The 72,089-nt window shown below is 41.6% G+C and overlaps 1 pseudogene across 1 annotated transcript; it reads left to right on the forward strand.

Annotated features, from left to right (window-relative positions):
- The first annotated feature begins 21,994 nt into the window (after positions 1–21,994).
- Positions 21,995–40,676, forward strand: LOC148019017 (pentatricopeptide repeat-containing protein At3g12770 pseudogene; annotated as a pseudogene). Its single transcript, XR_015695061.1, has 4 exons — positions 21,995–25,228; positions 25,348–25,410; positions 39,414–39,870; positions 39,974–40,676. The product of XR_015695061.1 is annotated as a pentatricopeptide repeat-containing protein At3g12770 pseudogene (transcript).
- The last annotated feature ends 31,413 nt before the right edge of the window (positions 40,677–72,089 follow it).

A 72,089-nucleotide genomic window follows, 5' to 3' on the forward strand; every position in this document is an offset into this window, starting at 1 on the left:
ATCTATGCCCCTATTTTCCTATTCAGCCTGTTATACAGCAACAGAAAACCCTACTGTTTGCTTCTTTTTCTTTGTTTTTTTCCTACCTTAAATGCATACAAATCACAAAGTAAATACCTACACTACTTCATTCCACAACATAAATCTCAAGAAAGCAAAAAACCTACTTGCCAAGGAGATCGAATATCCTCTTCAACCCCCTCGCTTCCTACCTATCTACCTCAAGCACCAGTTCAGGGAAAACCCTACTCCAATGCTCGATTCGAAGCACGCAAGCGCTCAAGGCTTGAATCCGTTGGTCCCGGCAGCAGAACCAAAATGTGGGAGCTTTCACTCAACCGCCGAGACCCTCGAACCGCTTATTGTTTCAAGCGTTCCAAGCCGAGCACTAATGGCTACCTCTCACATAGCTGACGCACAATGCCTACCTTACGGGTGTAGTGAGCTTACCTTGATGCCGTTCAAGTTACCTCCTCTCCCGTGCACTCCGGTAGCTCCACGATCCAAGTGCAAGCTTCAAGCAAACTCCATCCTCAAGCTCCACACTCCAAGCTCCATGTCCGTGAGCAAGACAAGAGAAGAGAAGAGAAGAGAAGAAGAGAGGAGAAGATTGAGAGCTTTTCCTCCTCGGTTCCTCACCCTCACACACTCACTCCCTCACACTCTCACACTCCCTCTCTCAAGCACAAGCTCAAGCAAGCAAGAACAAGAAGAAGAAGAAGAAGAAGAAGAGGAGAGCTACTTTTGGCCACACACAAGAATGAGCTTCTCATTCACTTTTCAACTTTATATACAAAACCCTAAATCCCTTTTGGGCGGTCATCCCCTTTTCCCCTTTTTACATGGCCGGCCATAGCCTAGGCCATTTTTCCCATTGTCCTTCTATCTTCCTAGCTTCCTTTCCACCACCCATCTACATTTACAAATTGCACGGGTAAGAGCCCAGCGCTCTTTTACAAGATTTCAAGGTGCGCCTTTTTATTTTAAAATGCGACTTTCCCCTTTTGTATTTGCCTTGGACTTTTAAGGTTGCCCTTGCGCTTTTGGCCTTTTCTCCTATTCTTTCTTCAGTCGGGCTACCTTTTTTCCGCCTTTGCCCTGTGTCTTTTTTATTTCCTTTTGCTTTCTTCGTGTTGGGTCGTGTTGGGGTTAACAGCAAGTACATCCTAACGATAGGTATAAAACTGCATTCCCCACTGCATGGGGAGTCTTTGCCTACATAGTCATGCCTTTTGGATTGACTAATGCCCTGCCACTTTCCAACGACTGATGTGTATAATATTCAAAGACATGCTGAGGAAGAAGTTAGAGGTCTTCATGGACAACTTGTGTGTTCACTCTACTTGGCAAGAGCTCTTAAACAGACTCCGAGCGGTCTTTGAATGATGTCGACTATACCGTCTCTCATTAAATCCCTTAAAGTGCTAGTTCTGGGTGAAGCATGGATGTATCCTAGGACACATGGTGTCAAAGAATGGCATTGCCACAGATTTCTCGAAGATCAAGGTCATTGTTGATTTTCCACCCCCAACAGATTACAAGGGTGTTCAGTGCTTCTTAGGACGTACAAGGTATTATCAACAGTTTATGTTAAACTATGCATTGATTGCTAGACCTCTGTACAAGCTATTGTTTATATTCGAATGGATCGAGAAATGCCAATGTGCATATGAGGAACTAAAAAATGCTCTAACCACATCACTGATACTACAAGCCCCAAATTGGACACTCACATTTCATGTGCACATCGATGCTTTGAAATTCGCCGTAGGAGCAGTGTTGTGCCAACCTAGTGAACATAAGCTAGACTATCTAGTGAGCTTTGCTAGCAGACAACTCACTGAGACTGAAATGAATTACTCAACAACGAAGAGAGAGGACTTGGCCATGGTGTTTGCTATAAAGAAATTTTGACATTATCTTCTGGCTACGCCTTTTACTTTCTTTGTTGACCATCAAGCCTTGTTATATCTGGTTAACAAAGCATGCGCTACAAGATGCATTGCTAGATGGCTTCTTCTGCTTTTGGAGTCTGACTTCTTCATGATGGTGCGTAAAGGGAAGTAGCATTATATGGCTAACCATCTATCTCCCATCCCCATGGGAGAAGCGACCGGACAAGGCATCATGGACGAACTGCTAGATACACATCTATTTCGCTTATCCAACGAAAAAGATGTGTTTAGAGCTGACATGATGCCATATTGGGTAGACGACATAGTTCAAGTGCTTGAACATGAATTACCAGAACGTTTGATAGAAAAGGCCCGCGACTCAAGCGGTTCATCCCTGAAAATCAAACCCTATCAGTTGATAGTTGGTCAACTTACCAGGCTGGGGCAAGATGAGTTAATGCGCAGATGCGTGTGTGAGCATGAGATGCATGACCTACTGATAGAGGCACATGGTGGAATTGTAGGAGGACATTTTCGCGGAGACGCGACAGCCCGCAAAGTGTTGCAATCCCAGCTGTGGTGACCCATCCTCTTCCGAGATGCGGCACGATTGGTGAAGCACTGTGACGAGTGCCAAAGGACTAAAGTTTCGATTCGTAAGGATCACATGGAGGTAACCCCAATTATCGCACGACAACCCTTCGAGAAAGGGGGGATGGACTTCATCGGACCCATCAGTCCTACGGCACAATATTCACAAGCCAAATACATCATTGTGGCTACTGATTATTTGACAAAACGGGCAAAAGTGTGAGCTATGAGAAAGAATGACGCTCGGACCACTGCTAAGTTCCTATGGGAGCAAGTGATCTCATGATTCGGCTGCCCCATCGAACTACTTAGCGACTAAGGCACACACTTCATCAGCGAAATGATAGCTCACCTCCTGTCCTCCTTCCTAATCATCCACGGAAAATCCTCGCCTTATTACCCCTAGGCAAACAGTCAGGCCGAATCTACAAATAAAATCTTAGTCAACGTCTTTACCAAAGTCATCTCTGCTTCACGTAGTGATTGGGATAATAAGCTAATGGCGGCCTTGTGGGCCTACCGCACAGCCTACAAGATAGCTATATAATAAACACCCTTTCGATTGGCATATGGTACTAAGTTGATTCTACCCTTGGAATTCTTCGTACCAAGCCTCAGGATAGCCCTTCAAGAATGATGGGATGGGAAGGAGGCATAGACAAAATGCTTGATTGAACTTGAACACTTATCAAAAACCCGACTTCTAGCCACCCATGCACTAATATACAAGAAGGCAAGACGCAAGAGCTGGTTTGACGAGCATGTCAAGCAGCGCAACTTTGAACAAGGTGACTTAGTACTGCTGTAGTCAGTCAAAGGACATAAGCAAAAACTGAAGTTTCGGGGGCTATGACCTTTTAAGGTTCAAACCATCAGCCAAACTGGCAACATAGAACTCGAAACCCTAGAGGGTGAAGGCATCGGCTTCTTCAATGGCAACCACATAAAGAGGTATTTCCCTCCCACGCACCCATTGCATGAGCCCCCAATGCTAGCACCCCTTGATGACCACGTATAAGTAGCCACTATCATTGAGATGGATAGTGAGGATGAGGAAGCAATGGCTCCAGCTTACCTAATCATGACGGTCACTACTAAGCACACATTTACCATCAATGCATTGATCTATGCATGAGCTAATTTTAATGTCTTAACCCATGACCTTGGACCCAAATTGGCAAACTGCAGTTGTAGCCCACTAATGCTAAGCTCACCCCTTATGTAGGCCAACCCTACACACTTTTGGGAAAATGCAAGATCACAATCTCTATCGAGTCGAGCCTATTAGTCATCTTCTATGTATTGCCAAATACAAAGGATGCAGGTCAAGAATCATTGTTAGGACGCACTTTTAAGAAGCGGGCACAATGCAACGTAGATTACGATCTGTAGTGTATTCATCTTACCATTGGCAACGTTCAAATCATGATAGCTTTCAGCAAGGACAGAGGCTCCACCCAGGCCTGCCATGCCACTGATAGAGCTACCTTCTAGGACCAAGCCTAGGGAGAGTGGTCATGAGTCGTCACAACCCACCCGACTACAAAACCACTACCAACTAAGGCCATCCCCAAAGCCATAGGTCCCACACTTAAATGGGTACCAAAGTACCAAAAGCGACGTACTCGTAGCTAGCAAATACAACCCCACAAGGCTAATGACTATAATTTGATACCTAAGAGACCGACTCGATGCTATCGACGTAGGTGCACAATCAAGCTGCGATGGATCCCCAAAGATTTGTTGCAAGCCTAAGGATACTATGAAGGCAACACGTGGATATGGGTGCCCAAGAAGAGAGATCCTAGCAGCATAGCCCAACCACGATCATTGCTTGCCGCCGCATCTCCAAGAAGCCCCACTCTTGCTAAGGCAGGGAACACCCAGGAAACCCGAGCTGCAAAGCCCACAGAACCCGTGACGGTTGCGGTCAAAAAACCCCCACCAATATATCGACCGAAACATCAGCGTAATACCATGGAATCATCTAAGTCCAGATAACTTGTCACCCCAGTGGCTGCACAAGAGGAAAGCAATGCACCGTCGATGCCACTAGAACCACCCTCAGTACCCCAAAGTAGCGTTGGACACGTGGATCAGACTACAGAGTTATCCTTAGACACAGCACTGTCTACTCTGCTGCCCCTCGAACCATTACTATCTGGCTCAATTCCACCCCAACCACCTGCAAGTCTTAGGCCTTCCTTCGAGCGACGTTCATTTCTATCAGTCACCAAGGACCTTGTTGAGAATACGGAAGATGACTTGGTGACTTGCATCAAGCTCTTGGATAACACCTTTACCACATTTGCTAGGAGCTACGAAAGGCTTGACCTCGACTTGCTTGATGAACCCCTTGCCACTGAGGTTAGTTCCTTATCTTGCACTTTGGAAGAATACGAGTTCATGACTGTAGCATCCCCCAAGGTCTCAAAGGAGTTGATCGATAATTGTGAAATCTCAAAAGAGCATGCATTCATTAGATGACTAATAACATCATACCGTAAGCCCCAAAGGCATGCGTCACCCCCGCTGAGCTTGAGGAACTCACTTGCCTCATTGACTCTGACTCATCGTTCTTACAAAAATGGTGTAACCTATGCCTCCAATGGGAGAAATAGGTTGCCAAATAATGACTAATGCTGAGCAGCGACGTGCCATCAAAACAACCAAGTACAACCCAACTTATGTAGCACCAACCTCTTTCAGGGTCTTGACCATCACCCAAAACAAACACCTAAACGACCAGGTCTTGGCCCATCCTTACATTGATTGCATCCTTATGGAAGAGGAGCTACATGTGGCTAGCCGCTTCAGTTTAGGTTATTTTCTAACCGATGTCCTCACTTACATTACCCAAGTATGCATTAGTCATTGTAATCTCGATCGTCATGCCCACTTGGAATACAACCCTGATTTCTACGATTGGCTTATGCCAAAGTAAATAGCACCATACTGTGCTCAAATGTCTTGCCTCTCCCATGTCTAATCATAGGAAGGATTCTTCTCATTCCCAAAGGGGGAGGGGTAGGGATAAGGTGAAATGAGGTGAAATCAAGGAAAAGTGTCACAAAATTTTGGAAATTAATAGAATTGCTTGAAGGAAAATTCTATTTTTATGCTTAAAGCATGTTCTTCTTTCCATAAAAGCATGATAACATTTGTTTATCTTCCAGTAAGAAAATGTCTTAAGAATGCTAATGGTGAAACACGATATATGACATGAACCTAAAATGGTAGGGCAAGATAAAGGTAGCAAGCTTTCATTCATGGAGGAAGAGCAAGCCAAGTATGGCTTGACGCTAGAAATGAGGGGTTACATCCAGTTCACATTCAAGCACGCCATGAATCTAGAAGATGCCATCATGGAAGAGCCACCCATAAAACACCTCATGGACCAATGCAGCCTACAGAGTATGTAGAGAAGATTGGGTGGGTGGTCAACTACGAAAGGTGCGCAGAATTTCTAAGGAGCTTCAATGCCAAAAGAAACTATGGCATGGTGACAATCAGGAAAGGGGAAGAAACCCACCAAGTAGAGGTGGAATTGAGCCCTGTAGTGGTGGAAAAGGCCCTAGGTTTGACTAGCAGGACGATAGAGCAACACCTAAAGAGGGACATGTATAGCATGCTAGGGATGAACAAGGCTGTCGTATGCGCAGTGGATGGGATAAGCTTAGGGACATCCCAAATCCTAAGATCAAGCTACATGCAAAGATGATCCATGCTCTCTTTTCCAGTCAAAGGTACAATGCCCTTATGAACAGAATCAGGGTGCCTTGTTGGAGAGCATCACAGTTGGATCCCTAGATGAAATAGATTGGAACGCCTTTGTGCAAAAAACTATTGAAAGTTCATTGTTGACCACCGGTAGAGCAGCGGTAAGAGGGGAATCCCTGACCTCCACAACAAGATCAACTCGAAAGAAGTCCTCCTCCAAGGCATCCACCATCATGTTCGGTGAAATCCGAATGGCCATCATCCAGGAGGCCTTGAAGGACACAGAGGGAGGTGAAGAGGGAGTAGGGGAAACCCTTGACCGATTACCTCACCACAAACAGGTGTAGTCTAGTGAAAGGACTATAAGAGATAGGAAAGAACAGGAGACGTAGTCTGGCCAAGGAGAGCCGAAGGCGCCAAAGAAGGGAACCCCATCAAAGCTATAGAAGGAGATGAAAGAAACAATGACAAGGGAGGAATGGGCCGAGCTGAGGAGGACCCAAAAGAGTCTAAGAGGGCCGAAGATGAGAGAAAGAGAAAAGCAGGGCACGAGGTAGAAGAACTAAGGAGAAAGGAGGATGAAAACATGGCGGAGGCTATGCACAGGTCTGTAGAGGAGACCCACTGCCCCAGAGAAATGGCCACCTTGAGGACATGTCATGAAGGCGAACCAAGCGACATCGTTGAAGCAGCCCCAACTGTTGTAGGAAACGGCAAGGCCCCATTGCATCCCCTCCCTTCGACTCTCACACCTTAGACCACCGCCACCACTTTCACAACACAGGAGTGAGTGCCTGCCATGGACACCACTCAGCTCATGCCCATGATGCAATTCCCGGTCAAGAAAGTACAAGAGATAGCGCCAAGAGTAGGAGCCAAAAGGCTGGCTGCAGCGGACACCAAGTCAAGGCGAGAACCAAAGTGACAAAGGTTGGAAGCATCCACCACCACAGCATTGCCAACGATATCCCCGGCACTCCGGACTATGATGCCTACGTAGCTGAACTCCTAGCCCAGCTAGAGAAGACTGAGAAAGAGAAGAAGGCCGTGGCCATGGAACTAGAGGCCGAAAGAGAAGTTGCTGCGGCTCTATGGCTAGAGATGACACGGCAAGCCGCAGAGCATCAGAAAGAAATTCAAAACCTGAGAGAGCAACTTAGTGCCAAAGAAAAGGAGGCACAAGAGAACGAAGATCACCTAAGGCAAAGGCTAGAGGATGAAGCCCAGGATCTAGTGGTGGAGCAGCAGGACCACAAGTTACTCATCCAATAATACGCAGAGCTTCAGCAGTGAATGGCATGGGTGGAAGCTATGCATGCCGAACTATGGGAGAGCCTGCAAGAAGGAGACCAGGAGTTAGATAAACAATGCCAAGAATGGGAGGATTGTCAAGATTGTGGGAGAGAAGGAAGGAGTCTCGCTTGAAGCTTTCTTGCTTGCACAATGGGGGAAGACACACAAGGGTGGAGGCTGAAAACAGTTTTCCTCTTCTTAGTTGTGGAAGCCAAAAGAACTCAAGTACAAAGAAATAGAAGAACCCTAGATATGGGTCTCAAACCAAACTCAACTAACTAAGGTGGCATACTAACTGAGCCACGAACTAGAGTAGATAAGGATAGCTATTATTCAGGGGCGGTGTACCAACCGCGTCTGCAACTGACAAGTCGGTGACATAAATACACAACGGTCACCCTGGTGTATCACGAGTGGAGCTCGATATCTCAACACTCCCCCTTGAGCTCAATCCCAATTCCTGCACACCAACCAGGTCTCTGAACTTGCGCAGCTTCTCTGCGCCCAATGCCTTCGTGAATATGTCAGCTACCTAATCCTCTGTGCTGACATAAACTAGATCAATAAGACCTAGTAAAACCCTCTCTCGCACATAGTGATAATGCACCTCAATGTGCTTTGTTCTAGCATGATAGACTGGGTTATTTGCCAAGTGTATACTACTCATGTTGTCACAATAAATGACAACTGGTCCATCTGTAGACTGATGCATATCATAAAGTAGCTTATGCAACCAAGCTACCTCACATGCAGCCATTGCTGCACCCCTGTACTCAGCCTCTGTGCTCGACAAGGCAACTGTAGGCTGTTTCTTGCTACTCCAAGTGACTGCAGCACTCCCAAAAGAGAACACATATCCACTGGTAGATCGTCTATCAAAAATACTACTAGCCCAATCAGCATCAGTGTATCCATGCAACTGTATCTGAACCCCAGTCTCATAAAATAGTCCATACTGCAATGTGGACTTCACATACCTGAGTATGCGTCTAGCCGCATCCAAATGCGGTTTCCTTGGAGCCTGCATAAACTGACTTACCAACCCAACAGCATAGCTCAAATCTGGCCTGGTAATAGTCATATAAATCAAGCTTCCTACTATGCGTCTGTACATAGTAGGGTCTTCCAGAAGCTCACCTGCATCTGTGCTCAGCTTCACATTCTGCTCCAAAGGAACTGAAATAGGCTTACAGCCTATCATCCCATATTTGGACAGCATGTCCAATCCATACTGCCTCTGCAAGAGCTGTATCCCACTTGGTGATCTAATCACCTCAATGCCCAAGAAATAACGCAGCTCTCCCAAATCCTTCATCTCAAACTTCTGCTTCAATAGCATTTTCACATGAAGGATATCTTCATCACTGTCACCTGTCATAATCAAATCATCAACATAAATGACAAGCATCATAATACCTTTCTCTGTTTTTCTCACATAAAGTGAGAAATCTGCCTTGGAAATCTGAAAGCCAATAGTGACAAGATACTGTCCTATCTTGTCAGACCATGCTCTAGGTGCTTGCTTCAAGCCATACAAGGCTTTCTTCAACCTGCAAACAAACTCAGGATGAACAGCATGCACATAACCTGGTGGCTGCTCCATATAGACCTCTTCTTGCAAATCACCATGCAAGAAGGCATTCTTTACATCCATCTGATGTAAAGACCATCCCTTTGATGCAGCCATAGCAATGACTACTCTTACGGTTGCCATCCTTGCAACCGGACTGAATGTTTCTTCATAGTCAATGCCATATGTTTGTGCATACCCCTTGACTACTAATCTTGCCTTGTATCTATTCACAGAACCATCTGCATTGTGCTTCACCTTATAAACCCACTTACAGCCAATTGCATTTTTACCTTTAGGCAAAGGTACCAATTCCCATGTAGCATTTGCTTCCAAGGCATCCATTTCTTCATCCATGGCTTTCTCCCATTTTTCTTTTCCCATGGCTTCCTCAAAAGAAGTGGGTTCTAGTTCCTGTATCACTTTAACCATATATGCATAGTGAATGGCTGTAAATCCATCATATTTCAGCCTATCCACAGGATACCTAGCTCTCATAGACCTGCGCAAAGTAGGTTCACTCCCAGGTGCTCTCAAAACATCCCTGGTCTTCCTTACTCCAGGTGTAACAATAGAAGGAATACCCAACTCATCATCAATGCTATGTTCTGAGCCACTGGATTCACCATCCACATAAGAGTGACCTGCATTCACATCAAACATGGGCTGATCAACCTTCTCTTTTCCTTTTCGTGATACCTGCATACCACTATCTGCATTACTTTGAGAAGATTCTCCTGATCTCAATCTGCCTGTCCATGGCGAAGAATGTGAACCACTACTAGAGGACGCTCCAGGTCCACTAATATTTTGTGACTGCTGCTGTGAATTTTGTGCAGCATTACCATTTTGTGCATCTACATCATCAATCACATTTACTGGTTTATACCAGCTACTCATCTAATAAAAAACAACATCTCTGCTCACTGTAAACTTATGAGTAGAAGGGTTATAGCATCTATACCCTTTTTGCTGCAGAGAGTAACCAATAAAGATGCACTTCTCAGCTTTTGGATCCAACTTGGATCTCAACTCATCTAGCACATGTACATAGGCAATGCAACCAAAAATTTTCAAATGAGAAATATATGGTTTCCTACCAGTATACCTCTCCTCTAGAGTCATTCCATGTATTGCTGCAGTGGGAGTCCTGTTCATTATGTAGACTGCTGTAGCAACTGCTTCAGCCCAATAAAAATCTGGCAAGTCTTTTTCATTGAGCATGGCACGAGATACCTCTCCAATATGCCTGTTTTTCCTTTCTGCGATTCCATTTTGTTGTGGGGTATGACTGCATGAATATTGCTGCTTTATGCCATGCTCCTGCAGGAACCTTGCAAACTCATTTGAGAGGTACTCTCCCCCTCCATCTGACCTTAGGCATTTTATCTGCAGGCCTGTTTCTTTTTCAACCATCGCTTTAAGAGTTTTGAAATGCCCAAAAACTTCACTTTTCTTTTTCATAAAATACACCCAAACTTTTCTGCTATAGTCATCAATAAAACTGACAAAATAATGACAGCCTCCAAGAGATGCAGCTTTAGTTGTCCACACATCAGAGTGAATTAATTCCAATGGCTTCTTACTCTCTTGAACATGTCTAGGAAATGGTTTCCTTGCCTGTTTTCCAAACTGACAGGCTTCACATACCTTATGCATTTCTGCAACCTTGAATTTCGGCAAACCTGCAACAATATTTTAGGCCTGCATTGATTTAAGTCGCTGTACATTAACATGACCAATGCGTTTATGCCAGATATCAATATCTGCAACTACACTAGTCCCATGTGCAAACATTGCTGCACTCAATTCAGACATGTCTGCATCCAATGTAAACATTCTGCCCTTCTTTCCTTTTGCTATCAAGCGACCTTTATTTTTCATATCCTCAACAAAGCATCCATAAGGATTAAATCTGACCTACAAGCCCTGCTCAACCATTTGACCAACAGAAACCAGATTCTTGGTGATATTCGAGACATGAAATACATCGGACAGGTATTTCTTTTTCCCATCCTGCATAGACAAAGGAATTTTTCCAATCTGCACAATAGGATGTGCAGTATCATCACCAGTCTCCACAAATCCTGGTTTTTCCATTTTCCTTGCATCCTCCATCCATTCTGCATGACCTGTCATATGGTTTGATGCACCTGAGTCAACATACCATACATCCTTGCTTTCTTCTGCACTTGTCACAGAATTGTTCATGTGCTGCACCATAAACAGATGCTCATTTCTGTCATCACCCTGTCTACTAGAGGATGCATAATTTCCTTGTTGCAGTTTTCCATTCATGATGTCATTCTGCTTTTTATAGCAGTCTTTAGCCATATGACCCATTTTACCACAATAGTAGCATTCAAGATTATTGTTTGCATTTTGGCCTCTTTGCCATCCACCACGACCTCTTTGGCTCCCCCTGCCTCTAGAGTTACCACGTCCTCCTCCATAGGACTGGTTTTCTTGAGTTTGCTGCATATTCTGATTTCTACCATGGCCTCCATATCGGCCTCCTCTACCTCTGCCTCTACCTCTTCCAGCATTTGAGTAGAAGACAGCTTCTTTTGAAGTTCCTCCTGAAGAAGATGCACCACCATTTCTTTGCTCTTTAGAAATTAGAAGAGCAATCAGCTCCTCAAAATCAGAAAATCTTTCACGAACTGAAGTGGATGTCCGAAACTGTGCATAATCCTTTCCTAGACCATTCAAGGTCACAGAAACTAAATCATCATCTTCCACTGGTGACCCAATGGAAGCAAGTGCATCTGCAATCTTCTTCACCTTCATGTGGTAGTCGTTGATGCTCATATTTTCTCTTTGCACATTGTGCAACTCTTGCTTGAGCTGCATTTTCCTGGCTTGCGTATTTGTGCTATACATTTTTGACAAAGTATCCCATGCCTCCTTTGGCGTACTTGCATCCTGAATATGCACAATCATAGAGTCTGAAATGCTGATAGACAGCCAATACATAACTTTCCTGGCTCTCTCATGCCATGCTTTAAATGTCTGCATTTGCTATTGATTGGGAACATCAGGAAGAACTGGTTCTTCTTCATTTCTTGCAACAAATTCCCAATATCCTTTTCCCATAAGGAAATTCGTCATTCTAAACTTCCATGCTTGGAAGTTGTTCTTGTCAAGCTTTTCAGTGACAATCTGTGAAAGAGAATCAGATGCCATCACAGAAGACTGCAAAAAATTCTGTCACTGCAAAAACCACAGCTTCACCCTCACAAGGGAAAATCTGCAAAACTGGCGAAAGTGGTATTTGACCACACAGTCACTTCCTAGTGACGATTTTGCATCAACAGGCAACAGGGATGATTCTGTAACTCCCAATGTCTCTGCACACAAGCATACAAAGCAATTTTTACAGTAACTATTCACCGACCTGTAGAACAGTGGCTGCACAGCATAAAACTGGGCATTTTCCTGAGTGCGTGCAGAAAACTTCCGCCTCCAAAACAGGCCCCGAAATGGCCTCAAATCAAAAAAACAAGGTCGCCAAGGGCTAAAGCCCTTGCCTGCAGCATATACTGCCCTCTTGCTTCACCGCGAAGGGCGTCTCAACCTGAGACAATGCACTCCTGCACTTTCTGGCTGTGCTACCTGCAGAGATCTGCTCCCGAAACAAAAAATGAAAGCAACACTGCTCCTCTTACCAGAACACCGCGAGCTTGGCTTGCTTTCTTGAGCTCCTTACCACGAACAAGGCTCTGATACCATGTCAAGATTGTGGGAGAGAATGAAGGAGTCTCGCTTGAAGCTTTCTTGCTTGCACAATGGGGGAAGACATACAAGGGTGGAGGCTGAAAACAGTTTTCCTCTTCTTAGTTGTGGAAGCCAAAAGAACTCAAGTACAAAGAAATAGAAGAACCCTAGATATGGGTCTCAAGCCAAACTCAACTAACTAAGGTGGCATACTAACTGAGCCACGAACTAGAGTAGATAAGGATAGCTATTATTCAGGGGCGGTGTACCAACCGCGTCTGCAACTGACAAGTCGGTGACATAAATACACAACGGTCACCCTGGCGTATCACGAGTGGAGCTCGATATCTCAACAAGGATGCCCTAGTATTCTAGCTGTGGTCGACAATGGAGAAACAAGGAAGGCTGGAAAGAGAGATAGGAGTTGTGTTGAAGGAAAAGGAAGAGGCCATAGAAGAAGCGACCAAAAGCCTATAGGACAACTTGCAAAATGCCCAGCAAGAAGTGGAGGGGCTAATGGCCATGGCCATGATTGAAATAAATTTGCACCTGGCGGAGCTAGAAAGGCAAGCACAAACTGCTGAAGATCTATCAGAAAGGCTCGTAGAGGCCCACTAGCACTTCTCCATGTGATTAAGGTAGAATAGCCAACATAATAGTTAAACTGCCAAGATAAAGAGAAGACCCAAATGTTGAAAGTATGGGATGAACAGCAGCAGCAAAGTGGTAATGATGGTGTCTCAGGAGATGGAAAGGAGCAGGGAAGATCTAGAAGAGAAGGCACAACAGTGGGAGAGGAACAACTTTGAAAGAGTGCAAAGGTTGACATAGCGCTTGGTAGTGGCGGAGAGCGAGAGGGTGCTCACACAGAATCCAGAGCTGAGGCTGCTGAAGCGTGCTCCAACACGCAAAGGTAAGCATTTTTTAGCACTGTGCTTCATGTCACACAAGTTGAAGGCGAGAATTCGGTGGAGAAAATGAAAAGGAAGTTGGAGTTGACAACCAGAGCCTTAAGGTATGGCCTGCAAGAACGCATACTCCCAATCGGCCCAGGCATAACCAAGGAGCACCAACGTAGCTACCTGCGATAGGCCAACCTCTCCACAAATGAGCTCAAGGAACTTGGATTCGAGGAACAAGAGCAGCCCCATCCACCCCCAATCCAACCCACTATTGAACAAGACACTGAGGAAGGGCCAGACTTTGAGCATGCATTCGAGAAAGAACCACGAATTAGAGAGCCCAGTTCGATCTACCCCTAGAAGAGCCAAAAGGTGCCCAAGTTCCTGAGCATGTTATTGTTGCAAGAAGAAGAAGAAGATGAGAATTTGTGGAGTAAGCCCATCAAAGAGTGGGAGCACGGCCACAGCAGCTTCCTGACAAGCCCATGCCACCACGCGAGGAACACCATTCCATCAATTGGCCACAGGAGCTGACTATCTAGCAACAGCAAGAGCTCCAATCCCAACCCTTCGAGTTCGCCTTCCTCTATCCACAAGCCTTAGATCGAGTCTTATCCCTAAAGGTAGTGGAAAGGATCATTCGTTTGGGCAATACTCTAGCAAACCGATGGGTTGAGGAGCGAAGCATTGTAATCGCACAATGGAGGTGGGAACGTGGTGGGAACCCACAGATTACTGGCAGGATAAGGTCTATTAGGTTCCCAAAGCTGTCCAAGGTTATGAAGCGTAGCCGAAGTGGCAGAGGAGGATTTGGGACACCAATTTTGATGCATGGATGGCCTTCTACGGCACGGTACAGGAGGAACAGAATGATCCTATCTACATGCCCTACCTTTGCAGACATGGAGTGGATTATGATAGGGGGTGCATGGCAGATATGACTTCCCAAAGATCCACAATGCCAATGCAGCAACTCCCGAGGAATACATGACCTTTAGAGCAGGGGATTTGGGCCCATCCATCAACTACCTCAAGGATTTCTCTTCTTGCACGGACCCAACCTTCATAACTACTTGCAATTACCTTAGGACCATTAGGCTTTTACTTTAAAAAAATCCAGCAGAGCTGAGGAAGCCCACCTTCCTCCACTCTTTTTTGACATTAACCTAGGAATAGATAGATGAGCTATGGCTAGGCTCATGATGAGAGCAACCTTGCTTCCCTCGTTTTGTATGAGGATCCTTGAAGACATGAGCAATAGCCACTTTACGAGGTGTAATCATCCTTTCTTCTCAACCACACCTCTCAATGCAAAGGCTAACATCAAGGAATACCTGTAGAGCCGCACCTTTTTTACGAAGTCCCTAAGACCACCTCGTGAATCATCCAAGGAAAGGATGGAGCCTAAGAGCATCCCTTGCATCCAAATGCCGGCTATACCCATTGTAATTTAAAAAAAAAAAAACCTTGAGTGTCACAATCACTGCATCTAGGGTTTCCATGCCTAGCCTCATCCCCCACGACACATGCTTAGGGCACATCAAGGGTAGGACATACCTAGCAAGGTAATTCTCGACCTATCACCCTAAGCCCCCTGCATTGCACCTCCCTTAGGCACAAACTAGGTCCTCAAATGTGGGACAAAACCGAGGGCTTGACCCAACTCCCAGTTTCACAAACACGGGCACCACACACTCCATGGTTAGGCAAAAACACCCCTAGGTAGTGCACCTTTCTCTCTTTCCAGGTACAAACAACGACCCCAACTACTAGCTTTAGAGGCCCCATCATCCATGCAATGCACCCCCTATCTTATGCAACATGTCACCATGCAAACACAACAAAGCACGAGGCAGATGCAACAGCCCCAGTCAAAACTGAATAAAAAAGCTCATTTGGAACAGCACAAGAGACGGAAGCCACCACGGAGGGCCACACAATGGATCTCTCCAGCTATATCTTCAATTTTATAGATGGATTCACACATTCACCTCTCTCCACGTAGGAATTCGTCCAACCTTACCTTCAAATTCAAAGGCATGAATCCCTCCAACACACCTTCCAACAAGGTTTGTGTCCAAACTCAAAACATCACCTAGCTACCCCAGCCACACCGTTTGACTCACCACCCAATAGTGCCATGGGATTGGCACTCAACTAGGAGGGGTAATGTTTACTATGTTTACTGCAAAGCTAAGGAAGTGGAAAATGAGGCATCAACATGAAAGCGTAAGGTGAAAAAAAAGAAAAATGCACCTTACAAGAGAGTGGGCCTAGAAGAAATCTAAAAGCATGGAAACAACTACCAGGAGTACAAGACGCAACCATGGAAGCCGTAAAGCAAGAAGGCACACTTTAAATATGAAGACGCAGCTAAAACCTCTATAAAAGAGTGACGGGCTCTCACCTGTGCAAATTGTAAAGGTAGATGGGCGGTAGGAAAGAAGTTAGGAAGATAGGAGAACAATGAATAAAAAGGGGCCTAGGCTATGACCGGCCATGTAAAAAGGGGATGACTGCCCAAGGGAAAGAGGGTTTTGCATATAAGGTTCAAAAAGTGAATGAGAGCTCATTATTTGGTGTATGGCAAAGTAGACTCTTCTTCTTCTTCTCTTATTCTCTTCTCTTGCTTTCTTGTGAGTGCTTGAGGGAGGGAGTGTGAGTGAGTGAGGGAGTGAGTGTGTGAGAGTGAGGGATCTTGGAGGTGAAGCTCTCCACCATCTCCTCTCTTCTTCTTCTTCTCTTCTCTTCTCTTATCTCATGTGCGGCTATGGAGGATGGGCATCAAGAATCGTGGAGCTATTGGAGTGCTTGGGGGAGGAAGCAACTCAATCAGGCATCAAGGTAAGCTCACTACACTCATAGAGAGGGATAGCACATTGGCTATGTGAGAGGTAGCCATTAGTGCTCGCTTGAAACACTTGAATAATAAGCAATCCATGGGTCTTGGTGGTTGCTCGTCTCTACATTGCTATACGAGCATTATAGAGAGAGTGGAGGAGATTCCAATTTTGTATGATGGCAATGTGGTATACGAGCTTCCACTGGTAGCTGACAATATATATCCAATGGAGGGTATGGAGCAAAAGTACGATGGCTATTGTTGGACAAAGGCCACATCAACATCGATGGCATTCCTTGGTACTATTTGCCAAAGAAATTGCATTAGAGAACTAGAGTGTCCCTATAGAAATTGTATTGGTTGGTCAATTTTTGGCTCACCAAATGAGGTGGCATAGACATGTATAAGACTCTTCATTTGCAAAGTCATTAAAATGATTGTAGGATGGTATAACTTGGTTCTAGTACCCTATTATTAGTAAGTCATACTCATTAAGTTTCATTACATGCCATGCAGGAAAACTTAATACCAACATACTGGCCATTGAAATGTCAGCTACTAATGGTCTTGGAAGCCTTGGATGATTCTAATGAAGATGAAACAATAGCCATAGTGCTTGCAAGTGTAAATAAGGATCCATATGAGAATCTTGTGTCCACCCTAAGTAATGTTCCAAGTCTCTCACTTAAAGATATTGAGCATTCACTACTTGATGGAGAAAGCAAAGTTAAAAGCAAGGATACAAAGGAACACACCGCCAACAACAATCTCTTATACACCAAGGGCACTTATAGAGCAAGAGGCTGTGGTCGAGGACTCAACACCAACAACAACAAGGATCGGATTATATGTCATTATTGTGGCAAGACTGGCCATACAGCTAGTGAATGTTTCCACAAGAAAAGAGCACATCAAATGCAGAATGATCACCACCAAAACCAGTTCATGAATGAAGAAGAAGAAGAAGAATATGCTTTCGCTACCATCAACAACTTTGACAGATTGTTCTAAAGAATTTTCATTGTATCTTTCATATGTTTTTCCCACAGTGGATCTCTATTTTTCCCTTAGTGGATTTGCTATGTAAAAACCCTTGTCAAAGATGTAAAGTTTCAAGCTTTAACTTGACTAGGCTACCTATGAGCTAGTCTCTCGGGTGATGTAGGGGGGGCAAAAGCTAGCAAGCGTAGAGACTCATCATTTGAGGGGGAATGTTGAGAAATGACAAATGATATATGCCCCAGGAAGAGGTATCCTGAATCCCATATGCACAATGAGGAGAGTGGAACAACCCAACTTCTATAAAGCATTGTACTTGATTATCACTTTCATAATGATGAACACAATATCATGGTGCTTTCCTCTTTCAGTTAGTGTCATTGTCACTATTAGTCTAATACACAAGATTGTCTTTATGAGTCCAAGCTTCCATCTTGGAACCTAATTCACTTGTGTAACAGTTGTCTACTCATTGTCCATGTCAACATGAATTTAGTCTTCACCTTCCAACCTCCATACCTCCTACCATGCTCTAAATCCAATATTTTCACAGTTAGCAAGCACAATGTCAAGACTATTCATCCATCAATGCACACATTACCATGAGGTGCACATAGACATGTGTAGAGCTAATGTTAAAGAGGCGCGAAAGACCATAGAGGAAATAGTAAGAGACTTTAGTATAGCTGGACCTCAACACTTGCAAATGACTGTAGTTAGAAGACTAGTGATGAGTGCCCTAGTTCATGAGCAAGAGCAAGATGTTTCCATGTCTAACACTGAACTCTCAATGATGCTCAAGGAACTCCAACCACTCATTTAGAGGAACATGTAACATATTATTCTATTCACGAATACAATGCATCCCAAAAATATCATTAAAAAACCATGCATATGAAGTTTAATATTCCGTGCACGTAGGTTCAAACACATGGTCTGTGCAGCACGCGTTGAGAGCCATCACAGGATGGAATCTCGTCTTCTAAAGTTAAAGCAATGTTGTGCATATATATTTTTCTATGGTAGCCTATTTTTTAGGCAAGCTGTTGATAATGATAGCAAGTGCTTTATATTCAAAAAGCAGTTCATTTTGGCAACTAGGCGGTGGCGTTCTATCAGCTGCTGGCAGCTCCTAAAATACGGCGGCAGCTAGCACAGCGGGGCTTATTTCTTTCTTCCTCCACATGGCACAAGTTGGACCCCCATGGTAGCACATGTGTATGACCCAAGGTATTTTCTCTTACACAATTCTACCATTATAACAGGAACTTAATGAACATAGTTCTCCTTAAATTTCAATTCATGTCTTGTGTTTTTGTAATGTACAAGAGTTGATGACTTTGGCAATATGTGAGATGAAGGAAGAGGATATAGATGCATATGCACTTTTTTGGACAAAGATAAATGAAGTGATGGAGAAGTGTGGGCACCCAAGTGCTGAATTCTGAGGATTCATGGCATATGAGGTAGCTACCAACTGAAGGGCCATCCGCACAGTGTTCAATGGTGGTCTGGACAACATAATGCAAGGAAGGGAGAGATCTTACTTCTTTAATTGGGAACAAAGTCTCCAAATACACATATCACAATATGTGCACAAGAGTTTCGAAGACGAGCATAATCATTTGTGCCACACGTGGAGGTGTGCAACCATGAAAGATGATGTAATAGTGCAATACCGATTCGTTTGGGTTTGGTGGGTCTCAAGGAAAGTTGCCAATTGCAATATTCTAGCAATAGATTATTGGCTTAGTTGGTGGCATATTAGATATCCATGTTGGAGGTGACACTTTGGTGGGGCAAGTCTAATTCATAATAGTAAGATGTGATATGGATTGCAATTGTTTTCTAACGCTCCATACCCTCTCATACTTGTATTATCCAAGTGGTGAAGGACATTGCTCATATACCAACCACGAACCTAGTAGAGCCAATGCATGCAAGTTGGTTGGCTAGGGAGGGATTCAAAGGATCTATTAGCTTGTATGATGCATGTGTTAGCGATTTGGTCAATGCTCTACTACAAAGCACAAAACAACATGCATTCATTGGTGGAAAGTTCCATGGTACAAGACCTTGTGCAGAGAAGTTTTTGAGTCAACTATAATAAGGAATTAGCCCCACACCTCGAGTAGTAGCAAGGATGCTTGAGGAGGTAGCAACAAGAATTGAAATGCATCAGCATCCTGATTTTCGAGGGGACAATGTGACTGTAGTGAGGAAACATAAGGTTGATGGGAAAATGGGGTCAGAGGAAGCAAACGCCTCTCACTGGCTTGAGTATGTGACCAAAAACATACCTAGAAGAAAGGGCACAAGAAAACTAAATTTGGAGGACCCTTTGCCTTCCAACCAATCAAGGGTAGTATCATCAAATTATTCAAAGGAAATGGTGGTGGAGGTAGTCCTTCATGACACCATTTGGGCTATAAGAAGGATTCCAACTCGCATTCATGTGCAATGTCAAGGATAGTTGGGAGCTAGACATAAAAAATGCAAAAAACAAATCAAGAATATGATGCATGGGATACCTGCACCTTCATTTTCAAGAGGAGAAGCTAGCAATCAACATGAAATGCTACACTGGTTCATGTGGTTATGTAATGATAGTGTGGACCATACATCAAACATTTGTTCTTCCATTCATCACACATCGCCCAAAGTTCCACAAGTATGGCTAGTGGCATGAGGCACAAATTTGATAGCAAAAGAAATTCACATGTTGGAGAGTGGTGGGTTTGTTTTACAGAAGGCAACATAAGAAGTGGATACTAATGAGGGCTCATGTAGATATCGGAGAGGTGTTTCACAGGTTGTAGGGAAAAGGATAGACTCGGCATTGGCTTTAGATTCAACTGTGAAGGGCCACACATTAGTGAAGCCCTTAAAGCATGAGTTTTTCAAACTAGAGACACCTAACTCAAGTGTATTGCAGGAGTGTTATGATGTGCACATTGCAAAGAACCAAACATGTAATTGCTGGGATTCATAGACCGTGTTGCAAAAGGAAAAAACATATTTGGTATGCAAGCACTTGTAGTATGTGTAGCTTCGAGTGTTTAGACTGGATATGGCCATTAATGCAACACCAATACTACCTCTTAGCACAACTGCATTTTATTTGATCTAGAAAATACTGTCATACAATTCACTTGGTTAGCTTTTGTTAAGCAATAACACTATTACCAAAAGTTAACACAATATAAATGTATAGTTGGATTGCTTGTATGAATTGTATTGTATCGAATTCATTGGGGGGAGGGAAGGGAGAGAGAGGGGGGGGAGGAGAGGGAGCTATCAAGAGGGTATTTTGTTAACGACGGATTGCAAATCCACGTGGAAGTAAGTTATAGGTTGGCTTATCCTCCTCTCACCATATTTAGTCCTTTTTGTCACTTCATTTGACATGCACAATGGTCTCTCTCTCTCTCTCTCTCTCACACACACACACAAAAATATCTTCATGCTGGGGAGCACTCCTTGGCAAACACTAGTGTGTGTCCGTGCCTCCCTTGCAGATATCCGTGTTAATGAACTTATGCATGGTGGGGCTTTCAGAGAGGCCTTAGCACATGGCTCACTTGTTTTCCACGAATCTCATAATATAGCCTCCATTTCCAAATGATATCTAATAGAGCAAAAACTTGGCCTTGTTTTCCAACGATGAAATTTCTTTATAACATTTGATACACAAGGTGCAGTTCTACTACTTTGTGCGAAGCTCGTAACACATTATAACAAATTTGATTGCATGTGAACATATTTTTTGTAATGTGTAGATAGCATTTAAGTAAGGAAATTTTAGCAACATAAATATTTCCTTATGAACATTCTACTTGATAAAGCATTTATTATTGCACGTTAAAAATTTTTGATTAAGGGGAACCCTTTGAAAGTTAATAAGAGTTGCAAGTAAGGAAACTTGAACCCCAACGTGGTATCCTAGTTGGTTGGGTATCTTGTGTGCATGCACGAATGTTTGAGGATTGATACCTAGCTTGTTGGCATAAGGGAAAACATTTGCCAACTTGTGAAGCTTTATCCACAAGATGCAAAGGTAGGCAGGTCATATCAAAATTACCTTTGTCGGGAAGCAATTAAAAACACATTATGAAAAAGACGCAAGGAAACTACAGCAACATAAATATTTGTATGTGAGCCTTCTATCCAATAAAGCTTTTTGTTAATGCATGTGGACATTCTATCCATAAAACTATGAGTAAAGTAAACCCTTTGATTGTTTGCATGTGAGCATTCTATCCAATTGAAGATTTACTATTTTATGTTAACATGCTATCCATAAAACCATCCATAAAGCTTTTTGTTAATGGATGTGAACATTCTATTCATAAAAGCATGAGTAAAGTGAACCCTTTGATTGTTTGCATGTGAGCAATCTATCTAATTAAATATTTACTATTTTATTTTAACATGCTATCCATAAAACTTTGATTGAAGTGAGCCCTTTGGAGTTAATCCATGCAACTCTAATGTCCCATGTCAATTGCTGGTAGTGATGGTATCATCATCATCACCATCCAAGAGACTGTGTGGATTGCACCCTGTTCTCTCGAGGAGTAGCAGGCCAGCATCAGGTCATGACTCTCCTTAGAGACTGCCCACCATCCCCAGGAGCCCCAACCTGCGCATTCCCTCCAGCAGACACAGGATTATGGAACCCAAGCCTCTCTGCTAGGACGTCTCACAAGCCTCCGCATGCCCCATGTGCCAGGTCTCTCGGATCCACATCAGTCAGCCTATCAGACACACAATTGACAGGTGGCCCTATCTATCCTGATGCTTCCTCCTTTGCTGCCCTCCTGCAGCAATGTGCCCTCTCCAAGGACCTTCCAGCAGGGAGGCACACCCATGCCCTCATTATTGACAGTGGCCACGAGCATAGTGCTGCCCTGCAGGAGCTCCTCCTCCACATGTTCTCCGCGTGTGACGCCCTCGTAGATGCCTACAAATTGTTTGTCCGCGTCGATGAGTGGCCTTCATTGTCGTGGTCGTCCATCATCACTGCACATGCGCGTTGTGGCTGTGTTCACCAGGGATTGCTCCTGCTCCGGGAGATGCAGGACCATGGCCTCACCCCGCACAAGTCGACATTGGTTACGCTCCTTTCTGCGTGCTGCAACGAGGGAGCTTTAGTTGAGGGTCGGTTTGTCCATAGCTGTATTCGGGACTTTGGATTTGAGCTAGATGTCATCGTTGGAACAGCTCTTGTAAACATGTACGGCAAGTGTGGGAGTGTCGAAGAAGCTCAGAAAATGTTTGACAAATTGCCAGAGAAAAATGTGATCTCTTGGACTGCAATTATTACAGCCTTTGCACAGCATGAGAAGAGTAAGGAGGCTCTGTAGCTGTTCAGACAGATGCAGCTGGAATGAGTGATACCAAATAAGTTAACGTTTGTTACCATCTTCTCAGCAATTGTTGACAGGGATGACATTCAGGAAGGCAAGCGTTTGCATGCCCATTTGGCTGGATGCGACTTCTGTACTGATGTTGTTGTAGGGACCTCTTTATTGACTATGTATGGAAAGTGTAGTAACTTGCAGCATGGAAGAGAGATCTTTGATAGGCTGCCTGAGCGCAGCTTGGTGACCTGGACAGCCACATTGCAGCATATGTGGAACGTGGACGTAACGAGCAAGCCCTTCTCCTGTACAGACAAATGCAGAATGAAGGCATTGCACCAAACAAGGTCACCTGTGTCAGCATTTTACATGCATGTTCTGGTGGATGAGCATTGGCAAATGGCAAGAAGATACGTGCAAATATAGTTTTTTCTGGGCTTGAGTCAGATGTGGTTGTTGGAAATGCTCTAGTTGATATGTATGGAAGATGTTTGAGTCTTGAAGATGCAGTTTTCATGTTCAACAGGATGCCAGTTCATGACGTTGTGTCTTGGACTTCAATAATATCAGCTTCTGTAAACAATGGGCACAGCAAAGCAGCCATCAGTTATTTTAGACAGATGGAAGTGGATAGTGTGCTTGCTGCTTGCACAACCTTGGAGCCTTTGAACAAGGCAAGCAGATTCATTCCTGTATTGTAGAGCAAGACTTAGAGATGCATATTGTTTTAGGGACTGCTCTTATCAACATGTATGGAAAGTGCAGCAGTTTCAAAGATGCAAAGCGTGTCTTTATCAAAATGCCAGAGCGAGATGTTGTTTCTTGGAACGCACTGATTGCACAGTGTAGCAATGTGGATGATGCACAAAAGATATTTGAAAACATGCCTGAGCATAACATTGTATCGTGGAATACAATCATAGCAATATACGTCCAACATGGGCATTACAAAGCCTCCCTTCAGCTGTTTCAAGAGATGCAATTGCAGAGCTTTGCACCAGATGAGGTGACTTTAGCCACTGTCCTTGACGCCTGTGCTGGCCACTATGCACTATCTGAGGGGCGACAGGTGCATGCACAGATAGTGTCCTGTGGACTGGAGCTAGAGATTGTTGCAGGAAATGCTCTTATCCAGATGTATAGTAGATGTGGGGTTTTGCAGGATGCACTGTTGATCTTTGATAAGATGCAAGATAGAGATGTAATCACGTGGTCTACCATGATAGCAGCTTATGGTAATTATCGGCTAGGTAAGGAAGCTTTAGAGCTGTTTGAATGCATGCAATCTCAAGGAGTGCCACCAAATGCAGCCACGTTTGTGAGCATCCTATGTGCCTGTAGTCGAGCTGGACTGGAAGATGAGAGTTGTGAGATGTTCCTTTGGATGAGAACTTTCTATCAGATCACACCAGATGTTGATCATTACAACTGCATCATTGATCTCTATGGACGGTTGGGTAGGCTGGAGGAGGCCGAGGATTTACTGAGTAGTATGCCTTTACAGCCAACTGTTATGCACTGGATTGCACTACTTAATGGCTGCAGAATGCACTCTGATGCTGAGCGTGTACAGCGTGTAGCAGATCACATATTTGAGCTAGAACCAGGAAACATTACTGCTCATTCTGTGTTGTCAAACATATATGCTGCTGCTGAGATGTGGGGTCATGCAATATATATGAGAAAAATGTTCCAGCAAAAGGGTTTGAGAAAGCAGCCAGGCTCTAGTTTGATTGAGGTTGGGGGCAACATACATGAGTTGAATACGAATGATAAGTCCCATGTTCAAATGGAAGAAATTGGAGCAGAGCTAGATATGTTGACAGGACGGATGAAGCAAGCAGGCTATGTGGCAGATACAAAGTCTGTCTTACATGACCTAGAGGAAGACATTAAAGAACACATTTTATCAGTTCATAGCGAGAAACTTGCCATAGCATATGGACTCATGAAAACGCCAAATGGAACTGCTATGAGAGTCACCAAAAACCTTCGAGTTTGTGATGACTGCCACTATGCTATCAAGTTTATTTCCAAACTTACTCATCGGGAAATTCTTGTTCGAGATGCAACTGGTTTCCATTCTTTCAAGGAGGGAGTGTGTTCTTGTGCAGATTACTGGTGACAACAGAAGATGCTTTCTTGAATGTTGAGAAAGAACCTTTGGAAGTCATCTAAGATAAGCAAACACTTGAGACACTTTTATGGAACTGGGGCGTGCTGTCTTAGCAGTGCTAGTCCTTGTGTGACCCTGGCTTTGTTGTTAATTGCGTGGGGGACTGCAGCTCTCCTTACCATATGGATTAAGTATGGAGTGGATTCTGCGAGACATAAAGGTATGGCCTTCTTTTCTGTTTGTGATAGTTGTTTTGTAATCTAGCAGCTTTTAGTTATAGGGTTTAGCTACATGTTGGTACTCTTAATACTGTTTTTCTGAATGCTTTCATTTTGGCAGGCTGACTTTGGAAGTGAATGGGCTCTGCAAATGCATGCAGCAGTGGTTTCATTCTTTGGTTAGGTATATTTAGTTCTTTTTTTCACAAGTAAAATGTGGCTGATTATATTACTCAGAAAAACTGATTACAACGGAGTGCTCATGCTCAACAGAGTAGCTGGAGCTGATGAAAATCACAATTACATCATATATACCAGTCTCTCAAGGCGGTCTGGGGGAGATGGGGGCAAGAAGCCACGGAGGGGGGGTGTATCGCCATTTGGGGCTGCTTGCCTGCATCACGAAAAACAGGTCCTGGCCACCCTAAGTGCGCATGAAATGACATCGGAGCTCCTGACAAGCCCTGGATTCGCCTTGCACCTGGTCCCATCAACCGCGGAGGGAGTGGATGATGAAAGTCTCTCTCCACCGAAAGCCTCCTGACACCGCGTCTTCCAGATATGCCAACCAGTAAGACTCCCTATGCCTATATCTCAGAGCGGTTTGCTGTGGGCTCCAGAATCTGGCGGATGGATAGAGCCTCCAAACCGACCACTGCGCACGACCCTGCCTCGATAATGAATATCATGTCCTGCATCTTGGCCTCATACAGAAGGTGGCGGCCCTGGTTGACTGCCTACCAGCAGAAAACTCCCCATGAGATGCATCCAAGGTTGGGTGCTATATGATGAAGGATGCGGCATGCACCTCACTACACGAGCTACGCCGCCTCACATGACCAAAGGCAATGCTTTGGTGTTTCCAGAGGCTGCTATGTACAGCGCATACAACCTCCCTCACCTGCATCTGGACAAGCCAACTTCCCACCGCTAAGCCTCCATCTGCGACCAGCCAAAAGAAATACGATACCCTCCTCGGCTTCCAACTATCCCAAAGGCGGTGCCAGAAGGTCCGTCGGAAAGGCTCCGTGATGTCGTGCTCCGCCCAGTGCTTGCTACGAGATGATGCCCAATCCATATCCTCCTACATCAGTACGTGTTTGCCAATCCTGGCTGTGTACTCCAGGAACCTCGGTGGCTTCTTGGTGACCGCTGTGGCCAGAAATATCCACTCTCTCGGGTTCCACTCCAGCTCATCAAGTGGCCTGCCCTCCGAGATCCAGAGGTGCCACTTCCTGAGCTCTTGCCAGAAGACAAAAGGGTCCAGCCGCCATGTCCCTTGAAGGCCAATCACCCGAATCCTCCATGAAAGGACAACTATCTTCTCATCCTGTTGCCCTCTGTTAGGGGTCAGATGCCCCCCCTCCTGTACAGTGAAGAGGGTTCCAGGTGGAGCACCGCCCACTCTACTTTCCACCTGTAGGGGGATGCTTGTTGGTAAAAACCTAGCGGCCCATACCTCCCCGGGCTCTATCGACTCTCGTCTCAGGGGAGCAAGCCACTCTTGAGGTATTGCTGCGTTTATCTTCCTTCTCAGCTCCACTTCTCTTTAGCAGCTAGATACTTGCTGCAGCACCTCCTCGTACACCATCCTGTACACCTCCTGCCATGTCCTGATGGTATGAGTCAAATTGGCCTCCCAGCCAACCCATTGGATGTGGGGGCACTCGCCAATTTGTGCCCCTTTTTGATCTTTGACCTGGGGATTTCAGATTATCAGTTGATGATCTATCTTCTCTTGGCAGCCTGGGGGGCTTTGGATTAGAGCCTTATGGAGGCCTTGCCACACGTGGAGCAAACTGCGCAGGAAAGGTGATCTGGGTGGGGTGATTTGGACTGACGTGAAGATCCATCTTAGGGACGGCCTCCACTCACCGCCAAGCCTCGGTCTACAGTTCTGAAGACCCTTCTGCAGTAGGACCTTCCATGTTTGCTCTCCTGGGATGAGGCCGCGGACAACTAGCTTGTCCAAGAGGGCCATATTTTGATACCCTGGGTGTATGATCCCTAGGCCTCCCTCTGACTGATGCCGTATGATGGTTGCCCAAGTCACCTTGGCCCTAGAATCCCTGGAGCTGTCTGACCCAGACCAAAGGAATTCCGCACTAGGTGGCGAAGCTACACTATGCAGGACCAGAAGCACCAATACGAGGCGATGTAGCAGGCCGTTGCTAGGACTTGGTTAACCACCAGGTCTTGGCCTGCTAGTGAGAAGCGAGCCGTACTCCAGTAGGTCAGCTTTCTCTGAATAGAATTGAGGACTGGAAGAAATTGTTGGGCAAGAGTGATGTCGAGTCCCACTTGGAACCCTAGGTAACGGACAGTCTGCCCTCTGCTCACCCATCTAAATCCTAGGTGGATGCCCCACTTCGTGCTAGAGTCAGGGTTTGAGGAAACCAACGGACTTTCGCCAATTGATTTTCACTACCGCTGCAGAACAAAACATCTCAAGAGCCAACCTCACTCTCTCTAGCATCAACTCATTGTCCTCTATGTAGAGTGCTATATCATTTGCATACCCTCCTTTCTCATGGGAAGTCGGAGACCGCGTAATCCACTTACGTGTGACCTGAGGAAATGAGACATCGCCTCTGTAAAGAGTAGGAACAGGTATGGTTCCAAGAGGCAGCCCTGCCGGACCGATCTCTCTAGTCGAAACTCTACCCCTCGCCTACCACCTATGAGAACCCTGCTGGTGGCCGATCTATAAAGTGTGGAGACTCGACGAATCCAAGCCTGGGGGAAACCCAACCTCACCATGGTGTCCTTCAGGAAATCCCAATCCACCCTGTCATAAGCTTTCTCGAAATCCAAGAGTAGTACGACCAGTCTCTGACCACTTGTTGTGCCCACTTTGTCGCCTCAAAGAAGGTGAATACATTATCTATGATGCTCCTATCTTGGACAAAGCCTGCCTGTGTGTCATGGATGATATCTGGGAGCACAAGGCATAATTGCCAACCAATCATCTTTGCCAGTGCCTTATAGGCCACTGACAATAAGGTGATCGGTCTCCACTGGGAGAGCTCCAACCGGTCTCCCCCTTTGGGGAGAAGAGTGATAAGACCTGTCGAGAGACTCCCTGGCATCTGTCCTGAAGTGAAAATCTCTTGGAAGGCTATCAATAGGGGATCCTTCACCACCTCCCAGTAGGTGGTGAAGAAAGCCTTAGAGGGGGCATCCTCTCTCGGGCATTTTTGCCCGTCCTGTGTATGGAAAGCCTCCTCTATTTCCTTCTCTATGAAGGGGGCTAGAAGGGAGCGTCCCATCTCTGTGACGAGGGATGAGATGTGATTCCAAACCTGCTGTCTACATCACTGCCCTCTAGCTGAGGCTGTCTCCTGCTGGAAAAGGCATCTGTAGTAGTCAGTGGCAATCTCCATCACCTTATCTGGGCTAGAACGAGTCCTCCCATATTGATCTCGAAGGCTGCGTATCTGCTCTCCTGAGGTGCGAGGCTGGTGCACCTGGAAAAACTCCATGCACATCATATCTCCCTTTTGCGCCCAGAACGCTGTTGAGGTGCGGAAGAAGAACTCTGAGCGTCTGTCCTCTAGGCCAGCAATGGCTGCTCGCACGTGCACCTCTTGTGCGTGGAGGGTGGGATCCCCTGGTGCCTCCTATAATAATCTCTGCGTGGCTGCAAGGTCCCGCCGTAGTGCTCTCTCCTCCTCCCAACTGTGCTGCCTGGCCTGTATGGCTGCCTCTTGGCAAATCTTGCTCGACTCGGCTAGGACCTGTGCAGCCTCCTTTGCGATCTGGTCCCTCATGTCCCACTCCCTGTTCCAAATCTGCTCTATCTGTCTCATCACCTCCTCCCTCCTATAGATCGAGTCAAGGATCCGATAGGATCGTGTCTCGGTCAGATACTGGGGGATCAAGTGTCAAGAGAACTGGGCAATGGTCAGACAACATGGTACCCGCCATGTCGCCAACTGCCCAATCTGGCCTTCACAAGAGCCTCCCCACTCTCCCACATAAAACCTATCCAACCGCTCCAGCAGGACTCCACCTAGCCGCCTGTATCCCCAAGAGAAGACCAACGACCTCTCCCTCCTGTGGAAGGCAGGGTCTCTCTAGGCATCACGTGCTTCTACTGCCATTAGAAAGACCTCCCATGCCTCTTGCTCCTCCCCAGCTATGCCCTGGTAGTTTTTGCCTCTGCCCTATTGGTCCTCCAAAGCCTCCAGGTTGTTGAAGTCTCCTCCAATGATCCAAAAGTCCACCTCTAGGAGTCCCTTTGCGATCTCCACCTAGAACCTGTTGCGTGCCCTGACCTCCGTAGGGGCATAGACATTGAGGACTCCAAGGCATGAGTCCCCAATATCCAGTTTGATCCATAGAACCCTTCCTGTCATTATTGTCCTGTGGTCTCGTATACAGGCGGTGAGACTTTGGCCGATAGAGATGTATATGCCTCCACTTCTGTTGTGGGCACCTATGGCGTGCTCCCAGAAAGTGCGCTAGCTACTCGGGAGTACCTTCCCTACATGTTGGGCCTGGGTGGGTGTGAGCTTGTGCTCTTGTAGAAGTAGAATGTTGATCCGTCCTGCAAGGGCAAGTTGCAACTCCTGCCGAACAATCAACTTCCCGGACCCACGTACCCCGTTGTAGTAGAGACTATTCATATTCCAGGATGCAAGGTGTAAGCTCATGGGGAAACCTGTGATTGACCGAACAGGCATCTGTTCAGTGTGGAGGCTATTGACGAGGAAGAGAAACTATGGGACATGCAAGTACACTTTGCCGCCGCAGGTCTGGACGGTGAACTCCAATCCCCCATGGTGGCTCTCAGTCGGACCATAGGGGTGATAGATGCTCCAGGTGGTACTATCAATGTATCTATTAGTCATGTTGAGAGTCGTGACTCTGTACATTGGTAGAAACAGGCCGCCTGTGCCAGGGGCCACTCGATCACATCTTGCGGAGCTCTTCACTGTGGAGGGGCTCGAAAGATAATGCTCAAGTGTGGGACCTTGGCACCAGCCCACCAGTTAATATCCATCATGTAGCTAGGCCATTGCTGTGCAAAAAGTGCTAGTCCTTCTTCTGCTATCCACTGGGAGATGTGGTTCTCCACCTGACTCTTTTAACTTCTCTATCTGTGTCGTTGTTCAATCCCCTGAGTGAGAGGACTGAAAGAAGAAAGGGTAGTTTGGTCCATCTGGTGGTGCTAGTAGATGGACCTTGCCCCTCCTTGACTTACGAACCACGAAGATCCCCACCTCTAGAGGTAGTGGGAACTCTCCGCGCTCCGCAACTCTCAGGTAGGACTATAGGCCACTGTGGAAGAACTCCTGTGGCAATAGCTATGTCTGTCTCGGGAAAGTGTGACTGGCGGCAGGGGCAGATGAGCTGGTGGTTGTGTGGGAGGGGGAGAATTGTTGGTGCGAGGAGGATGTAGGTGTGAGTGGCTCATCACCTTCTGTGGGAGGAGGGGGGGTGGGTTTAGGGGAGATCACTTGAACCGGGGGCGGATCGAGGGAGGGGAGATACTCAGCAAGGGAGGTGGTGAGGGAAAAGAAGACCGAGGGATGGTGGGGTGGTTGGATGTCATGAGGACATGTAGTTTTGAAACCTCACTTAACATGTGGATTAATTTTTAATCACATGATTAAGTAAATGTTGCACATGTGAGGTGCAATTGGGTTTAAAGTAAATTTACGAGTCTCGGACCCGAAGAAATCATGGGATGCTAAAGAAAAAAGCTGCTATAAGTTATGCCGCACAGATACTTGGTGGTATCTGGTGCCAGTTGTTGGCCTAGGTCATCCATTTGGCCATAAGTGTTAGTTGGTGATACTAGAGAAGTGGCGTTTAATGATACATAATACCAATTTGATGGTCAAAGATGGCGCAGAGATACTCGGGAATGAAAGTTGCCTAGCCAATTTGATTATTGGCCAGTTAGATTATTTTTCAGGGCACCGAAATAATTGTTAGATTAATTTTCAATATTTTAAGGCTGAAAATTAATATTAAAATGCTGAAAAAACCATTTGGGAAGGCTACCACTGGTGAAAAATGCCCATACACAACTGAAAAACATCTTTAGAGGCAGGAGAGAGGCATTTCTATAAATTCAGCCTGCAAGAGAGAGAGAGAGGAGGTTGCTGGGGTGATTTGTAGCCATTGGAGGACCTTTTGAGGCAGCCAGGGCAAAAGAAGACCAATCAACAACAGGAGATAGCATCTATAGGCTGTTGAGGTAGGCAAGCAGTAGTAAATGATTGATTTTCTTCAGTTCTTTGCATCTACATGTTGTTGTGGTAGGGCAGCAGCTGCACTTGACTGATTTTCAGCCATTCTTTGCAACAAAACTCTAAATTTTCTCTCTCTACAGCTTTCCCTCTCATCTCCTAGCCATTTCACAGCCTTGCTTCAAAGATCTTAGCATTTGGACCCTTGGAGGCTGAGAAATTGCAAATTTCTCTGCTATAAACCTTAATTTACAACAGAAATTAGGGTTTAGTAGCAGCCTTGGGAAGTGTGCTAAAATTTGGAAGCTCCAAGACTTAGATTCAACAATGCTGAAGGTGAATTTCAGCTGAATTCAGGTGGAGGACTAGCTAGCCATTGAATTTGGGGCATTTCCATCGTCTATGAAGTGGGTGAAGGCCAATTGAGTGCCGAAATCAAGGGGCAAAATAGATTGAAGACTTGCTGGTCACTTTGGATAGCAAGGGGAGTTGAAATACCGAAAGGGATTGGGAGAATCCCATTGTAAGTCAACTTTTTCTTCAATAAAGCTAAAGAAATACCGAAAGGGGCGCCAATTTTGGGGCCAATCGGGTGTGCATTGTCCAAGATCAATAGGTAAATTTGTATTTTCAGATTTGCATTTATTGTTTGCTGCTGTAATTAAGTTGTAATTAGGGATTTACCACCCTATCCGAGGAGGAAGGCTGGTTTCATGGTTCCATTGCCGGGATACCATCAAATCCTTTGAATTGGTGGGCCCGTGGTACTTGATTGCAACTTGGGACTATTGCATTATTGCTGAAATTGTTCTTAGCAGTGAATTACAGCAAGCATGTCTTCACATGGTGATATGGGATCAAGTGGAGAGGATGCATTACTCCTTGGTCAATCACATGGTGAAGGGGAAAATGCAATGACTGATGTTGGGTATGGTTCTCAACATGGACAACATGCTGAAAATGTGGGAAATGACCCAAATGTTGACACTTCAATGATTTAAGAGGCTGATGACCAGCAAGGGGCTGAAGAATTTGATGATAGCTTCAAGGATTGAATCGTACAGTAGCAAATCTTTTTACTGATTTGGCAAAGGATCCCAAGTTTACTTGATTCTTGAATGTCCCAAAGAAGGACAGCAAAGGCAAAGAGAAGAAGACACCTTCTACAGCTTCGGGACAGCAACAAGAACTGAAGGAAATGCCTAAGCCTTCTTTAGAAGAGCCCAAAATGCCTGATGAGCTCAAATTGTTGGTATCCGTGGGGCAACAAGTGCAAATGCATGGCTAACTTGGTAGTGCCAATACACGGAAACATGGACAGCAAGGCAATTATGCACATGCAAGCATGGGACAACAAGGGTACTTTGGTGGTGGTGCCATTTTTCATGCTATGGTTGGACAAGCACCGCATACGGGAATGTATGGCACAAATCCCTAGGGCCTATCGTATGCAACTGCCAATGTATGGCTCACAACACCCAATGTATCCGGGTAATGCAAGTGGAATGCCTAATCCTATGTATGGCAGCATAAGTATGATGCTTGGGGCACAAAACGGGCCATATGGATATGTATCGGCATCCCCAGGGACTGTTGGAGCATAAGGATCTGGTGCTGGTCATATAGGTGCTTCAGATAATGCTGGTTTTCATGCAAATACAGCCAATGCATCCTTTTTGCAGCAGCCCATTTATGATAACTTGACTCCCATAGGTCCGTCAAAGGACTATGATGAAGGTGGCAAAAGTATGAAGTTTGAGCCTTTCAGTGGTACACAAGATAGGCTGAAAGCACTTGTTTTTATTCAATAGTTTAATGCAGCCTATTTTGGAGGCAACTTCACAAAGGCATATAAGACACTCAAGGCAATCATATTTTTGACAAGAAATGCATTGCAGTGGTGGTCTACACTCCTTATTCAAGGGAAGTCACCTACCACTTGGGTCTAGTTCAAGCAAATGTTGCTTCAAATTGGTTGACAAGTACCTTTGAAGTAGACATTATGATAGCTTGGAATCAGTTGAATTCCAAAGATTGCAAGAACTTGGATCAGTATAATAAGAAGTTTTGGGATACATTATTGTCAGTTACTTCTTATTGCACAGTACCCCTCCATGAGCAGGTGGAGAAGTATATTTGTGGTTTGCCAAAGGAATCAAGGATTTTTGCATTAAGTCCATTGTTTCCAACATGTCTCAGCACTACAGCCGACACATTGCTGCGTGGAAGGATGCAAGATTCCATGATGATGATGCCAAGTCACATGTCAAAGAGGCAAAGGTTGAGAAAAAAAATAAATCTGAAAATAAAGTTGAAAATCGGGGCAGATTTGAAAAACAGGGCTGGAAAGGGGAACACATCGCAGAGAAAGAGTGGGAAAAGTGATGCACTGTCACATAAACCTTAGTTGTGGACTGTCAATATGGTTTATCACACTGAGTTGGATGCCATGCAAGAGCAATATGTTGCTAATTCAAACTTTGCTAATGTTTATGATCAGCTTTACAATGGCCAAAGGCATGGACACTTTGTGTAAGAGATGGATTTTTGATAATGCATGGACGACTATGTGTCACAAAGCAGTTAAGGCCTAAAGTTGTCGGGTTTATTGCAGCCCTTGCCTATTCTAGATCGGCCTTGGCAGAGCATTGCAATGGACTTTATTTTTGAGCTTCCTAAGACACCTACAGGGAATGATGGGATATTAACTATCATTTGTAGGTTTAGCAAACAAGCCCATTTCATTCCCGCGAGGAAGAAAATAAAGGTTGATCATATGGCATGATTGTTTTTGCAGCACATCTTTAAATATCATGGTATGCCAGAGTCGATTATTAGTGATCGAGACCCCCGGATGACTAGTTTATTTTGGAAGGGCTTGTTTGAGAATATGGGTACCATGCTGAAATTCTCATCATCCTTCCATCCGCAGACAGATGGTCAGTCTGAGGAAGCAAATTCCACAGTATTAGATCTTTTAAGGTGCTATGTTTTAGACCACAAGACACAGTGGGAGCAGTATTTGCCCTTGGTTGAGTTTGCTTACAACAACACAGTGCATAGTTCTATGGGCAAAGCTCCATTTGAGGTGGTTGAGGGTGGCAAGAAGGTACCACCTATTTTGCAAACTAAGGATAAGATCTTTGAGGCTGATCGTTATGTGGAAAACTTGGATGTAGTCTATGCAAAGATAAAATATACACTTCAGAGATTGCAAGAAAAGCAAAAGAGGGTAGCTGATCGACATAGACGTGCTTTGCAGTTTGTAGAGGGGGATTATGTATTGTTGCATTTTGAAAAGGCAAGGCTGTAAAAGATGAAAGGAAGAGAAAGATTGTATCCGAAGTTGAGTATGAGATACTATGGGCCCTTCCAAGCTTTAGAGAAGATCAGCGATGTGGCATATCGGCTGAAATTACCTCCACATTGGCGGACACATAATGCCTTTCATGTTAGTTTGTTGAGGCCTCTTCATGGTCATGTGCCAGAGAATATGTTTGCTGAAATTCAGCTTGAGGTTAAGGAGCTAGATGAGATTTTGTTACCTGAGCAGATTTTGGTACATAAGGAAAGAAAGGTCAAAGGTAAAGTTTCCAGGAGATACTAGGTGAAATTTTAGAATTATTCACCAATGGATACCAAATGGATAGAAGAGGATGACTTGGCAGACCATCCTCAGTTGTTGTTGCTTTACCTAGATGCCTTTCAGTTAGAACCGACTTTAGTTTGGGCTCCGTTATGCCTGATGCTCAAGGGGAAGGTAGCACTTTTACTCCTCCAGTTATGGACAACTCTCGTATGTAGTGGATCTCGGATGTATTCAACATACATTCAGGGTACTGTAGCTGAACAATATGTTTGCCAGGAGATCACTATTCAGTGTACTAGTCACTGTGTTTGGTATGTAGATCGGTATGGTTTTCACTGCAGCTCTGAAATTGTACATTTGCATCTGTTATGCTCGAGGTGTAATCAGTTATGCTTGGCAGGGAATTGGTTATGCTTGGTGTAGCATCAATTAATGATCATCAAGGGCTGATTATCAAATGTTGGTTTTCAGCGTATGATTATTAATATTCAATGGTATTCAGCTTAGTTTTTGATCAGCTTAAGAGCTGTTTATGGCCACTTTTTGGATCAGTTGTGTACCAGCTTTTGCATTGATTGCTGGTCAGTTTTTGCAATGAATCAGTTTGGGGGTCACATTTGGAGCAATTTGTGATGAGTTTTCAGATCAGCAAGTGATCAGTTTATGATCAGATTATGCTCAGTTTTCAATGTTTTACATCTAGTTCCATGGACAACAGCATATGTTATAATGCCCTTGATGTTTTAGCCATGGTTTATGCTTGGTTATGCTATGCTATGGTTTGGTTTTGCCATATGAGTTGAGCTCATGAGAAATGGACATATCACATGATAATTAGGCAATGTTTTTGAGATTCTTTGTGAGTCTTATGTTATGTTATGTTGGTTGGTAATTTTTAGCATATGTTGGATATATGGAATGGTTGAACAGTAGTGCGCATTGTTGTGTTGACTATGATGTCTTATGGAAATTTCAATGTAGTACTTTGCTTTTGATGCATTTGGCAGTGCAATCAAGGACGATTGCAAGGATTTCAAGGGGGAGGGTTATCATGAGGACATGTATTTTTGAAACCTCACTTAACATGTGGATTAATTTTTAATCATATGATTAAGTAAATGTTGCACATGTGAGGTGCAATTGGGGTTAAAGTAAATTTACGAGCCCGGGACCCAAAGAAATCATGGGATGTCAAAGTTAAAAGTTGCTATAAGTTGTGCCGTACAGGTACTTCGTGGTATCTGGTGGCAGTTATTGGCCTAGGTTATCCATTTGGCCAAAAGTATCAGTTGGTGACACTAGAGAAGTGGCGTTTAATGGCACCTAACGCCAATCTGATAGTCAAAGATGACGCAGAGACACTTGGGAATAGAAGTTGCCTAGCCAATTTAATTATTGGCCAGTCAGATTATTTTTCAGGGCATCGAAATAATTATTAGATTAATTTTCAGTATTTTAAGGCTGAAAATTAATATTTAATTATGAAAAATGTTGAAAAAACCATTTGGGAAGGTTATCACTTGTGAAAAATGCCCATGTAAGACTGAAAAACGTCTTTAGAGGTAGGAGAGAGGCATTTCTATAAATTCAGCCTGCAAGAGAGAGGGAGGGGAGGTTGTTGGTGTGATTTGCAGCCACTTGAGGACCTTCTGAGGCAGCCAGGGGCAAAAGAAGACCAATCAACAGCAGGAGACAGCATCTACAGGCTGTTGAGGCAGGACATCAGTAGTAAATGATTGATTTTCTTCAATTCATTGCATCTACATGCTGTTGTGGTAGGGCAGTAGCTGCACTTGACTGATTTCAGCTGAATTCAGGTGTAGGTTAATCTACATGCTATTGAATCAAGGGGCAAAATAGATTAAAGACTTGGTGGTCACTTTGGACAGCAAGGGGAGTTGAAATACCGAAAGGGATTGGGAGAATCCCGTTGTAAGTCTTTTTCAATAAAGCTAAAGAAATACCGAAAGGGGCACCAATTTTGGGGCCAATTGGGTGTGCATTGTCCAAGATCAGTAGGTTAATTTTTATTTTCAGATTTGCATTTATTGTTTGCTGATGTAATTAAGTTGTAATCAGGGATTTACCACCCTATCCGAGGAGGAAGGCTGGTTTCATGAAAGGTGCGTGGCGGGTGTTGGGGGGGGGGGAGGGGGGGATTGGTGGCCCTGATAGGGGGGGGGGGGCTGTGGGCCTAGGTCAGTGGGGGGGAGGGGTGGGTGTGGGGACTGTGGGATCTGAAGTGGGGTAGCCTATGGCGCGGGTGGTGGATGTGGGGGGCTGTGGTCCTACCGGGTGGGGTGGGCAAGGGGAGGGCTGCGGAGTGCTCTGCCGAGGGGGCGTCGCGCGCCCTTCTGCTCCTTGCTGTCAAGGCTGCGTTTGAGGAGCTAGCTGTAGTCCCCCCTTGCTGTCTCCCTCTCTGTTGTCTCTAGACTTGTGTGAAGCCATCAGCGTCCTCCTGCGAGTCTGTCGGCGGAGCTGGCTTGGCTCTGAAGCATGTACAGTTTGCTACTGATGCCCAAAGTCATCGCAGCGCAGGCACTGCCCTGGTTGCCTGGTCACAGTGACCTTCTTCCTAAAGGAGTGACCTCCTGCCTCAATCTCCAAGAACTTGGGTATACTCTTTGTGTCTTTCACAGCCACTCGTACCTTGGGGACTCGTGCAGCTGTCATTGCATCCGTGAAGGAGGTAGGAAGAACTGTGCTGAAGAACCGTCAAAAGTCCTGCACTGACTGGCGGTACTCTACCGCTAGTCCGGGGAAAAGTAAAGTGATTGGGTGTGTGAGAAATCTGTTGTGGAGCTCAAATGATTCCACTGTGAAGCCGCTGTACCAGGGAACCATGCGAATGACCCCCTTCATGGAGGCATAGGATGAGCTCTCCATTAACTCACGAGTTGCGTCCACAGAGGTGAGACGAACCATGAAGATCCCTTAGCCCATGAGGATTGCCTCCACGATTGGCGCTGTGCTAATGCGCAGCGTAGAGTTTAGCCAATCTTGAAGCTGGGCCCTGGATGGAGAGTGTCCTATTACTTGACCGAAAATCATTGTTTCTTTAAGCTCCAGCTTTGTGGCACAGACGGCCAAGAGTTGTTCCTCAGAGAGGACAATGCGCAAGGTGTTTGATTGAGGGGCACTCGCAGAATGCATCGGCATGTGACCAGGAGTTTCCATTGCGCGACCCTATTGAGGACCTATCCATCCCGCTATTGTGCTGCCAAAAGGGGGAAGGTGTTGCTACAAATGGAGGGAGCAACGGTATGGTGGGGTGGGGGGGGTCGATGGTGGGGGGGCGATTACACTCTTCGGGCCGTGCAATAAGTCATGGTGGCTAGCCAAACGGGGGAAGGGGGGGGGGAAACGGGAGGAGAAGGATTTGATGGGGGAGGGGGGGTCGTGCAGCGTGTCAGAGTAGAGGGGGTGCACAGCACTGCAGGGGTGCACAGCACTGCAGGGGGAGGCGGGAGGGGGGGGGGGGGTGGGAAACGGGAGAAGGATTTGATGGGGGAGGGGGGGTCGTGCAGCGCGGGGGGGGGGGGGGGGGGAAACAGAGGGGGTGCTGGTGGAAGAGGGGGGAGTTGATGAGAGCTGGCGGGAGAGGGGTGGGTGCAGCGTGCCTGCTGTGAAGCAGCGCAGGGCGGAGGGAGAGGGACGATTGGGTGGCGGGAGGAGGGGGCGAATGCCGAGGAAGGCGGGGGGGAGCTTTGGGTGAGCGCGATGGAGGGGGGGACAGAGGAGACGCTGGCGGAAGAGGGGGGATCTGACGAGAGCTGGCGGGGGAGGGGTGGGCGCAGCACGCCTGCTGTGAGGCAGCGCAGGGCAGAGGGAGAGGGACGGCTGGGTGGCGGGAGGAGGGGGCGAATGCTGAGGAAGGCCCGGGGAGGGGACTCAGGGTGAGCGCGACGGAGGCACTGGGTGGGCACGATGGCAGCTGATGCGTGACACGGGGGCAGTGTTCGTGATGCGACGGGCAGGAGAGCCAGAGTCTCTTAAGTATAACTCTTCTGCTGTGCAAACTCAGAATTTGAAGCTCATTCTCAGGTATATTTAGTTCTGTTTTATCTTGCAGATATCACCTGAGTCTTTTGAAAATCTTTTACTAGTCACGCAAACACCTTAGGAATTTCAGTTCTAAGTGCTACAAGCCTTACACTGGAAAGCAGAACACAAGCATGAAAGTATCACTGCTGCTCAGTCTGTATTCAGTTTGTTAAAATGGTTACCTCGCACATCTAGTCTAGCATTTATGTAGTTTTATATTCGAAAAGGTCAATCTACTCAGGAATAGCTGATTTATCTCGCACATCTAGTCTAGCATTTATGTAGTTTTATATTCAAAGAGGTCAATCTACTCAGGAATAGCTGATTTACATGCATGTGTTTTGGAACCTGCAGGTCATGACAACCGTCTCAGGAGTTCCAGTTGCAAATGCTAGTAGCTCTGAAGACAAATGTGCTGAAGAAAATGAAGTTTAAAGGTATACATTCACAATATTGGAATGAATACTTCACATCTGTAGACTTTCTATCTCCTTTCTATGCATCAGCCTCTTTTAACTACGAAAGAAAACCACTATGGACTATCTGATTCACACATTTCTCCATAGAATCTGCAGGAAGAGCAGTGGGAGATATTTTCTGGTGTCACGTTTATATGCTCTGTAGTAGGTGACTGCCTTTTTGTGCATGAAAAGTATCCATAAAGGATCATGATGGGTTTGATCAGGCACAGTTGATGGGGGGTATCTGTTTGTTACAGGGCTGATACTTTTACTGCAGGTGAAAGATCATCAATACCATCTTTTTGGTGATGTGGCAAAGGTTATATACATATGGAGGAATGTTAAAGAAAGTGCGTATTTCAATCAACATATTCACTGCTTTTCAGTAGCATTTAATTATCTTTACACTGTATGACATTCTCTTACTTGTGTCTGGGCTCATAATGCATAAAGGAAAGGAGGTGGTGCTTTTAGCTCATGACAAGCTCATCTACCAGGTTAGATCAATTGTCATATGCTTTTAAGGCACAGCTGAGACTATTGGACGACTTGGGGGGCAGTAGCTTGGGTCAAGAACAAAGGCCCATACTATGGATGTGGGGATTTTCAGGGGAGCCATTCACTTCTCATTGTTGGTCAGCATCGAGTGGGATTCCCACACTGGATTATTCTCAAGCGCAGTGGACTAAGGAAAATTGTCGCAGATGGGAGCTCATTGCTAGTAGCATTATTGCTTGGTTGATTTGGATCACGAGGCATAGCCATGCCATTAATATTCAGGATGTATCTAGTGTAGAGACTCTCTAGAGTAGGTGTAGGTGGAGGTGGATGGAGCATATTCATACACTTGGCAAGGAAATTGAATGGATGAGGAGGAGAGATGCCTTTATGGAGACATGGGGCAGCCCACCAGATTGGTTGTTCACACAACCCAGTGTATTTATGATGCATTTGGTAGTCCCTTACAGGGCCTCCTTTGTACTTTGTAAATTACCTCAGATTTTTTCTGAGGTGCTATTAATAGGATTCTCTTTTCTTGGAAGAGAAAAACTTTAAGTTACCAAGGTGTTAACTTACTGATGATTATGAAGTCCTCCAATTATTTTTTTGGTCATGTTAAATGAGGCAACAAGGACAAATGTGTCAACTAAGGTCTCTGACTTAACTACCCTTTGATAATACCACTATTTCATCATTTGAGTCAGATTCAACACAACAGGCAGTTTTAGATGATGTTAAAACATTGACTTCAATGAACTTTCCATAGGTAGGATGCTTTTGCTTTGTTTATGTTGTTCAAATTGGCATGAACTTTTGTTTTTTTACTTGGGAGATAATGGCACATTCACTGACTGAGAGACAAAGGCAAGACATTGCACATTCATTTTGTGTGGCAAGTCTTGCTATATTAAAGATCAAATGAGAAATATTCACAAATTGGATGGAGAGGCCTGATATCAAATTAGCCAACATAAGCTAACTTAAGGCTGCTTTTGAATATTCAGGCTTCTGGGCTTTGGTAGATTGGATGCTCTATCATTCATGACATTAGTGTGATTCTTCATTCCTCTAAGTGAAAGCCAAAGAATCTGATAGACCAAATAAGGTGTAATAAAAACTAACTTATTTCATCAGCAACACAAGTGAAAGTCTCCAATGAAATGAGCATATGATAATAATTTTGATTCCACTCTTGCCTCTTAACCAAGCAACTCCAGGCTTTTGAAATGTTTTGACATGCTTGCAAAAGACAAAACAATGCCTCAGGGCCTCTTTTGAACTTGCATTCATAGACTCTAGTCCAGATGCGGACATCATGTCAAAGTCATACTAGTTTGTAGTTCTTTAAGTGTCTTTCAATAGTTGTTGGCCTCATTTGAACTTGCATTCATAGACTCTAGTCCAGATGCAGACATCATGTCAAAGTCATACTAGTTTGTAGTCTTTCTAAGTGTTTTTCAATAGTTGTTGGCCAATGATCTAAAAATTGAGAGAGTGGGCGTGAACCAAATAACTTTTTTGAGGCCATAATGAATCTTTGGAGCATCTCATTTTGTATTTGAATCAATGACAAGAAGAGCCAAACCTAGTAAAATGGGGGAAAACTTAGATTAGGGGACATCTAGACTTGAATTGGGGGATGAAGGATTTACAGTCCCTTGTCTTACACTAACTATATCACACCTTGATCTCATTAGATTTTCCAATCCTATTAAGCTCTATTTTTGAGGAACGAAAACAACGATTAAAAGAGAGATTAGAAATGTAGCAAGAATTATATAATTTGATGGATCATGATTACGTGTCTAGTTTTTGCAACTATTTGTAAGCACTTTTGGGGAACAAACGTATTTTATTTGTGTTGGGGAACAAATGAATTTTATTTCAGCATTGCTAATGACATGTTCTTATCCATAAACCAATCATCACAGTTGCTATTCGTATTATATTTGAAAGGTAGTTAAGTGCAATTAATGCAACATTACCCCATTATTTGTAAGTCTATAAGAGGGGTGAATATTGAATATTCATGTGATGGAAGTGTAGGAGTTATATGGTGCAATGGAACACACAATAAATATAAGAACAGAAATTGCTTTAATTTCAAACAAACTTATATAAACATGGCTCTTTCCACCCATGGGCTTCTTAATCATGGAAATTATGCTATCTTAGTGGTAATTTGTGCACTCTGGTTTAACTAAATGGGTTTCTTTATCACAAGAAGTGTTACATGACCAAGCACTAAGGATCCTCTCATAGTTGCTAAAATGCTACGAAGAGTTATCATGACACCATCTATGCTTAAGGGGTTGGATATTTAACAATTATGCAAGTAATAAGATGCTCAATGAGACTATTGATGAGCAATAAAATTGGAGGACACACTATGATTTCACAATCAAGTTTTATGGAAGCAAAGTCATATATCAATGATTTTCAAAATAATTGGTAAATTGTCAATGGACTTGTAGCCCAAGTGGTTTGAGCATGTGCGTATAAATGGGTACATGAAATCAAACCTTGGATACATACATTGAGGCATCTTTTAATGGTAAATTAAGTAAATTAAAATGAGAGCACAAGTGGAAAAACATATAAACCAATGAGTTGATTGAGAAACATGGATATTGGAAGCAGTAAGCTTACAAGGCCATCCAATAAGAAAAAGTAGGATAAAGGATTGCTTGATTTCTTTAATGAACTAGGCATGGAGCATGCTTTCATAGTTCAAAGTTGTGAAGGAAAGTTAATTGAATACATTGACTTAGATTGTCCAAGGATGGATGATAGGTTTGGTCATGTACTAGAGAAGCATAACCCAAACCATCTAAATTGATGGAGCTATGTGAAGGAAAAGTAATTAAGTACATTGACTTAGATTGTCCCAAGGATGAATAATAGGTTTGGTCATGTATTAGAGAAAGATAACCCAAACCATCTATATTGAAGGAACTACTAAAGTTTTTATAGGAAAAGGTTTTGGAGTTGATAAGAGAAATGAGACTTAAAAAATTTGAAGCCAGGGACTAAGGAAGCTTAAGTGAACTTTATCAAGTTAGGATAAGCAACTTCATATAATATATGCAAGGTACAAGAACAATAAATTGCCATCACAATTGCACGTGTATGTGAAAAATTTAATGTGTTTGTAGATTGTATGAGAATTGACAAGCTTTTTTAAATATATGCAAGGTACAATGACAATCGTGATGTATCATTACGACTTTAGAATACTATATACACTTTTTTAACAATTTGTTAACTGTATGAAAGTGATACTAAAGGTGTTAGACTCGTAACATTCTAGTTAATTGGGCTTTATACTATACAAAACATGCCCTATAAACTTTATTGTCCCATTAGAGCATAAGCTATAATAGCTTTTGATTTGAAGCAAGATGCATTAGGTCTATCTTCGACTCACATTTAGGTATTGTAAAAGAAAATGTTACCTTTTGTTTGAAACAATGGGGCTACTGTAAAATGTCTAGAGTGAGTCATCAAGATAAGTGTGATTGGGATATACAACATTCCATATTGATACACAATAGAAATCAACCATACCTATAGAACTCATCAAAACCAAACAAAACATTACAAGCTACCATAGAGCACAAACAAGGCATTATTAAAGCAAAAGAAATTCAAATTTAAAAAGATAAACACATTGAAACATCCTAGGTGTCAAGAGATTCATGTGAACATGTGCCAAACAACTTTAAAACGCATCATAGATTACACATTTGGGCTCACAAAACACATTCAAGCACAAAAACAAACAAAATGTTGAAGCAATTCCAATCATTTGCACCATTCAACGTTCTTAAGTTACTTTTTCTCTATCTTTCAATCCTCATATCCCAACCCTATCATGTTATATATAAATAGATACTCTTGAAGAGTAGACTGTGAATATCCAATGTTCCACAAATTTGGGTTTTATGTGGTTTGCAAGCTTATATGATGCTTTTGTAGTCTTTTATTTGTGAGAGAACATGATATATTTTATTCATTAAGACCTACAAGTAAGAAAATTTTAAAAGGCCTTGAACATAGGTGATATAGAAAGTCCACATATAGTGAACCCTTGAGTAGTGTTTTTGTGAGCTTTATGTGACATGGTATAATATTTTTATATATGACTATTGGTTTTGTATGCAGGATATAAAATGCAAGCATGTTTTGCACCTTGAGAAAGAGAAATTTAAAGCTCTTTTTAGCTAGTTAGCTCAAAGTAAAGGCTTCTCAAGACTCAAATAAAGACTATGTTGTATAAAACACTTGCTTGTTTCTAGTGGAAAAGGCTCTCTAAAGCTACAAAAACTTGTCCCTCAACTTTGAGGTAAATGTTGCATTCAATCTTGCCACCTTGGATGCATTTCAAGGGGTATCCCAACCATAATTGAGTAGTATTTGAGGTCTAACATGCCCTAAGGACCTTGTTTCTAGTAGAGGTAAAATGTTTTAGTTGCCTTGAAAAACCAAATTTCCCCTGAGTTTGAGGCAAAAGACTTGAAGGCCCCCATACCACCTCTAAGCTGAAGGATATGTTGCTTGTAAATTCAAAGACAATTCAAAACCAACTTCAACTTTCAACATCAAACTAATTAAATTTAAATGTTGATAATAAACCTTTGTGCTCAATAAAAAATTGACATTAGTAGATAGAGGTGGTTCATGTGAATAAGAATTTCCTCTACCATACATTTGTTAAACTAATCAAGAGATCCTAACTTATCACTTGACCTTGGCCACCATGATCCCTCTTTGTGGGGAAGAATTTGTTGTTGATTGCATTGACAATATAGATGAGTTTGTAAATCAAGGAAATCTAATAATGGATCCCACTACACGAAGAATTTCGGACAACGACCAAAGGGAAACACTAGATTCCATAGTAGTTCTTCTCGAGGTTGACCAAGTTAACCAAATGCTTTAACCTAAAATTAATGGAGCAGCTATAGATGTTTGGATAACAAATCTTTGAGATAAAAGCTAAAGAATAAGAACAACCACTAATGAGGTTATGTAAGAGCAAGAAAATGGGATATTATTAATGAAGCACATAAAGATGCTTAGGTATCAAAGCTTTGAGATCATAGCTAAAGTACTAGAAATAATTGACTAAGGAAGTCACACAAAAGCAAAGAGATAGAAAGTGTGAGAAGATTGATGACCAATGCTAAAATGTCTAAAATTTTGAAGAGTCCATTGAACCTTTGTTAACTCAAAATCGTAACAATGGAAACTTAGAAAAGGTTGGTTAAAGAAAGGTAAAAGGAGCCAATAGAAACCAACTGGTTAAAGAAAAATTTGTCTTGAAAATGAAAGAAAGCCAAGAAGGACTAGTTGGGTTCCAAAAAGTGACAAAGTAAATTTTTGGAATTCCTTGGAAATAATATTGGGAATTGGTATATTTTAGGTAGGACATCTTAGTCAAATTTTTATGTCATGCTAGAATATATTTGTAGAATTGAGAGTTAGGATCACTGCCCTACCCATGTTTTGAAGGCTTGGATAAATATAAACTTGTATGATTCCTAGATAAAACTTATGTACATATGGACAAGTCTTGCAAAACAAGTCTAGCAACTTATGTAAAAGTCCATGCCAAACACTGCCCTACCATGGGCAACCCACAAAGACCTAAGGGCACTACAACTAGGATAGATGACTATAGTATAGAAAGTAAGATCTTTGAGGCCACTCACCCATGAAGCACATGTATTCCAAGTCAAAAATTTAATAGAATCTCTCATTCTTGTTTTGCAACTTTGTTTTCCCTTGCTTGTGTATTATATCCTCCACCTTTTTGCTTCCACCATATACATACATGTGTGTGTGTGTGTGTGCTTTCCCTACCTTTCTTGTGCTTTTTCTCCTCCTTGTTCTCTATTTTTAGTGTTGGAAAGAGAATGAAATGATAACCATTTCTTGACTGGATCCTCCTTGAGTGATTTGCTTCCACCACCATGAGTGCATGGTACACCACCATGACTATAAGGAAGGAGGGTACTTGTTATTTTTCCACCACTATGGGTGACTCAACCTCACCCTTAGGGACTTGTAGATCACCATCACCCTTGAGTGTCCATTGTGAGTGCTAGAAAAGCACCACCATGATTGTATACATACAACCTCCACATGATTATGCATGAAGGTATCTGCTTGAGTTTCTACAGTGCATTATTATGAGTGTACACCATCTTCACCTTGAGTGCTTTAGACCATTGTGATTGCCATCTCATCTCCACCACCATTGGGGAGGATAATGTCACCATTACTGTGTGTAAAAACACCACTATGACTGCATAATTATCACCATGGTTGTGCCCAAAACTCCACAACAACTACATGTATTATAAAGAGTAATACTTTTTAAATTGAAAAGCATAACCTAGCCCTTGTTTTCTCACAAAACAACCTTATCTAGGTATTTCCAATCACCAAACTTGCTTTCTTCTTCTCTCTTAGCTAGGAATCTTTCCATGACATTATGAAAGTGGAGAATGTTGAGATATCGAGCTCCACTCGTGATACGCCAGGGTGACCGTTGTGTATTTATGTCACCGACTTGTCAGTGCAGACGCGGTTGGTACACCACCCATGAATAATAGCTACATGATAGCTATCCTTATCTACTCTAGTTCGTGGCTCAGTTAGTATGCCACCTTAGTTAGTTGAGTTTGGTTTGAGACCCATATATAGGGTTCTTCTATTTCTTTGTACTAGAGTTCTTTTGGCTTACACAACTAAGAAGAGGAAAACTGTTTTCAGCCTCCACCCTTGTGTGTATTCCCCCATTGTGCAAGCAAGAAAGCTTCAAGTGAGACTCCTTCCTTCTCTCCCATAATCTTGACATGGTATCAGAGCCTTGTTCGTGGTAAGGAGCTCAAGAAAGCAAGCCAAGCTCGCCGTGTTTTGGTAAGAGGAGCAGTGTTACTTTCATTTTCTGTTTTGGGAGCAGATCTCTACAGGTAGCATAGCCGGAAAGTGCAGGAGTGCATTGTCTCAGGTTGAGACGCACTTTGAGGCCATTTCGGGGCCTGTTTTGGAGGTGGAAGTTTTTTGCACGCACTCAGGAAAAGGCCCAGCTTTATGCTATGCAGCCACTGTTCTACAGGTCGGTGAATAGTTACTGTAAAAATTGCATTGTATGCTTGTGCGCAGAGACATTGGGAGTTACAGAATCATCCCTGTTGCCTGTTGATGCAAAATCGTCACTAGGAAGTGACTGTGTGGTCAAATACCACTTTCGCCAGTTTTGCAAATTTTTCCTTGTGAGGGTGAAGCTGTGGTTTTTGCAGTGACAGAATTTTTTGCAGTCTTCTGTAATGGCATCTGATTCTCTTTCACAGATTGTCACTGAAAAGCTTGACAAGAACAACTTCCAAGCATGGAAGTTTAGAATGACGAATTTCCTTATGGGAAAAGGATATTGGGAATTTGTTGCAGGAAATGAAGAAGAACCAGTTCTTCCTGATGTTCCCAATCAACAGCAAATGCAGGCATTTAAAGCATGGCATGAGAGAGCCAGGAAAGTTATGTATTGGCTGTCTATCAGCATTTCAGACTCTATGATTGTGCATATTCAGGATGCAAGTACGCCAAAGGAGGCATGGGATACTTTGTCAAAAATGTATAGCACAAATACACAAGCCAGGAAAATGCAGCTCAAGCAAGAGTTGCACAATGTGCAAAGAGAAAATATGAGCATCAACGACTACCACCTGAAGGTGAAGAAGATTGTAGATGCACTTGCTTCCATTGGGTCACCAGTGGAAGATGATGATTTAGTTTCTGTGACCTTGAATGGTCTAGGAAAGGATTATGCACAGTTTCGGACATCCATTTCAGTTCGTGAAAGATTTCTTGATTTTGAGGAGTTGATTGCTCTTCTAATTTCTGAGGAACAGAGAAATGGTGGTGCATCTTCTTCAGGAGGAACTTCAAAAAAAACTGTCTTCTACTCAAATGCTGGAAGAGGTAGAGGCAGAGGTAGAGGAGGCCGATATGGAGGCCGTGGTAGAAATCAGAATATGCAGCAAACTCAAGAAAACCAGTCCTATGGAGGAGGACGTGGTAACTCTAGAGGCAGGGGGAGCCAAAGAGGTTGTGGTGGATGGCAAAGAGGCCAAAATGCTAACAGTAATGTTGAATGCTACTACTGTGGTAAAATGGGTCATATGGCTAAAGACTGCTATAAAAAGCAGAATGACATCATGAATGGAAAACTGCAACAAGGGAATTATGCATCTTCTAGTAGACAGGGTGATGACAGAAATGAGCACTTGTTTATGGTGCAGCACATGAACAATTCTGTGACAAGTGCAGAAGAAAGCAATGATGTATGGTATGTTGACTCAGGTGCATCAAACCACATGACAGGTCATGCAGAATGGATGGAGGATGCAAGAAAAATGGAAAAACCAGGATTTGTGGAGACTGGTGATGATACTGCACATCCTATTGTGCAGATTGGAAAAATTCCTTTGTCTATGCAGGATGGGAAAAAGAAATACATCTCCGATGTATTTCATGTTCCGAATATCACCAAGAATCTGGTTTCTGTTGGTCAAATGGTTGAGCAGGGCTTGCAGGTCAGATTTAATCCTCATGGATGCTTTGTTGAGGATATGAAAAATAAAGGTCGCTTGATAGCAAAAGGAAAGAAGAAGGGCAGAATGTTTACATTGGATGCAGACATGTCTGAATTGAGTGCAGCAATGTTTGCACATGGGACCGGTGTAGTTGCAGATATTGATATCTGGCATAAACGCATTGGTCATGTTAATGTACAACGACTTAAATCAATGCAGGCCCAAAATATTGTTGCAGGTTTGCCGAAATTCAAGGTTGCAGAAATGCATAAGGTATGTGAAGCCTGTCAGTTTGGAAAACAGGCAAGGAAACCATTTCCTAGACATGTTCAAGAGAGTAAGAAGCCATTGGAATTAATCCACTCTGATGTGTGGACAACTAAAGCTGCATCTCTTGGAGGCTATCATTATTTTGTCAGTTTTATTGATGACTATAGCAAAAAAGTTTGGGTGTATTTTATGAAAAAGAAAAGTGAAGTTTTTGGGCATTTCAAAACTCTTAAAGCGATGGTTGAAAAAGAAACAGGCCTGCAGATAAAATGCCTAAGGTCAGATGGAGGGGGAGAGTACCTCTCAAATGAGTTTGCAAGGTTCCTGCAGGCGCATGGCATAAAGTAGCAATATTCATGCAGTCATACCCCACAACAAAATGGAATTGCAGAAAGGAAAAACAGGCATATTGGAGAGGTATCTCGTGCCATGCTCAATGAAAAAGACTTGCCAGATTTTTATTGGGCTGAAGCAGTTACTACAGCAGTCTACATAATGAACAGGACTCCCACCGCAGCAATACATGGAATGACTCCAGAGGAGAGGTATACTGGTAGGAAACCAGATATTTCTCATTTGAAAATTTTTGGTTGCATTGCCTATGTACATGTGCCAGATGAGTTGAGATCCAAGTTGGATCCAAAAGCTGAGAAGTGCATCTTTATTGGTTACTCTCTGCAGCAAAAAGGGTATAGATGCTATAACCCTTCTACTCGTAAGTTTACAGTGAGCAGAGATGTTGTTTTTGATGAGATGAGTAGCTGGTATAAACCAGTAAATGTGATTGATGATGTAGATGCACAAAATGGTAATGCTGCACAGAATTCACAGCAGCAGTCACAAAATATTAGTGGACCTGGAGCGTCCTCTAGCAGTGGTTCACATTCTTCGCCATGGACAGGCAGATTGAGATTAGGAGAATCTTCTCAAAGTAATGCAGATAGTGGTATGCAGATATCACGAAAAGGAAAAGAGAAGGTCGATCAGCCCATGTTTGATGTGAATGCAGGTCACTCTTATGTGGATGGTGAATCCAGTAGCTCAGAACAGAGCATTGATGATGAGTTGGGTATTCCTTCTATTGTTACACCTGGAGTAAGGAAGACCAGGGATGATTTGAGAGCACCTGGGAGTGAACCTACTTTGCGCAGGTCTAGAGAGCTAGGTATCCTGTGGATAGGCTGAAATATGATGGATTTACAGCCATTCACTATGCATATATGGTCAAAGTGATACAAGAATCAGAACCCACTTCTTTTGAGCAAGCCATGGGAAAAGAAAAATGGGAGAAAGTCATGGATGAAGAAATGGATGCCTTGGAAGCAAATGCTACATGGGAATTGGTACCTTTGCCTAAAGGTAAAAATGCAATTGGCTGTAAGTGGGTTTATAAGGTGAAGCACAATGCAGATGGTTCTGTGAACAGATACAAGGCAAGATTAGTAGTCAAGGGGTATGCATAAACATATGGCATTGATTATGAGAAAGGTATTATGCTATTTGTCATTTATGTTGATGATTTGATTATGACAGGTGACAGTGATGAAGATATCCTTCATGTGAAAATGCTATTGAAGCAGAAGTTTGAGATCAAGGATTTGGGAGAGCTGCGTTATTTCTTGGGCGTTGAGGTGATTAGATCACCAAGTGGGATACAGCTCTTGCAGAGGCAGTATGGATTGGACATGCTGTCCAAATATGGGATGACAGGCTGTAAGCCTATTTCAGTTCCTTTGGAGCAGAATGTGAAGCTGAGCACAGATGCAGGTGGGCTTCTAGAAGACCCTACTATGTACAGACGCATAGTAGGAAGTTTGATTTATATGACTATTACCAGGCCAGATTTGAGCTATGCTGTTGGATTGGTAAGTCAATTTATGCAGGCTCCAAGGAAACCGCATTTGGATGCGGCTAGACGCATACTCATGTATGTGAAGTCCACATTGCAGTATGGACTATTTTATGAGACTGGGGTTCAGATACAGTTGCATGGATACATTGATGCTGATTGGGCTGGTAGTATTTCTGATAGACGATCTACCAGTGGATATGTGTTCTCTTTTGGGAGTGCTGCAGTCACTTGGAGCAGCAAGAAACAGCCTACAGTTGCCTTGTCGAGCACAGAGGCTGAGTACAGGGGTGCAGCAATGGCTGCATGTGAGGTAGCTTGGTTGCATAAGCTACTTTATGATATGCATCAGTCTACAGATGGACCAGTTGTCATTTATTGTGACAACATGAGTAGTATACACTTGGCAAATAACCCAGTCTATCATGCTAGAACAAAGCACATTGAGGTGCATTATCACTATGTGCGAGAGAGGGTTTTATTAGGTCTTATTGATCTAGTTTATGTCAGCACAGAGGATCAGGTAGCTGACATATTCACGAAGGCATTGGGCGCAGAGAAGCTGCGCAAGTTCAGAGACCTGCTTGGTGTGCAGGAATTGGGATTGAGCTCGAGGGGGAGTGTTGAGATATCGAGCTCCACTCGTGATACGCCAGGGTGACCGTTGTGTATTTATGTCACCGACTTGTCAGTTTGCAGACGCGGTTGGTACACCGCCCATGAATAATAGCTACATGATAGCTATCCTTATCTACTCTAGTTCGTGGCTCAGTTAGTATGCCACCTTAGTTAGTTGAGTTTGGTTTGAGACCCATATATAGGGTTCTTCTATTTCTTTGTACTAGAGTTCTTTTGGCCTACACAACTAAGAAGAGGAAAACTATTTTCAGCCTCCACCCTTGTGTGTATTCCCCCATTGTGCAAGCAAGAAAGCTTCAAGTGAGACTCCTTCCTTCTCTCCCACAATCTTGACAGAGAAGATATCACCAAAGCTAGAGTTTGCAATCAAATAGGTGATTGCATCCACAACACAGAGATGAATCACCATAGTTGATTCTTCTTTTCACAAGTAGATATTTCGCTCTTGCGTTTTGACTTGCATGCTACATTTGAGTTGTTGTCTTCACAATCTATACCATGCTTCAATACATGCATGATCGATTTGGAAGTTTTAAGTAGTGATTCTATTATCCTATTCTCCCTATCCACCATGATTACCATGTGTCAACTCACTAGAATTGCATATATAGGTCGTAAGGCTTGTCAATCAACTTCATGACTAGTAGTGAAACCATCATGAATGCATTAAATACACAACATCTAGGACTTGACCGTCATCATAACATTGACCATATGAAAATTTGATCACCACGATCCATCTCTTCACTGATCATTACCACCATAACTACACAGGTTTGTCTCTACCCTAAGTCATCTTCACTTCTAACACTATCATCACCTTTATGGCTAAGTACTTAGGTAACACTGTCATCACCTTGAGGACTAGATTTTAGACTTAGATTATATTCTTCATATTCTCAAAATTGTATTTTAAAAAACCAACTTCTCAATCTTATGTGAACAATGTTGTGCATTCCAATCATTAGGGAAAATATGGAGTCAAAAAGGGCCTTATGAAACCTTAATCTTAGATTAGTCCCTCTTCCATGGTCATCATTGCATGCCTTTTTGTCCCATGACTCCCCTAGATTCCTAAGGTTACACTTTGCTTTTTGTGGTGGACCCATCTAGAACGATGATGTCTCCTCTTCTTTTCACCCTAGTAACTACTCTTTTTCATCCTTCAAGATGGGATCCACCACTCTTCCAAAAGTGCCACATTAGCAACAAGTTAGGTCTTTTTAGGCTCAAAAAGTGACTTTTTAAAACTTTCCACAAAAAAATGATTTTTTCCCTCAAAAGCTCCAATCATATTGCAAGTTGAAATACTCAATTTTAATACTTTTTTCATTAAATTTTCTCCAAATCAATTCACATTTTTAAAACCCCACATTTGTGGTGCTTTAGGACCCTCCAGAGATAGTTACATAACTAATTAATGCTCCATTATTTCTTTCAAGTACCATGTCAGTAGGGCGGCGGGCTGATCTTGATCCCAAAAATTGGCATTTTTCCTTCATTAGCAAAATATGGTATTTTTCATTGCTAAATGTGTCTAATCATATTATATATTCATCTAAGCATATTTTGTGCTCTATTTTTCCCTCTAATCCTTTAAGCCAATATTACACTAAAAAATCATTCTACACCATTTCCTCTCCTACCTTATATTTCCTAATGGAGCTGTTTAGGGGCATAACCAACCATAAGAGGAAAGTGGATTTGTACGTTTGTGTGAATGAAGAGTATGTGAGTATAAAGACCCCTTATATCAAGGATGGCTTAGATGCAACAACTGCATCCTAATATTTTTTTAGAGAAAAACAAAAATATTGATCTTTGGGTAGATGGTTTCATAGATCCAAATGATCCTAGCACTAGGCTAAATCCACTTTTTAATTCCATTTTTTCATTTCTCACTTATGTCAGGAATGGTGAAAAAGTTCTATTAGGTTATTCTAAATGCTTAGATGGAAATATTCATGTGAGTCAATATTATCAACCAATTTTGTATAACACTTATCAAGATTTATTACAATCACGAGGTTCTTTAAGTCTATTGCAAAAATCCTTGCAAAACCAACATAATAAAGTCCATAGGCTTGAAGAACATTTGAAGCAATTCAAAGCCAAGGAAGAAGAGATGGCCGAGGACACACAAAGGAATTCAATTTTAGAAGAGGGGAATGCTTCATTGAAATTTCTTTTGGAGAAAATGGATAAGGAAAATAATTTTAGAGATGTGAAGTTGCAAAGGTGTAAGAAAAATACTATGGGCTATAAGGAAAGAAAACATCAACTACTATCAATAGTGCCACTATCCTTGAATATTTGAGTGCAAAAAGACATGTGCAAGAACCAATATTTGTAATATCCCATTGAAAGACAATCTAAAATTATTATATCCCTTGATAATGTGTCTCCTTTTTAACGAAAGTTTTTTGATGATGCCAAAGGCTAAATTGAGGATCAATAGTCAGATCTTCTAAATTTATTTTTAAAATGCAAGCATTTTAAAGGCCTTGTTGCTTTAAATGAGGTTCTTTTAGGCGACTTTAATAGTCTATCGATGGAATACATAAATACATAAAAATGTTGAGCTTTGGCTCCTCCTACCCTTGTTGGTCGAGAATACACATTTTGTGCATCCTTGCCCAATCTATGGCTCTCTATCCCATCGCGAAAGAGGGTGAGGATGGTGACAATGTTAAATCTTTCATGTGCCTTCTCTCTTGTGTATCTTGAGAGCATGGTTTCTTGGTGAAGAAGAGAGATTCTTTGCAGGTTTTGTGGCTGAAATGTTCCTCCACCTAGCCATGGGGCCCTAACTTTAGAGGCTTCATGAAAAGAACATGGACTTTTAAGGGTGAAGGGGTAATCATGAGCGAGTGTGGGCAATGGGCATCCAAGGAGCTACTGTGACATTTGCCCCGAGCCTTGCCCATAAATTTATGTGCATATTTATTGCCTAATGTGTAAAATAATGTACACTACTACACTTTAGTAGAATAGATATGATATAGAGGGCTCTTTTTTCTTCTCTAATATATTAAAGGTTCTTTATTTAAAAAAATCTTCATTTTTAAATTTATAGCTAGGTCATGCCCCAAAAAAAAGGGAAAGTGGGGTTACCTAGTCCCAAATCGCAACCTCACCTACTATCACCCAACGAAATGCGAGGTGGCACACCATAGAAAACTTGAGGGTAAACTTTTTGGAAAGAGAAAATGAAGAGTGTGATTTGACATAATTTAGCATGATACCCTACACTAATGAATCCCACTCTACCATTCACTGAGTTTAAAACTTTTTATTAAGGAAATATACTATAATAAGTTTACAACATCAAATAGAAGCTTGATCAATTGTGGCCAAAAGCTAGTGAGAAATTTGAATACGTGTTGACCATTATAGAGGATGTTGATAGGAAGACAATTCAAGAGGAGCTCAACATCTAGGAAACTATTTGGATGTGGACAAATTTCAAGGCCCATCACCAGGTATAATGGAGGTTCCTATTATCTTTATAGTCTAACAAATGCAAGTAGCATCCCCATCTCAACTTTCAAGTGTTTGAATATGTGATTCTCTTTGGCATCTCTATGGGTGAAGTGAGCCACATTAAGTTAATGTCTCCCACTCTCATATTCCATTTGCATACTTCCTCTTGTTTCATGCCTTATGCATAGCTTATGGTCAATGGGTGCTCTATATTGGCTCTACACAAGTAGTACCAAGAACACCATCATTGACCACCCCAAAAGTTTATTGTATCACCTTTGCTATGGGTATCCAATCCAAGCCATTAGCACATATATACTTGCACAAGGTGAGATGATAGGTCATAAATAACATATGCTTGAAATTATATCATGCATGTGGAGGGGTCCATGAAATGAATCAAATGATAATAATTTTAGGGGGCTTAAAATATAATTGATTTTATTAACATGTCATTGATCATTATCATTGTACATATTGGAAATAGTCATTTATGGAAATGTGTAGCACTAACAAAATGTACTCAATACAAAGAAAGAAACACATCTAGTGATGTTTTTCATGGCTTTTTGTGAGTGAGTTTGCACCTTGCCATTAGGATGCTACTTAATATGTAAGCCTATATGTAAGTATTATGGTGTATGTATAACTTGTATAATAGATAAGCTTTGAAACACATTCTAGTAAAATAAAATTTGGAATAGTTACAAATGCTCAAATTTCATAAATCACTGCCTTACCCAATTTCTCTACCAAGAATTAGTAGCTAAACTCAAACTTTTTGGAAAGAGAAAATAAAAGTAATGGTTTGGATTTGAGAATGATTTGGCATGATACTCTACAATAACGAATTCATCTCTAGTATACATTAAGTACAAAGATTTTGAGAAAATAAATTAACTAGATCGAAAAAATCCTAAAAAGTGTTCAAAGGCTACAAGAATTGGAATATTTTGAGGAAACTGTTTTCCTAAACCTAAGTTACTACTTTCAAACAACATCAACCTTAAAAAAAAATCAAAATATAGGCTTGGTCAATTTTGACCAAGCTAATAGAATCTAGATACCACGTATGGATACTAGAAAGAATCTAGATATTACATATGGATGCTAGAAGAAATAAGGCTTTCATCATTATATATTTTCAAATATACAAGACTCAAGTTTCACTATTAGCTATTTTTAATCTTCATTGAACATCTTTCTTTGGATTTGAAATATGTTTAGGGCCAAAAATGCATCATGCAATGCTAAAGTATCGTCACAATATACACGGGGGCCCATGTTGGCTAATGACAATGGCTTGAACTACCAACATCCAAGTGAGTTGGTTCTCCTTTTGGCTCCTTTCACAAACCCTAAACTTTAAAGTTCAAATCTTAATGTAAGAGCCCCATTGCCACATAGGTGATGGGGCTTGAAATTTATCTCAAGTTAGATCTACTTGGGTGGCCACGAGTTGTGGAGGGTGTGACAAAGAGGGAGGGAGGAAAAGTGGTAGATAGAGAGAGTGTGTAGAATGTGATGAAGGAGAGCATGAGAGGTAAGGAGGGAGGAAAATAGTAGAAAGGGACAGCATAGTCCAACTAGCATCAAACAACAAATGCACCATGAATTAACATTACCCAAGCTACTATATTAGTCCATTAAAAGAGCAATGCACATATTTAATTGCTATTGTGTAATGCACATATTTTTGTTCCAACATAGGTAGAATACAAGAAAGATAGAGGCTCCATATGAGAGAGAGAGAGAGAGAGAGAGAGAGAGAGAGAGAGAGAGAGAGAGAGAGAGAGAGAGAGAGAGAGAGAGAGAGAGAGAGAGAGAGAGAGAGAGAGAGAGAGAGAGAGAGAGAGAGAGAGAGAGAGAGAGAGAGAGAGAGAGAGAGAGAGAGAGAGAGAGAGAGAGAGAGAGAGAGAGAGAGAGAGAGAGAGAGAGAGAGAGAGAGAGAGGTGTGTGTGTGTGAGTGAGTGAGTCACACACACACACACACACACACACACACACACACACACACACACACACACACACACACACACACACACACACACACACACACACACACACACACACACACACACACACACACACACACACACACACACACACACACACACACACACACACACACACACACACACACACACACACACACACACACACACACACACACACACACACACACACACACACACACACACACACACACACAGAACGACGACGACGACGACGACGACGATGATGATGATGATGATGTTGTTGTTGTTGTTGTATGCATGCTTGTGTTCATATGTGCATACATGGGCATTTGCTAGAGGTGTGAAGAATGTTTGGAGATCTAATATTTGCAAAAACTAAAGTAAAGGAACAAGCTATGAGATGTATACAATGATGAGCCTTTTAGACCTAACAATCAAGTCAATGCTCTCTAGAAGTTCTCATATGGGCGGGACGTTATGGTCTTTTGCAATTTCCACAAGTTGGTCAATGGTAATGAAGAATATATCAACATCTTAATGCATAGCTAGTTACATAAATGATATTTAAGAGCAACAATAAATTAAAGGATTGATATAATTTATGAATATATTGGTTGAGTTCATGGGGTGTAAATAGAGAGTAAACTCTAAAAAATGATGATAGCATCAAGCAATTAAACAGGTATGATTTTGTTGATTTCTATGAATAAAATCAAGGTAATTTTGAGAAAGTCCAAAATGTGCAGGAAAACTTTTAGAATTAACCTTGTAGGATAGGTGCAAAAGGATGGCACATAAAGTTCACGTATTCTTACAATTCAAGCATGGCTTTAACAAAAAGAATTTTGGCATTCAATTTAGCATTGTTTTATGATCTTACAAAATGCATATAGCTTCTAATCATACATTAAGTTGTACTTTAAACTTATATATACTAGTAGTTAATATATACCATTCATTTATTTTGAATTTGGTAAGTCCATGAGATTTCAAATCTCTATATCCATGATGTTTCTTTGTGGTGTAAGTTTGAAATTTCATAGCTACAACAATAATGCGCACTTCTTTGTGTAAATAATTGAAAAACAAGAAGAGCTATTATTGAGTTCATGGAGTGCATTTATAGGAAAATGATAAAAGCTTCTATGAATTCGATGTATAAGGTTTTGATTTTAGTGAATGTGATTCTAGAAAAAATCAATTATTTGTAGATGAAGCTCCAAATTAATCTCTCAACCCTTGTAAGGTAGACTAAAAAGATACATAGCAAAGCATATATTTTTAGATATTCTAGAATACAGCATGTGGAAAACCAATCCTTGTTGTTTGCCCATTCGGTTGCGTAACCTTTACGAAAAATTCAAGCATTCAATCTATCACATTTTATAGATGTACAAAATAAATGTTAGCTCCCTTGAGTGCTACACCATATTATTCTAACTTATATCTTCCCTTTTATTTTGATTGCAATATACCTTTTTAATTAAGGCTAAAGCAACACTCTTGTCATTGAACAATGAGGACTTGCATAATAACAAATTACAATTGTATAATAACAAATGATTGTAATTTGTGAAACGACAATTATCGACCAAAATTAATTACTAAATTTCAAAGGTTATGTGACTTCACACACACACACACACACACACACACACACACACACACACACACACACACACACACACACACACACACACACACACACACACACACACACACACACACACACACACACACACACACACACACACACACACACACACACACACACACACACACACACACACACACACACACACACACACACACACACACACACACACACACACACACACACACACACACACACACACACACACACACACACACACACACACACACACACACACACACACACACACACACACATGCTATAAACTCTAACAAGATTTTTAGAAATTGTCTAAGGGTTTTTGAAATCTTAAAGATGTTTAGGATAACAAAACAAAGATGTAATTCAACTTTGAAGAAGCTAGAACTCAAAGTGATAGTGAAAGCATCTTTGGTAGAGCATGCTCTTATAAATACCCATGGTATTCCCATACATAGTCTATCAAGTAAGAAAAAACTGATAAATAAAGTGTTTGTTTTTAAGGGTGTACTATTTAATTATTTAGATCGAGAATGCATTAGTTGCACAATACATCTAAAGATTGCAATCAAAATACATGCTTTGCATAGTACTACAACATTTGAACCGTAGATGTGAATATTGAAATCAAAAGAGAGTTGATATACATCATTTGGTTAGAGCTTGCCTTAGTTAATAACTTTGTCAATAAATTAAAGGATAATCTTTTGTTTTATTTATAATGGATTCCCATTACATTTTTCAGTCCCATTGAATAACTATCTTAGCTTGGGCATGAGGATGTATGCAAATATGGAAGGGTATTTTTGCCTCACATCCTTGTACTACTATGAGATAGTGAAGTACCTAGAGATATACCCCAATGAATTGAATCAATAGTGATCATTAGGCATCTATGTCTAGGGTTCAAGAAGAGGAGGTCCATATGGATGTATGAGATAGATGTGATGGTATTGGGCCATGATGATACACATTACTAATTATGCTTTCCTTGTTTAGGCTCGGAATCACTTGGGCTACTTTACTTGGGACTAGACTTCTTGGAAGATGGAGATCTTTTAGAATCTTTATTCTTGGGATGGGTTGGGCTTTGTTGCTTGGTCTTAGGATTTTTGAAAGATGGAGATCCACTAGTAGGGGATCGAGACCTTTTAACACGGAACTTGATCGTAGGTGTTCCTTGTTGTTGTTGTTGTTGTTGTTGTTGTGGTTGTTGAGATGGGAAGCGACCACGTGGACTCTTACTAGATGAAGGACACTTATGAGAGGGTGATGAGTGTTGTGAGAACTTGTTAGGGGAGTCTCTAGGTGAATTTTGTTCTTCTTCTTCAGGTTCATCATCATCATCTTCTTGAGGAGGGGTTCTCATATAGAGCATGCGTTTTCCTCCCCCTATGAATTGAGGCTGTGCACCAATAATCTTAATTGTATAAACTCTACCAATAATGGGGCTTGAAGGTGAATCCTCAGATTCATGATCTTCATCATTACTAAAAGTGGGGAAAGGGGAGAGATGTTGGAGGTCAGAAGGGGAGAAGGGAATGTCAGGAAGGCCTCCTTCTGCATTGTTGTACTCTACGGCTATGCCATAGTTCCTACTGTGGGGGGGTGGGCTCCTACTATTACTAGGGGATGGGCTCCTACTATTACTAGGGCTGGTACTAGGGGAAGAGGTGCCACAATGAAGGTGCCAGTGTCTTGGGGGACTAGTGGAAGGGGATCTAGGGGTGCCATAATGAAGGTACCAGGCTCTTGGGGGACTAGTGGAAGGGGATCTAGAGCGATTGGGGGAAGGGGAACTTGCCATTGGGAGTCTTTGTTGTGGTTATTAGGAGTGTTAATGATTCCGATGTATTGTTTGTATTATCAGGATTTACTTATTGTTTGTATGCAGCTTTCTGTTTTTATCAGAATTCTGATTGCTGTTGTGGATTAGGGCATGCTTTAATTTATCGATGTGTTTTCTGATTTGTGGGAAAGCGCTAGGAGAAGGTTGATATGGATTTTTTTAAAAATATTAAATAAAATAATGAGATGATAATTAAATGTAAATCGGTACGATATGTGCACTTATCTGCGTGTAAGCGCGCTGATGCCGAAGACCCAAGACGCCGTCTCTGTCTCTCTCTCTCGCTCTCTCTCTCTCTCTGTCTCTCTCTCTCGCTCTCTCTCTCTCTCGATTGAAAATAAACTAATATTTATTCTCTCTCTCTCTCTCTCTCTCTCAGAGCGCCGTTTCAGCACCCCGACTCTTCGATTTTGATAAGCTTCCGAAAAAATTAAGGCGATTATTATTATTATTATTATTTTCACAATAACGCGCTGGCTTTTATTTATTTATTTTTATTTTTTATTATTGTTTTTATACTGTTTTTAGGCCTATTATTTGGAAATATTCTTTTGATCCCCCCCCCCCCCCCCCCCCCCCCCCAAAAAACCCCGGGACTCTAGTCATAAATGGAATAACAAACATGCTTTGCCAGCAGGAAAGCTCTGAATAGAAGCCTTTTATGATGAAATGTTCCGGCTGCTACAAGTTGTTAATTCTTAATAAACAATAAGTTTGTAACTCACTTCCTTTCGTCACAACCATGCATTCATCACATTTTGCTAGTACCACAAATTCAATCCATTTTATTGGAATCATTAATTCGCTGCATTTTGCTAAAACCATTTCTAGGCCACATGATAAACTCTAGGATTATTTAGAACGGTGATCCACCCAGGGAATTTCACTATATGTATACCCCCTATATCACATGCGTTCAAGGCCTATTTGTAAATATCCTTATCTGTGAAATTTTCCTCAATAAAACATAACCTTTTTCTATTCAATCTGTAAGTAATCCCTTTATATGAGACCCTTTTCTATGTAAAAATTGTATTTTAAAAATGCTTTATGTTGACCCACGTGATACATACATATATTTATGATGGAACTCGTCAAGGTGATCCATGACATGTTCAAAATTACAGTTGTGCTTAGAGATAGGGAGTTGGGAACAAAAATACAATTTTGTTATTCTTTTGTAGCTCCATAAATGAAAATTAGTGGACTTCAATAATAGTACAAATTGTATAGGCCTTTTGTGACTCGTGTCAAATAAACTCAAAATATTTTTTGTTTTTAAACTTCCAATAACTTGAGAACTAGTCCAAATATTCTACTCCAAATATATTTAGAATCTCTGAGCACAAAATGACATGTTTTATTCCTATGGGAAAATGGTCATTATCTCTTGTTGTATGCTATCATGTGAGTCACCACACAACATACTTATATTACTATGAGCGCCTGCAAGCACATAAAGGTTGCACTTACCTACTTTTTTCTATGGCGAGGATGCTTATATAGTAACAAAGACCCAATTACATTCTATGATGCATCACTAAAGATACATTCATTGCATTTTGTTGGAACCATAAATTCAATGCTTTTTATTGGAACCACAAATTCACCGCATTTTGTTAGAACCACTTCTAGGCCATATGATAAATTGTACGATTATTTAGAGGGGTGAATCATGACATGTTCAAATTACAATTGTGCTCAGAGACAAGGAGCTAGGAATAAAAATACCATTTTGTTATTTCTTTGTGGTCCCATAAACAAAAATTAGTGAACTTCAATAATAGTACAAATTTCACAAGGCATCAGTGACTCATGTTAGATAAAATCAAAATGATATTTATTCTTTACCTTCTAATAAACTTAAGAACTAGTCCAAATATTCAACTCCAACATATTTATGGTCATTCTCTCTTGTTCTATGCTATCATGTGAGTTACCATACACCATACTCATATCACTATGAACTGCAAACACATAAAGATTGCACTTATCTAGATTCTTCTATAGCAAGGATGTTTATATAGTATTGAAGACCCAATTACATCCTATGATACATCATTAAAGATAGGATTTCCTCTCGATTTCATGAATTAGGGATCTTAGATACCCTTCATTCTTAATATACCATTATATGAGACTCTCCAAAACCTTGCATCTCTACAAATCATGTTTGGCCATTATGATTGCAAACCTCAGATGACTAATTTAAATAGACTAATATGATCCTCAACATGCACACTTCCAAGCATTATGTGATCCTACAAATATAATTGATTACAAACCCCTGAATGATTACCTTAAAATAGACTAATATGATCCTCAACATGCATACTTCCAAGGATTATGTAATTCTACAAATATAATTGCATTGTGCATTATTTTTGCACAAATTTGAAGGCTTTTTGTTGTGTCAACTTTAGGATAATTGTTTCCCCCTTATCCATGCCTCCCTTAAATTTAAGGTTAGGACATCTAGCTTAATAGGAGGAGACCCTTTAATTTACATGTATACTTATGTTCCTTGTTTAAAAGGACACTCTCTTGCACTCTCAATTATACAATATTGTAAGAAAGATTGAAACCATGCTTACATCAAACCACACAAACATTTTTCGAATAGAGACTCCAATGCATGCTTTTTTTCGAGAATTTTCTCTATATACTTGGAACAAGTTGAAGCTTGGCTCAATAAAATGAGTTAAAATTTGTGAAACTGCATTATGGACCCACAAATCTACATCCAAGGACAATGATATGTGTTTTCCCAATCTAGCTAACCTATGCTTACAAGTTTGTGGAGTTTGGCTACATCCTAACATCAATGCTAGGAGTGCACTTCGAAATCTTTTATGTCTCTTTCTTTGATGGTTTTCATGTTGAGAAAACAATAGAAGAGGTGAGTGCAAGGATATTCAAGCAAAAAGGAGCTTTAGAAGGTATAATATCCTGCTCTTGGACCTTACAGAAGGGGAGACAAGGGAATAGGCATTGCATTGCACCCCAAAATCTAAAGGACATCTTTGAATTGTTTTGTGGGGGCATGGAGGGCTTATGTCTACCCAATGGTATTTCCCATCACTAGAGTCACCCATGTCATTATACACTACTTAATGAACACCTTCAAGTCACGAACACCTTTTTATACATACAATAGGAAAATCATTCACTTCATTGATAACAACTTTAGGGGTAGATCGAGAGAGGTGGATGATAACCAATAAAGGCAATCTCCACATTATATTGTTGACTCGTTGTCGGTAAGGTGGAGGGTTCTCTTCTCAAACACACAATAGGAGTGGCTTGCATTAGGGGTGGCCCGAGTGGATTTTTTTCCTTCACTAATGAGATGTGAGTTTTCTGTCTGAAAAGAGTTTACCTAATTAATGAACTTGTTTGTTGCATGGTGCATGTAATACAAGCACTTGATGTAGATGGATACTCATCCATCTCTTTATGTGCAACATGAGTGTTTCTTTGCACTAGCATTCAGGGGTTTGCATTAGGGGTGGCTCGAGTGGATTTTTCCCCTTCACTAATGAGATGTGAATTTTTTGTCTGAAAGGAGTTTACTTGATTAATGAACTTGTTTGTTGCATGGCGCATGGAACACAAGCACTTGATGTAGATGGGCATTCATACATCTCTTTATGTGCAACATGAGTGTCTCTTTGTACTGGCATTTACATGTGTTGATCACAATGCATTTATCATAATAAAGCACCACGTGCATCGATGTTAGCATAGTTTTTATTAGGAGTGCACTTTGAGTTCATGAATGACATGGACTAACAATTATTATTAGTGTTAATATTGTATAAGAGAAGTGAAATATTTACATTTATCTATCATGGCCTTCTTAGATCTACATATCTTTCAATACTTTTGGCCTAGCACTACAAGGGAATGCCGTGGTAGATGCATGAGCCAAGTGTGCTTTTATATGCACATCTATATGCAAGTTTATAGATGCATGTAATGATATCTCTAATCTTCAATTTAGTCATGCATATAAACATGTTTATAGCATGCAACCATGATAAGAGATTTCAAGTGCACACACACACACACACACACACACACACACACACACACACACACACTTACATACACTTTGATGAGCACCTTTGTAGTGTTCTTTGTGAATCTAGGAATGCATTAAAAAAGGTCCTTATCTAAGGAGTTGCCATCCTTTTGGTTGTGCGAGTCTTATTATTTGTTTTCAATCTGTTGTATTTTATCTCCTTGATAATCAAGGGAAATTCCTTTTTTTCAAAATTTTAAAGATTTTAATCTAAAATTTTTTAGGATTTCACTCGAAATTTTGAATTTTGCGTGAAAGCATGAAAATCATTTTTTTCAAACCTTTGAATATTTTATTCAATTTTTTTTCATAATTTCACTCTAAATCTTGAATTTCTTACTCACTTTCTTAAAATCCATTTTAGAGAAAAAAATTGCCATATATGTTCAACTTTTTATAGCATTTCAAGTCTTCTCTGGCCCCAAACCATCTAGTCTATTTTGCTTCAATTAATTTTATATTTTTATTTAATAATTATTTTCACTTTTATGAGAATTTTTACATGTACTTTTGAAAAATTTATCCCACTAATTACATTTCAAAAAAATGTACTCTCTTGAAAAATAATCAAAACCATATTTTTTCAAAATATTTTCTTTGAAAAAATTTTCTTACTTTCATAATGTTGTAATAATTGCTTTTCACTTTTTTAGGGCTCTTATCTTGAGAATCTATACTTTTAAATATTTTATTTTCACATTTTTTAGCATTTTAATAAGATTTATATAAATTTTTAAAAAAATTATTTAAATAATAAGAAGTTAATAGTTTAATTAAAGATTTTGAAGGTTCAATAAAAACATTAGGAAAAAAATGAACTCACAAATGGGTCCTTAAAAATAATATAGTTTAAGATGTGGACCTTTTGGATTGTCCAATAGGAAGGCTAGATGTTGACATCCATGGAGGGTGAATCTTCTCTCTCCAAATCTTGGGTTTTTTATTAAAAAAAGGGGTAGTGGGGGATTTTAGAAAAGGGAGAATGAATAGTACACAAAATTTGAGTTTCTCTCACCTTGTATTCCCCACTTTTTTTGTGGAGAATTTTCAATTTTGGTTTTATTCCCTCTTATGAAATCAGTTTGACCCAAAAAATGAGCAACAGACCAGTTTCCGTCTCTTCTCTATATTCATGAATTTTCGTCTCCATTGAAGCTTCCTGCTTGAGAGTAATTAGGGTTTTGAGCATTTTGCTTACCTTTGCACTTTCTTCTCCATGCAACTAGTTTGGACACTGACATTTACCTCTATCAAAAGTTTGTTAGTGATGTATATGCTTATGATATATGGTTTACTAATACTTTGAGTTTGTGTGACAATCTTTGTTATCTACGGTCTATGCTTAGTCACTACTAGTTGCAATATTTGTATCTCAGTTGCTACTCGGATATCCTTGGCAATGGGAGCTTTGTTTCTTGGCTATTTTTCATAATTGGATTGACATATACTACTGTCTTTATTTTAGCATTAATGTAGTTGCAGTTTTCAGCATTGTCTTGGAGAGTAGACATTGTACTTTGGTAGTCTATTGCTTGTAGCTCATAGATAGCTCTATACTTTGGTATTCCCTCCTATTTTTCTTTTGTTTTGGCTAAGTTTTAGGGATTTATTTGTATTTTTTTATATTTTTAATATTGAAAAGCATAGTGGTACATATTTCACCTATTGCAAGACAAAAATTTGTCCAAAAGAAGTAGGTTAGGCCATTGAAAACCAAGAGTGTAAAGCCCAAAGGCATGGATCAAGATGATTGGGATGAGTTGGATAAGTTGTTCAAATCCACCCTTAAATTGTCATTGTTTGAATAGGTTCTCCAATGTTGTTGCATTTTTTAGGGTGATGCTTGGTATTTATTGAAGGGAGCGAGCTTGGAGTGGAAGCATAGAAGCAGAAGGAAGAGCTAGGGTGGAAGAGAGAGAGAGAGAGAGAGAGAGAGAGAGAGAGAGAGAGAGAGAGAGAGAGAGAGAACTCTAACAGTCACAATGTGTGACCTGCCTTCCCTTTATTCAAATGTCATCGAAAGAATAAAGAAAGAAGTGACAATGATGGGCACCTATCACTTGCATTGTACACGTATATGGGTACTGTCAGTGTAGTAATACATGGGTGGCTAGGCAATAGGTGCCTTTACCTCCAACAACCTCCCACTTAAAGGAAAACGTGCCTCTTGGGAGAGAGAACAAGGAAAAAGTGACAAAGTACAAATGTGTACATAAGTACAATAAGATGAGGAAAGATGTTATCTCATCCAATGCCCATCAACTTCCTAAGGAAGATAAGTTGCTTTGTTGAGAGACTTTTTATAAATAAATCTGCAAGATTTTGGTTAGTTGAGAGCTTAACAAGGTCAACAGACTTATCCTCAATGACCTCTCTAATGAAGTGGTAGCACACCTCAATGTGTTTTGTCTTTGCATGGAAGATCAGATTATTAGCTAATTGGATAGCACTCATACAATTCGAATACAATATAGGAACCACATTAGTAATACCAAGGTCTAACCAAAGAGCATCCTTGCAAGCTTGAGTGATTGCAACATACTTGGCCTTGATAGTAGAGAAAACCGTACATTTTTGTACCCTAGACATCTAAGAAACAACACCTCTAGCAAGGGTGAAGACATATCCAAAGTTGGACTTCCTACTATCTGCATGTCTTGCATAATCAAAGTTAGTGTACCCCATGACTCCCATATCCTAGCAACCATAACATATACACATAGCTGTTGTGTCCTTCAAGTACCTCATGATACCGTTAGCGTCATCCCTATGCCATTTGCTAGATGTAGCCATATAGCATGCCACAACTCCCATTGTAAATGCTATGTCAAGATGAGTGGCTATCATGGCATACATCGAATTATCCACATCGGATGCATAACGGATCTTGGCCATCTCAACCTTCTATTCATCAAATTGTGGACAATCGGGGTGACTAACCTTCACATAAGAAGATGACAACTAATAGGCTTACCATCCTTCATATGAAATCACTCCAATACTTTCTGGATATACTCCTTTTGTGATACATAAAGGAGTCCCTTAGAGTGATTGCTCGTGATGCATATCCCAAGAATGTGCCGGGCCTGTTCCATATCCTTCATCTCAAAGCTCTTCTTGAGCTAAGTTTTTAAGGCATCTAGTTCATCATGAGATCTTCTGGCACTAAGCATATCACATAGAGTACCAAAATCATAAGGCTTCCATCACAAGCCTTCTTCGTATATAAATACGGATCCATACCACTATAGCTATATCCCTATGGAACACATAAAAGCATCAAACTTGTGGTACCATTTCCTAGGTACCTGCTTCACGTCATAAATGCTCTTTCTCAACTTGCACATTAGGAGTTCCTTGCCTTTTTCTTCAAATCCCTTAGACTATTGCATATAGATCTCATCATGCAAGTCCCCATGTAAAAAAACCATCTTCAACTAATGCTAGTACCAAGCACAGGGTTGTCATTTTGACCATAGGAGAGAAGACCTCATCAAAGTCAACATCATACTCCTACTTGAAACCCTTAGCTATCAATCTATCTTTATAAGCGAGCTTGGTGCATCCATGGATGCTTTTCAACTTGTATATCCACTTGCATGGTAGTGCCTTCTTGCCACTAGGCAAAGGAACCAAATCCCATGTATAGTTAGTCTGAACTCCAACTGCATAGCCCTATCCTATGAGTGACTATCATATCTATGCATGGCCTCATCATAAGAGAGAGGCTTACATGCATTTGTCACCATTACATAATCCATGAGGAAGTCTCAAAGCAAGATGATTCTACACAGTAGGCAAGCAAGGCTTAGACCATTGGAGTATCAACTACTACAGGCTATCTAGCTAGTTGTATGGAAGCAAGAGGCTCCTCCTAAAATATCACCATGCATATCTTAATCACCTACTTCAAGGGTTGCTTATGCATCTTTTCCTCATGGAAAATGACATCATGGCTGTGGATAACCTTGCGAGCCTACGGATCCCATAGGAGATAGCCAATCTCATATGCATCCCCATAATCAAGAAAGATACATTTCATGGACTTAGGATCTAGCTTATTGTGCTTGTCTTTAGGAGCATGGTAGAATGTCTCACAACCAAAGATGCACAAATGAACATATGATGGAGGTTTCCCAGTCCAAACCTCCTCTGTAACCTAGTAATCAATATCAATATAAGGGGAATGATTATTCAAGTATATGATAGTAGTAACTGCATTGATCCAAAAGTGATATGGTAATCCTTCCTGGCTAAGCATATTACGAGTATATTATGGATTTTCTCCTAAATCATCATGTTTATGCATTTAGCAAATACCATTCTGGGGAGGGGTGTAGGGGGTGATCAACTAACACTTAATACCCCACTCAACATAAAACTGTTCAAAAAAAATTAATACATACTCACCCCTATTATTAGATCTTAGGTATTTTAGGCTATATCCAAATTGGTTCTCAACAAGACCAAGCCAATGCTGAAAGATAGACAAGACATTCAATTTTCACTTAATAGGGAAAGCCTAGACCTTATGTGAGTAATCATCAATGAATGTAAGAGAGTACTTCACACCATCTAGCAACTGACAGAGCATGGGATCACATATATTTGAATGAACAAGAGCCAAAGGCTCACCTATGTGCTTCATGGCAAACTTCTTATGTGTACTACGTGTCTACCTACCATATAAACAATGATCGCAAGACTCAAAACACTTATAGTCTAGGGGTAGAAGATATTGCAAACTAGTAAACATTTTTCATTCCTGTCAAAGACATGTATCCAAGACGACGATGCCAAAGAGATACATGTGGAACTAAAACTATAGACAAAACATGGTCAATTGACCTAGATACAAGCAAAGGATAAAGGGTACTAGACTTAACACCACATGCTATAACAAGATCTCCATGGAAAATCTTCCATAAGGAATCACCAAAAGAGATAACATAACTTGCATCATCCAAGGTGCCAGTAGAGATAAGGCTCTTCATCATAAAAGCCAGTACATGACATACATTATGAATAGTGAATATGCTACCTAAAGCAAAATGTAGCTAAACATCACCAATACCAATGATTTTCAATGCCAATTCATTATTAAAAAGGACAGATCATGTCGTACTATGATAGGAGTGAAACCACTCTCTATGAAGGGTCACATGAAAGGAAGCCCTTGAATCTATCAACCAATATTGAGTATATCCTAACAAAGCATCAATCAGCTGTGAAGCATCCAAAGAAGAAGCTACCAAGTTAAGATCATCAGAACATCAGGCTGCACCACATTAATCTCCTCAACCTTGACACTAGACTTACTATAGGCACAATGTTGTGACAACCATTTCCATCTTGTCGACCTCTCATAGTCAATGCATGTGACGTATGAAAAGCATCCATATTCTTTTTTTCACCTCTTCTGTCAAGAAGACACTCTCAACATCTTATGATTTTAACCCATCCTTAGCATGGAGAGCCATACAAAAAGTGTTCCACGACTTAGGTAGAGTACTAAGCAGAAATAAGGGATACAAAGTATCCTCGAACTCAATCTCCTGCAAAGCTAAATGGCTGATGATGGAGTGAAACTCATTCAAGTGTGTAGACATAAGAGTCCCTTCCTTCATGCAAAGGTCCATCAACTGTTTCAGTAAATACATTTGAGATGTTGGACTATGCTTCTCATAAAGATTCTTAATCTATGTCCCAAGCTCATATGCAGTTAGATTTCTAGTTACAACATTGTAATGAACCTACTTAAAGAGTGATAAAATGATCATGGACTTACATAGCTCATCCAGTTCATCCCAATCCTTAGTTGCAATGTTTTCGGGTTTGGCACCTCCATTTTTGAGTGGTCTAACCTATAATTTTTGCACTAAGACCTGCTATATTTGGGTCTTTCAACAGCTGTAATTGGTCCCATCTAGTTTCCCAATATTGAATATAGCAATGTCACAAGAACCACTAGCTATAATGAAACCAAGAAAGTACATATAAGGGCAAGACAAGCTATTGTAATACCCTATAGATCAACCCCAAAACCACTACTAAATCAAGTAGGAGACAAGAGATATTCTCAAAGTAATGAGCTGTCCACAAATTGTAAGCAAAAGAATGTCAAGTTTAAGTGATTGCTCTCAAATAGAATGCATAGAATTGAAATGACAGGTTAATGTAATAAATTGCAGTAATATGCCAACAACCAACCGTGAGCAATCAAGAAGGAAGAAGCCATGAATAACTGGCACTGAAGACTGTTACAACTGTAATGTTTCAGAAACCATACATGCAATAGGCATAGATATCATGCACAAGGTAGGCCTCAAAGGTAAATGAAGAGAACTGCCAGATGCAAAGCCCATTGAGCAAAGCTCAATACATAACCCAAATGCACATAAATACCATTGACAATACCCTGATAGATATAAGTGCCAGGCCCAAACCAAGAGATTAAATCAGCCCATGATAGGGTAATTGCATCCAATAAATATCAAGAGAGTCTATATATATCACAATGAGTCCTACTATCTCACTATAATAAGCTCAAGCTCAACTGCATAAATTGAATGCTTTGTAGTACATTCAAGTGCCAATGTGGCTTAGAGCATAAAGCTGAGTAGCTTCCACTAAAGCAAAAGTCGAATGCTAAATGAGCAAGCAAAGCTCAAAACATCATGTGAATGACATCCGAGTATCCAAGATCCATAGAGCATACATCCAGAATTATTGAACCCAAGTAGTCTGCAAGACTCTAACTATAGTATCCAAGGACAAGAATGACAACCAATGTCAAAGTATCCAAGCTCTAATCTCAACTTAGGAGAATATAATAAACATATCCATAGGCATACATGACAACTAAAGTGTTAGTACATCCAATATGTGGTGCCCAAGTAGCTTCAAAGCATAGTGAGCATAATCTTTATTAAACAATTGCTTGCTATCCACTATGAACAATAGGGATATAACAGTCAAAATTGAGTGAATGTGAGCTCAATTGAAGCCCAAAAGCATTCTAAGACATGCATCAAGTGAACATTCAGGCATTAATACAAAGCCCTAGAAGCATCAAGTGACAAGAGGCATATGCTTTTCCCACATAAATGGCATTCAACCTTGTTATTATAGAAATGAAATCTTTGAGAAAATTGAGCCAAATGTGTGCTCAAATCATCCTGAAATCATAACCATACCATTCAAGTATTAAAATAGCATCCCCGAAGCATCAAACATGCATTATAGAATTTAAGTTTGTTGTCCAAATTTGAAAATCTCTATTCTATGTAAAATAAAGGAATAAAAAATCACAAAATCAAATTTATGAGTTCCCTTGTTGAGTGTTGAAATGACTTGTTTTTTTGGCTGATTTTTGTTGTTTTTGAGAGCTGAATGGTTGATTTTATGAGATGATTGATTGATTTGGAAGTGGTTTGAGAGTATTTTAGATGATATTGATTGTGTTTTGGAAGTTCATGATGTTTGTTGATGGTTCTGTGATGTTCTGATAGGTTCTGATTGGTTCTGTATACCTTCTGTTTTGTTCTGTTTTGGTCTGTTTTGTTCTGATTGTCTTCTGTAAGGAGGGATGAAGTATTGATTGATGAAGAATGAGATATTGTGAAAGTTTATTGAATGGTTTGTGAGAGTTTGAAATGGTTTGAGAGTGAGCTATGAGT

This window comes from Lygodium microphyllum, chromosome 20 (genome assembly GCF_053477565.2).
Source record: "Lygodium microphyllum isolate KBCC chromosome 20, Lygodium_microphyllum_v1.1.10, whole genome shotgun sequence".
In the NCBI taxonomy this organism is placed as follows: Eukaryota; Viridiplantae; Streptophyta; class Polypodiopsida; order Schizaeales; family Lygodiaceae; genus Lygodium; species Lygodium microphyllum.